The 72,089-nt window shown below is 30.0% G+C and overlaps 1 protein-coding gene across 1 annotated transcript; it reads right to left on the reverse strand.

Moving 5' to 3' along the window:
• Window positions 1–5,047: 5,047 nt before the first annotated feature.
• On the reverse strand, window positions 5,048–5,572 carry LOC129987447 (alpha-crystallin A chain-like). The gene has a single exon (XM_056095430.1). It carries the CDS (start codon window positions 5,570–5,572, stop codon window positions 5,048–5,050), a length of 525 nt encoding a protein of 174 aa, XP_055951405.1.
• Between the last annotated feature and the right edge of the window lie 66,517 nt (window positions 5,573–72,089).

Genomic DNA, 72,089 nt, shown 5'->3' on the forward strand with positions numbered 1-72,089 from the left:
TGCCAAAAAATATTATCTAAATTTCATTTTCCTTACGGAATTATAACGCGAAATTTATTTGGTTATTTCTTGCCTGCATCTTGCGCTCAATCAGGGAATTTTCTTTACCGTATTAGCATCTAAGACAATCCTTAAGACATGCATATTTTCTGTAATATTCACGAAATTTCAATTCTGAATAATTCGCTATATTTTCTTGTGCTCTTCCATTTAGCAAATATTATTTGAAATTTCATTATTCCATTTTAGAAACTGAAAATTTCAAGTTTTAGGTGAAATGTCAGTGAATTGGTTCTAGATACAGTGCGACAAAACGGTATGTCGCACTGTAAACGGTGCGACAAACGGATTTATGTGTGCGGTTGCGTACATAAATCTATACAAAATGGGGTTTCTAGAGCATCAAGTTGTGCATGGAAACTGATAAATTCTGCCTTTATAAAACTGAAACAGTTTCAATTTAATCAAACGCATGTAAAACAGCCCTTCTCCGGAAATCGGTACAATACATAACCATATTTAATGAACTCAAATTTGCATAAAAACATCGAATTTACTGTTATTTTCGTGAAATTTCCGTTTGTAAAACAGCAACAAACATGAATATACTTTGATCAGTAGATGAATAAAAATAAAATTGTTTTTTTATAAGACATCATGATCCTCTTCTTCATGAATAATTTTTAAGAATCAAATTATCAATAATAATTTTAAATCAGAAGTAAGTATTTCTATTTAAAAGATATGCTAACAAGGAAGTATCAATTTTTTGATATCAAACAACTTCTGTGTTAAATGTGAACACGAATCATCAGTTATTTTATCAAAACTTTAATATTTAGTAGATTTTCTTATCCTGTTTGCAAACATAAAAAACAAATGAAATCATGAATTTGAAATATTTACGAATGTTTGTGGCCGATGATAAAGGGAAGATATTGTCTAGAAAAAAATATCATTGATCAGTCAAGCGTATTATCAAGAATATGAAACGGTTGTCCTATCGAAAATGCATTTTGTTGCAAAAGTTAAAATTGAGGAGTCAACAAAACCATAAGGAGGGGGACAGTAGCAGCTTACTACAACATATTAATGGCTGGCAATCTGCAAAAGGTGAAACCAGCTTATCTATTTTTCTGAAACTGGGGAAGATCTCTCAAAACCAGGGCGTATACCTCCAATGGATGTCGTCACACGTATACATTAGTGGTAATGAGGTCTTTGATAGATTGGCCAAAAAGGGTTGTGAGAATGAAACGGCGGCCTAAGTGAAGATTAGTGTGCACCAGCCGATTGTCGCCAATATTGCAACCCATCGGATCCCTCTTATAGCAACCGTACTGCTGTTTTGTTTACTACTTTTTGCAATGGTTGAGTTGTACTTAAACTACAATTAAATTATGAAAAATGTTAAATTAAAAATATTAAAAAAATATCGATTAAAGATTTTACTTTTGTTCTTTATTATAAAGAAATTTAAGCTTATAATTAAAAGTTATTTTCTTCTTTCTTTTTTTAATGTGAATACGAACAGAAAATATTTATTCTTTTGCAATTTTTAACTGTCAGTATTCGCTTTAAAAAAATCGTCTGCATTCTCCCTTTCAAAGACAGCTGCAAATGGAATTCTTCGCAGTTCTCGTAATTCTTTTGGTGTTATAACGGTTGGTTCCCTTCATAATTTGTTATGTCGGGATTATTTCGAACCTGTAGAATGGATGAAGAGCGAGTTAAATATGCATACATATATATTTTACGAGTTAATGAAATTAGGAAAGGATGCTTGTTTGAAATTTTGTATTGAGAATGGTTTGATATCGAACCGGCAGAATGGATGGAAGGTGAGTGGAATATATTCTTTTACAAGTTGATGAAGGTGGGGAAAGTATGTTTGTTTGAAATTTTGTATGGAGAATGTTCCGATTGCTTATTTCTCTGTTTTTTCTTTTCTCTTGGTTATGTACTGTTTCTGTTTTCCACACAGTCTTTATGTTCAATGTGCTAGCGAAGCTACTAGGTTCCCGCTCTCGCTGCTAGCGACGCCGTAGGATGTTTTTTTAAGTTAAAAAATCCTGCCCGGTGCCTTCTACAGATGCCTTCGGCATCTGTAGAAGGCACCGGGCAGGATTCCCTCTGAAATCCGTTCGTACAACATCCTTCATTCTTTCTTTTCAATTGATTATGTACAGTTCATGTTATCCACACAGTCCTTATGTTCAATGTGCTAGCGAAGCTACTAGGTTCCCGCTCCCGCTGCTAGCGAAGCCGTAGGATGTTTTTTTTAAGTTAAAAAATTCTGCCCGGTGCTTTCTACAGATGCCGAAGGCATCTGTATAAGGCACCGGGCAGTATGAAAAAAAAAAAAAAACTTATCAGTAAAAAGTTCTAATTAGATGGCGGGAAATAGTAACCGTAACTGTTCCACGGAAGTATTTGTTTATTTTGTCCGCCATCTTTATTGGCGACTTGGCATTGTTGGCGCAGCTGGGTGCACACTAAAATTCACTTTTACCGAAACGGCCACTGGCTCATCGCGTACTTATCTAGAACTATATTCAAATCAAAGATCTAACCTCAATTTAATATTGCGTATTCCACCTGCGCACCAATGGTACACGGTAAAATCACTTGGCACTCTACTGGAAACCAAATGTGACCGTGGTTCCCGGTATTCTCTGGCTAGACTAAAAAGTGTCCACCTTAAGTGTCTTTCTTTTGAAAGTGGTAAAAAAATCCATCCCACTTGTAATAAATGCTGTTACCATCCAGCTTCACTGGATCACATTCTGGGTTGCATCGGACTTTCTAAGGAGGCTTAACATCTCATCCCTTTATTATTATAGATTTATTGGCGGTCAAAAACCTGCTGGAGCTGATCTGACATATGTCAGATCTTTTGAGGATAAGCAACAACAATAACAAATTGAGAAATTATTTGCTCCAAAAATTAACATCCTTGAAACGAAAGTAATATTTTTGAAGAGGACAATTATATCTTCGTTTATGGATGGAAATTCGGTATATCCAACAAATGACAATATTAATTGTGTAGTAAAAATTGATACGTATTTCCTTAAATAATAAAGCGGCCGATTTCTTTATTCGTTTTATATCTGTTTTCTGATGCTGAAAACACCTATTTGATATTTGATCTTTTTTTATTATTATTGATGATACAAATAAATGAATGACTGATTTCTTGGTAAACTTACTTTTCTTATTACATCATTTGTGTTATATTGATCATTTTTCGTAATATATAATATTTTTTCCTTTCTTATAATATTATTTGATGTACATTTTGGTTTTAACTGCGGCCAAAAAGGGCAAAGAAAAAATGTCACCAAATTATAAAAATTTTAATTATTAATTTTATTTTAATTATTAATAAACTTAAATGCATTATTATTTATTATGAAACATTTTGAAAGCGCGAATTTTATATAGTTTGATGATTAAAATCGCCAAACTGGCGAAATTTTTTCTTTGCGGTTTTTGGTCTATATTAAAACCGACAAAAACTTTTCTAAACTTTTATTTGCAAATATTTTTTGAGAGATCTGCAAACATCTCTAAAATTTCACCAATGCAGATGTTTTTTGCAAACATCTGTAAAATGTACTTTACAGATGCTTAATTATTTTTAGCATTTTTTTACAAAAATTGGCTCAGTTATTCATGATTGATAGCTTTCGCCATCATTCTTTCGTTTGTATAAAAAATTACTTTTCTAGTTTAAATTAATCTCAATGTGTGTTTATGCTTTATTCATGTTTTCCAAAATGTATTAATTCGGTTTTTTTTTTATAAAATTAATAATGTTGCTCAATTTTTACTAAAATCTGGGCTTTCATTTGTTTACTCTTGTGATTCGATTTAATAGTATTTAAAATAAAGAAAAATAGTCATTTCCAAAATTTTTTGTAAATGTCATCCATATGAGTATTAAATATTAAAGTGGGAATTTTAATTATTTCGTTCAAATTTAGTTTCAAATTATGCCATTAATATGCTTTTCTTTTCTATACCAGTATTTTAAAAAAAAATACTTGTCGGTTGTAACGGCGACCAAAAAGCACCAAGAAAAAATTTCGCCAAATTAGCGATTTCAATCTTCAAACAATATAGCATAAGATTCGTACGTTCAAAATTTTTCATAATAAATCATAATGGACTTAAATATATTTTTATAATTTGGCGAAATTTTCTCTTGGCTCTTTTTGGCCACAGTCAAAACTGAATCGCACCCTTTAAATCTTAAATTAAATTTCTGAAAATCCTAATTAATTTATAATGTTTCTGGTTCAGATGAAATATATTTCCTCCATCTCCTTGCCATCTTTATAAATATATTTTGGACTGAAATTTACTTTAATGCGTCTCTTGAGTTTGCCTCCAATATGGAACGGTTGTAGTGTAGATTTGTGTGCCCCTTCGATTGGCGACAAATTTCATTGATGAAGCACTACTTCTGGTTTCCATAATGTTTTGTTTTCATTGTTATTACTGTAGGGTTTCTGACCCAAAATCCCCTTGACGCTGATCTTGGCGTCAAAAAAAATCACCAAAAAAATCAAGGTGCACGCAACTGTAAATATTTACCAAGGAAGCAAGCAAAATTGTCAGCCTTTTAGCGATTCTGCAGCTGATTTGTTAACTACTGTGTTTCGCTTTGCATACCAACTACTTCGACGATTTTGCAATACCGGTATTTCGGTGAAGTGGCATATAAAAATTGATTTCAACCCTAGTCTGTATGTTTTTATTTCGCCATTCTTTTAGCATTTTTTCGATATGATTTTTCAATTATTTTCTTTTATCGTCAAACAAGAAAAAAAAAAGTCCAACAGTCTTGTACTGAATCTGATTCCAATTACTCAATGAAATATATGCAACAAAACTAATATTTCTATAATATTTCAAATAATTAATTTAATTAATTTATTTCAATACATGACATAGTTTTAAAGCTTTATAAAATGCACAAAAACTTCATATATCATTTTTAGTATCCCAAACATTCACTTTTACTTTCAAAATTTAAAGATTACTTCGCATCTCCCATCGCTTTCTTTTCTTTAATACTGAGAGGAATCTTGCGTTCCCTTAATGGCGGTTTGTTCGCTTTCTTTGGTGCTAATATTGTGAGCATTCCATTTGTACTGAGCGAACAATTGACAGTCTCATCATCGCAAGTGTCTGGCAACATATACCGACGGGTGAACTCTCTGGCCACAAATCCATGTTCATCGCTTTTTTCTTCATGCTTGCCGTGGATCACAACATATTTATCAGCAATCTTCACCTCTAACTCTTCTGGTTTGAACTGGCTGACATTCAAATCTATTTGAAACTTGTCTTTATCGTTTTTAACTTCAGATTTTCCTGAATCAGCAATATTGATTTGCCTTCGGCATCTTCCGTTTTGACCCCCTATTGGGAGCAGGTCATCTTCGAATAAGTTAACGCCGAATAATGGGTCCATGATACGTTCAGGATAGTCAAATATATCCCACCAGTTGCCTTCCAAAATTCGTGGCACAATTTCCCGAGCAAGATCTTTTCTCGACATCTTTGATTTTCCGCCAAAAGACTTCTTATAAAAACGTGGCAATATAATGAACGGTTTTAAAATCTTTAGTCGATATTTGTTAGCAGTATTTCAAATAAAACTAGCCAACGCTTCTTGAAATATTTGTTTTTGAATTAGTCTACTTTTTTCCACTACAAATTTTTTAAATTTTATTCTCAATTCAATTTTTTTTCAAAATACTGAAATCGCACAAAATTCTGTTGTGATTTCTGCTGCCAGATTACTCAATTCTGCTATCATCACTTGCAGCTGATTTCATCTGCTTATAAATGTCTGATTTTTAAAAAAAATGTCTGATTTTTTCTATCTATTATCAATGATCAAGCAATAGATGACAAAAATTTTGAAACACCAACGTTTACTTATTTCAACAGCATACTACAGGCGATATAAGCTGTTAAAGTTATTCCTTTTTAAGATGAGAAGGTTTGCAAAAAGAATATTGATATTCAAAACCATTATTAAAATAAAAAATGATATCTGCTATTGCAAATTTCAAGTTATGTGAAAACACAGCATGAGAGAGAATTTTCGTAGCTTCACTCTACTGTCTCTCCAAATGGCTGTAATTCTCCGCTGTCTCCTCGCTTTAGCTGTATCCAGCTGCCGATACGCTACTATACGAATGGTTACTCCTCACATGAATCGATACTGCTCTCACAATAAACACCTGGACTCTGTGCACAGCTCAGTTTATCAATAGTTTGGGCTTCACACAACGCTTGCACTTCGCTGGACTAATCCAACTTTTCTGCCGTTACTTCGCTATCCTCTCGATGACTCGATACAAGATCCCGACTTCGTTGATCCCCGACTACGATTCACATCACGATTGATTACGGCCTGAGACTAAAGGCTTTTTATAGTTCGCGGAGGCGGGTCAGAAGGTCTTGAACCAATCAGGCTTATCTCGATTACCAATGGCTCAAATGCTAAAATTCTCAATGTTTCCAGAAATATGTATTTTGTCATCAAATCGCGAAATGGTCGCCAAGTTTGTAGCAAAGCTTTAAGATCACTGACGCAGTCAGCACCCACAAGGCTGATCGTAAAACGGTCTTTCCAGTGATTCAACTAAATGTGCTGGGAAACAACTTTATATGTTTGTAACAATATGTATAATATCAGACGTGAACATCTTTTTATCAGGGTCTCTTTTATTTATTTTATAAATTGTGTAAATTATTAGAAATTAGAAAGTTGATGAATATTTACAAAAAAAAGTTCAGAATAAATACATTTTTGACAATTAGATATCAATTAACATGTATTATATAGTTTGCAAATAATTCAATGGGAATAGACAAAAGCATAATTTCTTAAAATAAAAAAAATGAATACTAAAATATTAATAATAATTATTTCTGTTCACATGACCTGTTTTTTTTCTAATTATTAGATAACTAATTATATTTTACAATAAATTTTAAAACTTTAGTTCTCTCCTAATATTGCTCGCCTACCAGTAATTAAATAATGATACCAAATTATAAATACAGTTCACATTTGCAAATGCATTAAAAATTATGCATCGAAAGAAAAATACAAACAAAATGTTACTTGAAAATTAGTTTATAAACTCATTCTCTCATAAATGCTTTCAGAAAAGAAATCTAGTGTAAGGGTGCCAAAGATGCCAAGTAGCCAAAGTAAAAACTCAAAATGATTGACAATATAAGCAATACTGTAAATCAGTTGCAGTTGGCAATAACTGCTTTTTAAAATTAGAGTTATGAATTCATGGATCCGAATTGTTTAAGATTGTCTTTTGAGTATTTATTTTCCGCTATTGCTCGTTTCCTCTGAAATAAAGAATTTTTGCAAACCGTCTGCGTGATCTGCTCTTCGAAAAAATAAAATTGGTAATATTTCTAAAATTGATGATATTTCTGACAGTCCCATTCAACTATTGTTCCTTAAACAACGATAGACAATCGACAGTATCGAATTTCTGAAATATGGACTTCTTCAAAACTATCGATATTTTTCTCTCGGAAAGTATTAGACGCATTTTCAATCGATAATTTTTAAATTTTCTATACAGCAATACTATGAACTGTTCGCAGCATTGTAGCTATCTAACAGAGATCATGTATTCTGATTATGGAATGCTGTAGCTTATTGATTATTGAAACAGTTTTCTATAATTTTATTTTTTTCTTAATTCCTGATGCAATTTTAGTCAATAATTTTCAAATTATCGACAGTAGGCCCAAAACAATGCAACATACAATAGGTCGTGCTATAGGTCAAAGCTGAATTCATTGAAATAATACTGTAGTAAATCGCATATGTATATTTGTGTTTATAAATAGCATATGCATAGATGGAATAAATTCAATGTACTAAATAGGTATTTGAGAACATATTCGTGTGTGTGTGTGTGTTCGTGCTTGTTCGTCCATTGATATATATGAAATATTCGTCCATATGTTTGAAACATACTTGTATTTATATGTTCTATTTAGATAAAGTACTAAATACTTATACATATAAACTTACAATAGAATGAAGTATATTCTCTCTTCGAACGAACGCCTGTAATATTCACTTCACGTGCGTGTAAAACAACGTAGTACTTATATACGCAACAAATATATATGTAAGAATGTGTATAACGTATTAAATACTTTACACTTATTTACACCGAAATATGTAACTATTTGCAAATCGATGTTTGTACAACAGACGAATTCATAAATGTAAATTTCAATAATTATATGCATTAAATATTTCACGTAGAAAAGTATATACGTACATATGTATGTAGCTTACTGTATACGGGCATACGTTGTATAAGTATTCATAATATCACATTTTATGTATATTTTTATTTAATTTTACTTTTGTTGTACATGCATTTGTACTTCTACATGCGTGTGAAACATACTAAATATATGTATATATGTGGATCAGTACATACATATTTATGCGTCTGCAGCACTAGTTAAGTGTGTTTGTAATTTATTAGGTATAGCTCTGTGCACGTATGTTCAATCGCACGTACATATTTATGTAGCACATTGCTGACAAGCTTGTCGCCGCTAAAAAGCTCTTACCGCCATGTCAAAATTGTAAGTTAAACTGCAAGGAGAAAATTGACGAGAGCCAAAGACAAGAAATGTTTACAACCTTTTGGGCCCTTGGAGACTTGCAGCGTCAACGTCAATACGTCAAAGATTGTATGCAAATAGTAGCGCCAAAAGTAGAATGGGTCACTTTGAATGCGACACGTATTAGAGGTAAAAACCAAGGATATTATGTGATCCATAAAGGTGAAAGATTCAGAGTCTGTAAGTATTTCTTCAAAAACACATTCAACATAACAGACAGGTTCATCAGAACAGTCATTGAAAAAATAGACAACGAAACAAATATTCTAAAAACAGATCAAAGGGGAAAACACCAGAAGCATAACAAAATAGAAGTTACTTTGGTGGAAAGTGTTCATAAACATATCAATTCTATCCCAAAAATCCCTAGCCACCACTGAAGACAAGACACTTTACAAGTTTACATCGAAGGGGGAAAGTCTATCGCAGTTTTGCATAGAGACTACAAGAAGGAACGAGAAATAGAAGGAAAAAAATGTGCTACTTACGACCAATATTTCCAAATATTTAAGACGTATAATATTAGCTTTTTTCAACCAAAAAAAGACCAATGTTCACTTTGCCGACAATACGAAAACTCTCCAAAATCGGATGCATTAACTGAGAAGTATGAGCAGCATATCATAGAGAAAGATCTTTCTCGAATGGAGAAGCAGGCAGACAAAGAAAACTCGGACGCTGAAACTGCTGTTGCTGTGTATGATTTACAAGTGGTTCTTTCGGTTCCGAACTGTTTGGTGTCAGACTTTTATTACCTGTCTAAGGTGGCTTCATACAACTTTACTATATTTAACATTAAAAAAGATGAAGTGTTCTGTTACTTCTGGAACGAAACACAGGGACACCGTGGCCCAGTAGAAATCGGAACGTCCGTTTGGAAGTATCTCTCTTACCTTGATGCACAGGGGTCAGTGAAAAATGTCATCTTTTTCAGCGACAACTGTTCTGGACAACAAAAAAACCAATACTTAATGTCTATGTATCTCCAAGCAATTAATAAAATGAACTTCGATTCAATCACACACAAATATCTTGTCACAGGGCATACTCAAAATGAAGGTGATAACGTACATAGCCAAATTGAAAAATCGGTCAATCACTTTTTGCGTGGACAACCCGGCATATTTTCACCAGTTTAATACTCAACAATAATCAGTATGACAAAAAAAAAAAAAAAAAGGAAAGCCATACAAACTTGTTGAGATGATGTACTCCGATTTCCTAAATATTAGGGATACGGGCATCCCTATCCCAGCAATTTCAGAAATGAGCGTCATTATGTTTAAAAAGAGTGAGCCCTTGAAGATTTATGGAAAAAGGTCTTACGGGGATGCGCAGTTCCAAATCGTAGTAGATTTAGAAATGAAGAAAACTCGAAAGTCTGGGAGTCCAACATTTCCTGATTATGAGCAGGCATACCCAACTCCATTCAAGGTGGCAAAAAAAACAACAAAGGAGAAGCTACTGGGTGTGTTAAAAAATGGCCTTATTCCTCGACAGTTTTCCGATTTTTATAACAGTTTGTAACTAGTTTGTACCTACTTTATTTCCATATTAAAACGTTTCAAATGAATTATTTTTATTTTATTTCCAATTAATTAAATAATAACTTACCTTATTGTTGCCTAGAATTATCTTCAGTATTTAATAATAATACTTACGTAACAACGGCATATCTTCATTTCTTTCTTAAATAGTAATATTTAAGGCATTTTTTCTTTGCCTGTATAAGTAGTTCAGTAAAAAACAATTATTTTACCACCAAAATATTTCGCTGTGGCTAATAATATATTCGGGAATAATTTATTCGATTGTGCAAAAACTTTGAAACGCTCTCCTGAAAAGTAGTGTTTTGCAAATATGCCACTGTTCATTTCAAGCAGCGATTTCTCGGCTGACTCATGCATTCACGTGCTTAAAGAAAATACTGTGCTTCTGCAAATTGAGGTTTAATACAGGATCAACAACATTAAATTAAAAGTTTTATGACGAATTTGAAACCATGATTAAACAATTTTTTTATGTACCGAAAATTATTTTTCTTATTTTCATTAATTTTTGCAGTAACTCGAATAAAATATTTAAAACAGTTTATTTTATTAAAAATTAAATGTTATCGAAGCGACCATTAAAAGCTACATTGTTTAATAAAGGCAATATTTGCATCTAAAATACCAGTGCTTGGAGTAGCTTTATTAACAGTTAAAAATAAAATTTAAAAAAAATTCAATCAGACAATTAGAAAGGGGGGGACCTATCATGAACTGTTGCCATCATATCATAGCATTACTATGTGTCTCCAGGATAAGATATAGATACATAAACTAGTATCAATTATATATTAATTAACAATGAAACTCTAAAGGGAATCTTCAAAAATATTTAAAAATTTGAATAAATAGTTTTCGTAGTTTTAGATTAGTAGATATCATTTGAAGATTTACAGCGCAGGTAAGCAATATCTTTCAAAGACATGTTTTAGCACTTTTTTTTTCTATTAAGAGCGATAGTAATATCTGAATTTTCCGATTATGCAACTTCGAATGAAAGTGGCAGGGCTGGTCCACTCCTATTCACCAGCGGCCGAGCGCCGAAGCTCTTTGAACTGAAAGATGGAGTTCTCTGCTGTGGAAAGCAGTTCTCCGCTGTGTGGGGTTTGCCTGGTTTCTCCCATGCTTTATACGAATGTGGGTCAGTTTCCTTTCAAAGTCCTTCCAGGGAGGCACTTAGCACATTCCAAAACTCTCTATTCGGCATCACTCCTTTCCAAATTGATTGTTGAAGATACCAGTTAGTTAAGTATCATTCACACAACAACAATTCCTACGTTTCGGCTAATTAAAAGATTTAGAGATATAATTACATATTTAAGTCTGCAGGAGTGCGCTAAGTTGTCGTGGACGCGTTGATCCACTGCCCCTACCGTCAACGCACGACACTTTAATTTACTCACACCCCGAATTCGTGACCAGCAAATGGAATCCATTTCTTAGGCGTGTGCGAGAGTGGGCGAGGTTCGTTCGATCTCCCGGGGCTGTCCTGGAATGTAGTCATCGTAATGTATGAGGACAGCCCTCGAGGAACTCTGATAGCCGACCTGCACGTGGTGTTCCTCGGGCAACGCTGTTAACTAAAATCCAACAGCGGCTGATGGGCTACTGACATTTTAGAAAAATAATAAAAACTGAAACCAAATGAAGTTGCGAAAAAGCATGCATTTACTAGTCCAATTTAAAATTCAAAAAGTGGAAATTCTTCTTACTAGACATGAATTTTTTTCCATACTCATATTATTCTTTTTTTTTCTAATGAATATTTCAATATTTTCTGTATATTTTATTTCCTTAATATATTGTTTACAGTGTGTCTCGATTTAAGCAATTTCGATTTGAACTCTGGATTTTTAAAAAAAAGATTATTTGGTTCATTTTAGTGTATTTAAAAAAGCGCGCTTTAAAATTTTGTTTTCATTATTATTTTCTAAATTTAATATTTAATAATTCATCAATGGAATTAATATTGAATCTTATAATAAACTTTAAATTTTATTACCAGATGTCTCTTATCCTCTGGATTTAGAAACAGATTAAATAAAGAGAGTGAATGAAACTTCAATTCTAGCAATTTTATAATGTTATATTCTGATGAGATACACATAATCGTGGAGAACTTCAGAATTCTCTCATATAAAGATGGGGATGAGAATTCGATAGCAGAATTTCATCATCGTCTGCATAAAACTTGTAATTATAAACCGTATTTAATGCAACTAAATTCCTTTTTAAAAAATTACTTAACGAATGAAGAAATAAAGCTTGACATAGCTTACTCACCGAAAGATTTTATCATTAATGAGAAATTAAATGCGACACAGGTTGGTTAATTGAACCATTTAAAACCGCCAAAAGGATCGCCATCAACTTTATTTATAAAATTTCTTTAAATAAATGAAAAAATGGTATTTTTAGATAAGCTTAAACCGGGACTCATGGCTAACTTTTCCCGAATTCGTCATTTTCTCACGGCATTCGCAACAATGCTAAGTGGAAGAATGCGTTGATAATAAAGAGAGAAAAAAAATGAAAAGTAATAACTTTATTTTAAATTATTTATCACATTAATGGGATATTATTTGGTATTGTTACTGAATTTTATTTTTACTTTCTTAATAAAACGACGGAAATTTAGCGTGATAACTAATGCTGAGTTTACACTCGGCCAGTTATAAGACGGCCAGTAAGCAACGCACCTCGAGTACGTTTCAGTAGACGGTCAAACGCATTTCTTTTAGTCTGGAGTGGAAATTTGGAAAATGATTGTCAAGGTTATCTGATCACGACTAAACATATCGTTCTTCATCTTAAAATAACTCTCATGCAGCATCAAAATGGATGTTAATATCAATGAACTGTGCAATTTTTTTTTATCAAATATTAAATAATAAAAATAAATCCTTCTGTAAGATAAAGCTGCAGTTTTCATAGAAAAAAAAACTCTTTCAAGTCCAAAGAATTTATTAAAAATCTGTATATGAAAAAAGAAACATTTTGTACTGCAACACTTTTATGGTTTGCAGTAATTATTATTTTCATGTATTCATTTTAATGTGATTTTTGAAGTATTTTTCTTTAAATAAGGTACCGCATTCTTTAAACAATCCGTTCTAATACTAAAATATGAGAATTTTTAAACTTAGGAAGAGAGTGATACTGAGGAAAAGATAAAACTAGAGGATCAATGAGAAAATCAATGTTCTTCAGACTAAGCCATTTGAAACAATGATAGCATGATAAAAGAATATGGATTTAGATTATAAGAAATTAAAATTATTCAGTAAATAATTCTATTCTGTGCATAATAAAAATTGAGAAAGGAAACTTATCCAAATTAATGTTTCTAATTATTTTCATAATTAACTATTTAAAAATAAACTGGAGCCAGTCGGAAGATTTCTTTCAAAATCGGAACAAATATTCAGAAAAAAAAAAAAAAAAGGTAGAAAGGGAAAGAAAATTAAAGGAAAAAAGACAAGAGAATGTCTGTCCAATGTATAGAGCTAAATAATATTCATGGCTTCGTTCATAAATGTTTTCGTTTTCATTTTAAGATATAAAGGGTGTCCCAAAATGAACGCAAGATTTGAATTTGTCACCATTCGTACAGTAAAATGTTGACAACCCTATTAAAAAAACCATTTGATAACTGATAGTTTAGGGTTCCTAAAATTACACGACAGAACAACGTGTTTTCATTGTTGAACAATATTTCAAAAATGATGAAAGTCTGTGCGGCCATAGTTCGAAAATTTGAGAATTGGCCCCCTAGATCGTGTGATTTAACACCTTTGGATTTCTTTTTTGTGGGGTTATTTAAAGTCAAAGACCTATGCCAACAAGTTCAAAAGAAAGCGTGCATTGAAAGAGGAAATTCAACGCTGCATCAACGAAATTCAGCCATATATATACAAAATGGTCATGGAAAATTTCGATAAAAGAGCACTACGTATGTGCGAGTAAAGCCGTGGAGGACATTTACCCTATGTGTTATTCCATAATCCTATCCTGTGTACTTGACGATTCAATAAAAGTATACCTGTTTAAATTTTTAAAAAAAATCTGTTGTTTTTTTTAAAATTTAATTTATATTTTGCGTTAACACGTTGCTCTATAGTGTAAAGTTCCGTTTTTATTAATCCTAAACTATCAGTTACTAAATGTTTTTTTTAAAAAAATGGGGTTGTCACCACTTTACTGCATAAATGCTGGCAAATTCAGATCTTGCGTTAATTTTGGGACACCCTATAAATGACAGAGCCTATATTACAGGAAAACTCAACTTTCTGATAACAAATATATCACAAACAACACTCGCTTAAAATCTTACCAATATATATATTTTTTTGCTTAAAACAAATACTTACAGTTTAATATTTAGGAATAGAAAAATACACGAAAAAAATGTGAGCTTTCATTGTCTACAAATCATTAAATACACTTTTTTGTCTCATTCGATGAAGAAGTAAATAAAAAAAAATGAATGAAATAAAATAAATTCATATTGTTTAGACATCTGCTAGGAAAGATTACAGAAAGGTTTGGGTGACTCATGTGTTCAGAGATCTCTTTTGTGTATTCAACCATTGCTTTGATTTCTGCATTTTGCTATGATGAGCAGATGTAAAATTCGAACTTTAAGCTGTTGAACGAATCGCGTCAGTCAAAAAAAGATTATACAAGTTAGAGTGTATTATTGCATCGATAGAAATGGTTACAAAATGCTTATGGAAATGTGGAAAGTGTGTATATTTTCCCTAACATTTATGACCAATTGAAAAATAGCAGATTTGCATTTGTTGACTACTAGTCTCTTTGATTTCCATCACACGAATTGGCTGACCTTCAGCTTTTAGACAAAACGACCAAGAAATGGATAACATAGAAATATTCACTGATGGATCCAAACATGATAAGAGGACAGGCGCCTTTAGTATACTTCCACGGTAGGGAAATAGATAAAAAACAGGTTGCGTTTTCGTACAGGTTAGACAAAATCTCAAGTTAGAATCTTTTAAAAACTACTACTATTTTTTTTCTTGGTACGTCTCATATAAGAAAAACTAAAAAAATAATCTTTTATTTTTTTGTAAATAAAATAAAGCTAAAAACTTGTAAGTACAGAATTCTAATTTTTATTAAGTCTCATTGTAAGATTATTTATTGCAAGTAAAAATTGTTCAAAAGCCTTTTCGATTTCTGTCTTCTTTTCACAATTTTGAAGGTTAACTGCGATCATCCGATTTTGAAAAGTGTAAATTTCCAACAGAAATGTATTTGTAAAAAAAAAAAAAAAAAAAAAAGTCAGCAGAATAACAGTACCAACTATGTTTCCAAAGAAATCTGCATTTTCTAAAAATATCCTGTTATTATTTTAGTTGAAAATCTTGTTAAATTAATTAAAATAATTTTCTTTCGTTCAAAAATGTTAAATATTTTTTTTAATATTTGAAATTAGTTTTTTTTAAAGTCATTGATTAAAATATAAAAATAAGTTTTCTTGTAAATTTTTACTGATACTTAGTTTCTCCTAGAAAAACTCATTAAAGTTTAATATTTACTGAAATAACAAAATGCTCATTAAAAATGTCTTAAGATAGAAAAAAATGTGAGAAATCAGTCATATTTTAGTTCCAGTAATTTTCTCGTCCATTTTGGAATCCCCTTGTCAGAATTAAGTTTACATCATCTAAAAAAAGAATTCTTGTATTGATTTATCTAACTATTTTTCTTCTAGCTATTTACATGTTTAGATATAAAATAATTGTTCCCTCAGGATGCTAATCGTCTAATTTTAACTGAAAACAAAATCATTGGCCATCAAAGAAAGTTCTAGAATCGAGGCAAGTACGAATATTCGAATATTAATTCGTTGAAACCTACGACTTCCCATTTTTTTCTTTTTCAGAGTATGTAATATTAAGAAAGTATTGAAATTGTCAAAAAGTTCGAACTCGAGATTTTGACGAATCTTCACATTTTGTTCGAAAAACAAATTTTTAGAAAATGTCTGTCTGTGACAAAGATAATAGAAAACGCTTTGAGCTAAATGGGTAAAATTTGGTACACCAAATTTGTAAATTTCTATCAAATTTTGAGTAATTCTATTAAGTGGAAGTCTGTCGGTCAGGATGTATGAATGTACACGATAACTATTAAACCAACAGAGCTAGATGTTTAAAGTTCGGAGCACAAATTTAACATCTATAGTGTAGACATCTATCAAATTTTGAGCCAAATCCAACAAGTGGTTGACCGTATGTCAGTCTGCACCTTCAGAATGTTTAATTAAAAAAAAGCAATATATCAAATTTGATATTGGATTTTGCTACTGCAATTATAGTTCTGTGACAAATTTGGATTTCAGTCGGTTGGGAAAAAAGGGTCTAAAACACAAATTCACCTTTATTTGAGAGTGTGCAAGAAAGTTTCGGGGGGACATTCTCGTTGATTTCAAATGGCGGATTACAAGTTGTCAAGGAAGATGAATGCTATTAAAAACATCAGAATATCAACAGTCATAGTTCAAGATTAATTTCTTGAAGGGTAATTCAAATCTCAGTTTCTACTGAAAACAGTTTCGAACCACTTGTAAATGTGGATCGTGATTGCACTATCTCCAGTTTTATTTTTCGATTACAAATTTCAGTTTTTCAGATGGAATAGCCTTCTCAATAGCTGAGCCATCAATAATGGGTATCTAAGAGATTCTTGCTTCTTCCTATATAAAGTACACGAGAAAACATTGAGATCGTCAGAAAATTCAAGCTCCAGATCTTAACGAATCTCCACATTCCAGATCTCCTTGAGACCGAAAAAAGAATTTTTGGAATTATGTCTATCTGATCGTGAACACAATAGCTTAAAAATGCTTTGAGCTAGATGATTGAAATTTGGTATTTGGGCTTAGCACAAAAATTGTAGATTTCTGTCAATTTTAGAAAAAAATTCCGAAGACGAAATCTTCAGTTCGGCTGTCCTCAAATACTATGCAAATGAACACGGGTATCGAAACGAGCTAATTAAATAAAGTTAATACGCTAGTCATGTATATGAAATGCAAATCTATTTCAAATTTGGAACCGTCAAAGGTAACCGTCTGACGGTTTTTACTTTTGTATGCGCATGCAAACAGAATAACTCAAAAGCGCAATGGTTTAAATAAATTGAAGTTGATATATCATCTTGCGACTATAGTTGTAGATCTATGTCAAATTTTGGTTTTAAAAAGAAACATATGACGAAAAAAAAAAGATATCCAAAAAATTCTACTTTCTGGTATTTGCATATTATTTTTATGTTTATATATTAATCAATTAATCCTCAAAGATTACGGGCTAGATTGAAATGAAATATCGATATTTCGTATCTATCGTTCGACAGTGCCACTCAATTAATACGCAAGTATCAAGAAATAAGTAACTAAATACAGTTACTTGTTTCTGAAAGTATAGAACGACAGACGGTCAACCCTTAATTGGATTTGGTCCAAAATTTGTTGTTTACACTATAGATGTTAAATCTATATACCAAATATTATCTACCTCTCTTCATTTCGTCGTTATAGTGTTAACTTATATTCAAATAGCCGGACAGACTGACTTCATCTGAACAGATTTTACTCAAAATTTGATAGAAATATGCAAATTTGATGCAAAGACCGTATACTAAATTTCAACTGTCTAGCTCAAATCATTTTTGTCTCAGATAGACGGAAATTTTCAAAAAATATGTTTTTCGAACTCGGAGGGGGGGGGGGGTCTAAAGCGTGGAAATTCGTCGAAATCTCGAGTTTTGAATCGAGAATTTTTTTGATGACTACTATAGTTTCTCGATACTACGTATACGAGAAAGTAAAAATGTTAGTGCGTACTTAGATATTAGTGCATACAAATGTGGAAGACATGCAGTTATTAAGCTATCATATACAAAAAAAAAAAAAAATGTGTGCGTTTTCACAGAATTACTTAAATAAAGTTTAACTAAAATAAATCATTAAAATATTAAGTTAAAAACTTAAACTAAATTGATCCATTTATTAAAATTGGGATTTGACAGTGCGTACTGCATAGGCCCACAAAATATCTAAACCAGGTACAGAACATTGCCTTGTTTAATCTAAATAAATGATAATTCAAAGGAATTGCAATATGAAAGTGAGATTATGATATTTATTTAGTTATTCTTAAAAGAGACGTGATATTCTATGTACACTAAAGTTAGAAAGGTCTATTCAAAGTTTAGGTTTTTAACAATTAATTAAAATTAATTATCTAAAATATTATTTTTTGAAATGGATAATTGAATAATGAATAATAAAAGGACCTAATTCGGTTCATTTCATGAAAATTCAAGACAAATTTGGGAGGCATTTTCTGTCTGAAACAGTTTCGAAATCTGAATTGTCAAATTCAGATTTTCAAATGAAGTTTGCGGATCTAATTAAATAATTAAATCCACACATTTAGAAGGAGTGATTATTTCAATTTTAATTTATATTAAAATGTTTGATATTCTGCGTAACGTAAATTCTTCAATACAATCATAGTTAAATACGGAATTGTTTCTTAAGCACTGCTTGTTAAATTACAAATAAAACAAAAAATCCCTCCATTATGTTATCTTTAATAGAAAAACCTGCACCGTGGATGAAAAAAAGAAAGAAAAGCAGATAGAAATATCGAGATTTTCACCATATTCAAATCCATTTATGAATAACAACTTCACGAACTAAACAATAAATCAGAAAAAGCAATCCTGATTGGACATTCAAAATTTGTTTTGCATTTTTCTATCCATCTTTTTTCTCTTGGAAAGTTTCGGAATTGGCGGAATTAATTATCATAATTCGTATTGCGCGCGCATCAACGCGTGCGGTTGAATCTTAACTTTTCTTTCAGTTCACTGTTGGCTGAGAAATTAATCGGTAGAAATTCATTTCAATTGAATAATGCGATTAATTTTCCGCGCTGTTATTTCTAACGAGAACCATTTGGTAAGTTTATTTATTTATTGAATGCTGTATTCATTTTAAAAAAATACTTTCATCGCTATAAGCTTAATATCTCGCTTTCCGTGAATATCTGTCTTACGCTAGAATTTAAATTGCATATACAGTGCACTCTCGAGTATCCTGTTTGCGACTTTCCGCCTTTCTTACTATCCGGCCTAGTTTTCTTTTATCATAATTAAATGAGGAAGGTAAGGCATCTATTAAATCGCCTTAGCAGGCGTTTATTAAGGACTTTTTCAAAACCTAAAACTGTAAGTTTTGACTCTTATCTTAGGGTTACGTTTTCATATCTGTGTAATGATATATCAGTGAAAAATAAAATTAGTTTGAACCAATTTTCTTAAGAATAAGGCCTATGATTTATGTTAATGCTTTGTTTATGTTTCCTGCATTTCAGTTGGGCATTACAGAATTGTTAAAATGTGAAGTTTATATTCTTTAACTTATTTTTTCCCTAATAAATTCTTGAAACGTGTGCAGTGCAGTATATAACTACCAGTACAGAACCTTCTATTTTAACTGGACACGTTATCGCCAATTGATTCTATGTTTCACTGGGCCGCGGCTGCGTTCACATTGAGATAAATGGAAAGCTTAGTACTCAATAATAGTAATACAACAGTGCTTTTTGGTATGGAAAGTTTGTCTTCTAGTATTGGTAGGCAAAGAAATGAATTCATAGAAATCTGGACTATCCGGCTTTTTTTTAATCCAATCCTTCCGCCATATTAGGCCGGATACTTGAGAGTGTACTGTAGTTTCCATAAGTCTGACACATTAATATACGTATGTTTGTAGAATATAAGCTTACTTAATATATGTTAAATACATTAATACATACACATTAATATATGTTTTCTTACATCTTTTGTTTGTATATAAATTGTTTAGAGCGATCTTGGTTGTTATGTTTTTCTGTAAATCGTATGCTTGTTTTCTTTGCATGTAAATCGTACGTCAAATGTTTGAATAGTTAAGAAAATTTAGTTGTTGATAATGCTTGAAAGAAAATGTCTTTTTATCAGGTAATCTGTCCAAAAAATGTGAACTAAAATTTAAGTATGTGTTCTTTCTGTTACTTTGTACTTTTCAGACGTTTTTAAAAAACGTTAGAAGTTTCAATTTCGAATTTTGATGCGACACTTCTACATCCCATTTAGACATTTCACGTTATTACTTCTGATTTAATACGGATTGTTTCATGTTCTTATAAATGGAATTTTCACTATGAATTCCGATTTTAATCTGGCCGGTCAGAACTTTCGAACCCACATCTATAATGATGAATCTCACTGCTTCAAATCAGTAAGCGCAGAATTGAATGAACCCTTTCCACTCGGAAAAGTAATTCGATGCAAAAGTATTCAGCTGTTATTAGGACTTGCTTATTGCTATGAAAAAAAAATACTATAAAGTTCAATTTTACTGAAAAACTAATATGCATCTTCTTCCTACTCTTTAGGTATATTTTAAAAATTAAAATTAAAAAATAAATAAAACGTCAAAATGATGCATCGTCTTGAATGATGAGCGAGAGGCACCATCTTAGTACAAAGGGTTAAACTTATGCTATAAATTGGTATTAAAGTTCATAAGATCATGTTTATTTTTGATTTCATTTTTTGCGACACTAGGAAGAGATCGATAATCTATGGCTGTGAAGCCATATTGAGTTCCTTCAATGTGTAATCATAATGCAAGTTGCTTCATAACTTTTGTTTAACAAAATCGTTTTGCATTTGAACTTTTGGCGATTTTCAATATAACTTGGCGAATAGATATTTTAAACATTTATTTAAAATCAAAGAAATCAGCTAATCAAAGTAAACCTGCCGTCATGTTGAAAAATAAAAATAACATATTTGCCGGACTGAGATCAATTTTGTCGAAAATTTTGGCAAATAAAATTTAGTTGAAAAATTAAGTACTCATTTTATGTGATGTATGCAAATGCAGTACAGTTTTATAAAATAATCGAAATGTCAGTCTATTATTTGAAGAAAAGATATTTTCAGAATTATTGCCCCCGAGTTTGTCGCTAATATGACAACCCATCAGAACGCTCTTCTAGCAACCCTAATGCTGTTTTGTTTACTACTTTTTGCGATGGTTGAGTTGTACATGAACTACAACTATGTGATGAAAAATGTTAAATTAAAAATATTAAAAAATATCGATTAAAGAATTTAATTTTATCCTTTATTATAATTAAAGTTTATTAAATAAAAAAGTTAAGCTTAGAATTAAAAGTTTTCTTTTTTTTTAAATGTGAATACGAACAGAAAATATTTATTCTTTTGCAATTTTTAACTCTCGGTATGCGCTTTAAAAAATCGTCTGAATTCTTAATTTAAGAAATCGTCTGCATTTTCACTGTAAAAGACGGCTGCAATGGAATTTTTCGCAGTTCTCGTAATTCTTTTGGTGTTCTAACGGTTGGTACCCTTCATAATTTATGTCGGCAATTGTGTAAGAATGGATGTCGGGTAAATGGGATGGAATGCAGTGTTTCGAACCTCAGAATGGGTGAAGGATGAGTGAAATATATTCTTTTTACGAGTTGAAGTTAGGAAAGGATGCTTGTTTCAAATTTTGTATGGAGAATGGTTAGATATCGAACCGGCAGAATGGATGACGGGTGAGTGGAATATATTTTTTTATGAGTTGATGAAGTTGGGAAAAGGATGTTTGTTTGAAATTTTGTATGGAGAATGTTCCGATTGCTTCTTTCTGCGTTCTTTTATTTTGGTTATGTACTGTTCCTGTTATCCACACAGTCCATATGTTCAATGTGCTAGCGAATCTACTAGGTTCCCGTTCCCGCTGCTAGCGAAGCCATAGGTTGTTTTTTTAAGTTAAATTCTGCCCGGTACCTTCTACAGATGACTTCGGCATTTGTAGAAGGCACCGGGCAGTCTGGGAAAAAAAAAAATACTTATCAGTAAAAAGTCCTAATGATATGGCGGGAAATGGTAACCGTAACTGTTCCGCGGAAGTATTTGTTTATTTTGTCCGCCGACTTGGAATTGTTGGCGCAGCAAGAGACGCACTAAAATTCACTTTTACCCAGATTTTTCTAACTTTAATAATTATATTTTATTATTACTAACGTTGTTGCACTGATAATGAATAATTGAATTACTGTATGTTTTATAATAAACTTTTTAATTAAAGCAATCATATAGTCATTTTATCAATCAAATATATCTAGATACAATATTTGAAAGTATGCATTTCATGAATCATATTACTGAAATATTTCGTCAAATTTTTACTGTTTGAGTTAAATTTATAGTAAGTAATCAGTTTAACCAAAAATTAATTGAATTAAAATGAATTAAATTTATAACTAAATTTAATTTTTAGAATGGTTGTTCACGAAAAATTTTTTTTCCCACCCCTGTACTATCCAGAAAATTGCTAATCATGTGTTATTTTATATATTTTTTAAATCTAATTTCTATTTTTTAGACTCGCAAGAGGCTGTTTTAGTCCTTATAGTGAATATATTGTTAATTTTTATTAAATATTCATTTTCAATTTAATTTCAGTTTAATCCTAGTTTAGTATGCTCCCGAGTTAGTCACCAATGTGTTAACCCAAAAAAGCAAGCATAGTAACCCTAATATTGATTACAATTTCTCCGCTAATTGGGTTGTACATCTATTACAGCAAATTTGCAAGAAATGAAAATTAAAAATAATTGACAAATAAGAAACCATTAAATAATTAAATTACGTTATATAATCGAAAGTATTATTACTGTTAATAAAATATTCAATCCTATTTTTAAAGCGAACTAGGAACAGATAATATTTAACCTTTTGCCATTCTTACTAGATTATTTTATTATAATTAAAATCGTCTGTTTACGAATTTTGTCAGAACAGGAACTATAAGCATCTGCTAAAGCTTTTTTAATCGTTTGTCTTAATTTCAGTTTTTCATCTTAACATTCTAATAGAATTATTTACGATCTTGTTCTTTTCGTGGATTTCCCATGATTATTTGATAAGTTAAGTGTGTTCAATAATCCGATGTCTGATGATTAGGATAATAAGAAATATTATGTTCATAAATAGTATGAGGAAGATTTGTATTTGTGAATTCGATGCCAACATTTTAAAATATATATGGGGCTGATAGAACAAAGTTTGAATCGCTGAAATATTCTGTTTATGGAAATCGCTCCTTGCTCAAATGAAGTTGAACCGTGTAAGAGTATTTATTCCTTCTAATTCCTTCTTAAGAAAACCACCAATCTCTAGTATCGAAGTTATTAGAATGCTTTCAGTTTTTCTTGTGCTGTTCGTTATTCTCAGAATCCTTAATTTTAATGACCTAGTGAAGCTACTAGATTCCTATTTCCGCAGCTAGCGAAGCCGTAGGATTGTGTGTGTGTTTTAATAAATTCTGCCTGATGTCTTCTTCAGATGCCGAAGGCATCGCATGTTCGAATTTTATTGTCTAAAATACGAACCGGCGCAGCCTGTTTGCAAAAGTTCGTTTTTTCAGAATTCAAAGAAGATGCAGCAATCTTGATTCATTAAGGTTCAAAACGAAGCGTTCTCCGATCAAATAATCGAGATCATATGATCTGTTATCTTGATTGGCGACTTTTTAATGCTGGCTTCCTTGAGGAAACAAGGGGCACACTAAACTAGGATTTTATCTTAATTTTAACTGCCTTTTTAACCTTAAAAATTAATCAGTTTTATAATCATTCCTCTATCCTTGGAGAATATAATTTCACAAAACCATTTTAAAGTTTAAAAATCAGATTTTTTTTTTGTGATATCAGTTTAATTTGTGGATTGTTTTTTAATTTTAATAAATTTAGAAAATCTTTTTTAAAATTTCTTTTACGTAACATCGAAAAATAAAATAACGGTAGTTTTCATGCTATGTAATAGTTAAAGCTATTCAGTCCGAACAGCACAGAAAGCAAATGGCAGGCTCTAGCCCGGTAAAGGTGAAAGTGAACTGAATCAAGAGTTAAAAAAAATCAGAAGTTATTTTAAAAAATGCTCGTTTTAAAAAGAATAGATTTATTTAATAAATCCCTTCTTCAATCGGTATTTTATGTTTGAATATCGTCATTTTAATATGACTAGTGAAAATAAAGGAGAGATTAGAATCTGACTATTATTCAGATGCCAATTATTTTAAAACTTAACAATGTTCTTTTTAATATGAGTTATTTTTTATAAGTAAACAATCAAACTTCTTCATGGTGAATTTGTGCATTTCGAACTAGAAATCTTTGTCTTTATACTTAGCATATTTAAGAATTTCAGTACTCGGATAGGCATATTGCAAAATTATCTTCTTTTTCCTTCTAAAAACATTTATGTATATTTAATTTTCTTAGAGGTGAACGAGACATAAATTTAATATTATATATTTTAATTCTTTATTTTTAAAAGTGCGAATGTTTTTTTGAAATTGTTGATCTGCACTTTTTTTATTTCAGATCTACATATTTCATCCGTCTTTGTATGTTTAATTATTTTTTATTTTGCTATACTTTTCTTTCGCATATTGAAGTTTTCGATTTTTTTTGAGGTTAGGGGAAATGCTTATTATTAAAAATGTAAACTTATTAGAGTAAAATTTTTCCTCTAACAATGCAACTGGCGTATTTTGTGAAGAAAGCGAGATTATACAATTTGAATTTATTCCGTTTAAGTCAAAATGTGAAAGAAGACCAAATGCTGTAATTCATTTAGCTTGCTTTTTGCATTTGTGAGCTATCCTGTTCACATATAAGCCATCAAACTCCATGATGTATTTAGCTCGAAATACGATATTCAGTTACAGTTCTAGTAATGAGTTTATATGCCGAATTTCATGTATCTGTCTTCTTAAAGTTTCAAATTACCGTGTTCGCAATCAGTCTTCAAGATTTCTTTCAGATTGAAAGCTTTCTGTACATCTGCCTGAAAAGAAATATATTCAATAATAATTAAAATGGCTAGATAATCCTTTTACTCCCTCTCCCCCCCCCAGGTTTAGAGGAAATGCCAAGAATAGTGGTAACTAAGTTGACTAAGCTTTGTGTCAAAGAGTGCTGGGTTGAGCGGGGGAGGGGGGGGGCTCACGGAAATCGATCAGAAATTTCACAAGTTGTGAAATAGATTTGTTAAAAATGGTGATTCTGTGAATTATAAAATATTAGGGCAAAATTGCGAGTTAATAATTTGTAAAATTAATTTTAATACTTGGTATATTTATCGATTTAATTGTTATTTTTCACTTTAAAGGTTCTGTAAAATTTTTAATGCTATATTTTCTTCTGATATCTCATTATAAATATACTTCTATTTGTAAATAATGAAATCATTAACTGATATCTAGTTGATGATTTATAATATACGAATATTTGCGATAATTCTGCTTAATTTTCAAAAAATGAAACTGAAATTATTAGTAAAGTAAGTTAAAAAAATTTTTCATACAATTTGACCAAAGGAATCTGATGAATTGAACTATCTAAGGCCACAAAATGCTTAAATGAGCCACGGTTTGGGATTAATATGATTTGCTTGATTGTCCTCAAAAACATATTGTATAATAACTAGAATTTTTTAAAATTTGGTTACTGAAGAAATCGCTTCCACAACTTCTACTACGCTTACTATGGAATATAAGCTGTACTTTAAAGTGAGTTTATGTCCAGTGTTTAAGTGACTAGATTGTCTGAAATTCAAAACAAGCCTTTTTCTAGGTATTCAGGGTGTCGGATGTCGGATGTCGAACAGGGACAGATTGTTTGAAACGCAATTATGGCGGATAGAAGTGATTTAATAAGTAGTAGTGATAATTATAGGAGCATACATAAAAGGAATTTATTCTAGAAATGAATTGCTACTGCACAGTTATATGGTAAATTCTCATAAAACGAAACTATCTAACCTATTAAATGTAAATTATTTACATGTAAGTAAAATGCCCAAATAGATTTGAAAATTTACATTTTAATTTGAAACACTTTTTAATTTTTTTTTGTGACAATATATTAAAAACTGATATTGTCTCGGAAAGTGTTATTAACTATTCACGATTCATTCTTGAAAAATATCTTTACGAATAAGATGTTTCAAAAACCATGGGCTGAATAGCTTAATTATTACCCATTATTCATTTCTTATTAATGCTTCTCGAGTGTAACGATATGCATTTTTATCTGATTTGTACGAAGAAGGAAATAAAATGAGGATAAATTTCTTCAAGAAAATTTGAACTCATTTTTTTTTTATTAAGATTCAAAGAGTTCTGCCAAGTGTTCAAAGTTGATTTTTAAAAATATTTCATTGTTTTAAAGTTTCAAACCGAGTTCAAATGTCAAATATCGTTTGTCTCGATTAAACAGAAACGCCAGGTGACCTCTTGCTGAAATAATCCAATGACATATTTTTGTAAGTACGATTCACATAACGAACTTGTTTCATTTCTAGTGATAAATTTCACACTAAAATCTTTTTATTACTGCGAAATATTAATTATCTGTGAATTGTCCCACCCATCTATTCCATTTTACTGCTTCATGTGATTAATTCCAAATAAAAAAATTTCGCGAACCACTCAGTCGTCACATCTGAAAAAGCAAGGCTAAAAATTTTATTTTCAGCTGCAATACTTTTGCTAAATCAAAACATCCTTGCCATCTGTTTCTGAAAATTATAAACATGCTAGATGGCGCCATTTTTTGTGTGTATATTATATTATATTTTATGTGTAGTAGAGATATATTGCATCATTCTAAAAGGCTGCAGCTGCGAATGTTATTCGAAAAAATGTTAATACAAAAGATTCTAAATAAAATGACGAATTCAGCAATTATATCTGTTTCAGCAATTCATCAATTTTATTTGCGCCTTATTACTTGACCAAGAATTTCCATAATACATATTCTTGGTCTCCAACGAAACAGAATGAAGAAAAGTTTATTAATAAATGTTAAAGGCGTAGATTAGCTTCGAATCAAAGTACTGAGATTAACATAAAATGTATTCTATTTATTTCATTCCTTTTTTTATACTTATAGTTTCACGGCCTAAGAAATGAAAAGCCGTTTGAAATATTTTCGAGGTAACTAGTGATGGAAACCAAAAATTGCTCTTCATAAAACACAACTGTTTATGTGAAAGATAAATTTTAATAAATACTTGAAGTTAATTTACGGAAATAAATTTTATATAATTTGTTTCAGAGAGATTCGATCTCATGTCAGTAGTTACCCTAATCCTTTTAGTGCCAACCGAAAGTAGCATATCTGTGAGAAGAATGCCAATCCAGTTTAACGAATTTGCTAAGGTTTTGGAAAACACTCATGAATAAGCATAGTATTTACAAAGTTCTAAAGGGAGCAAATTACGAAATATAAAGATAATAAATTAATGCCACTTGCATTTGAATATTTGTTCAAAAATAAGGTGTCATTACATATACATTGTTTTATCGCACTTTACACAAGTTATCGTGTATCGTTTTATCGTATTTGGCATTAAAAAGTTTGTTAATATGGTATTTGTAATTAATATACGCATTAAATTGAGTGTGTACTTTTCTCCATGTATTCATGAAAGGCATGAAATATATTGTTCTGAAAATGAGTTTTTGGAACTCTTTCATTCCTACCTTGACTTTCGAATTTCCGATTTTCAAATAAACTTGTGTAGCATTTCCTTTCCTTTTATTTATTCCTTTATCATTTGTTACGATGAATAATTGCTTCCTACCATTACCAGCATTAATTTTATTAATCTTGTACATGTCTGTTAGTTATACCCGACTTCACTCCAGAACAACATTTGCACAGATAACTTATAATCTTGCTTGTTATACACAGTATAAAATAAAAGAATGTTTCCAATTTTGAACAATTCATCAAAATAAGAAAGGAATGCAGAATAAAATTTGATTTTCCGAAAGGCCAATTTTTTAATTTTAATTTCCAGTCATATGTACAATTATATACTCAGAAAAACATTAATATTCAGATTTGTTTTGATTAAGAATGCAATAAAAATTTAAAAATAACCTTTTTTTAATAAGAAACATAGCACATTTCCCTCGGAAACGATAATATCAGTGTCTTCAGGATAGAATTTTATCATTCTTGAAATTGATTAGTTTTATATAATGATTTTTATAGCATTTATCTCATCACTAGCACTTTTTGTATAAATTTATTCGTTTAATTATTTGTCATTTTTACTTCTTGGCGTTCAAATTCGGTACATTTCTTTATGAAATTCAGTGTTTTTTACTTTCTCGTATACGTAGTATAGATAAAGTATTGTAATCGTCCAAAAATTCGAGCTCGAGAGTTATGATGGGTCTTTATGGTTTAGACCTCTGTAAGTTCAAAAAATATATATTTGGGAAATATCTTTCTGTCTGTGACAAAGATAACTCAGAAACGCTTTGTTCATAACGGTTGAAATATTTTATATGGTCTTTACACCAAATGTGCAGATTTTTATCGACTTTTGAGTGAAATCTGTTCAGAGGAAGTCCGTCTGTCCGAATATAAGTTAATACTATAACTACAAAACGTCGAGAGCTGAATAGATAAACTTATATAGTGCAGACAACATATATACATATATATTGTCGTCATAAAAGCCTTCAACATATATAGTACAAAAGCCTGTCAAATTTTGCGCCCAATTCAATGAAGGAATAACCATCTGCATGTCTGTACTATCAGAAATATGCAAATGCAATAATTAAACGCAATGACAAATATATCAAATTTGGTACGGCATTTTCTAACTACGTTCAATTTTGTGTTAAATTTTTGTTTCAGTCGGTTGAGAGAAACGTATTTAAAACACAAATTCGATTTATTGATACTATTAACACATACCTGAGATTGATCGCTAAGGATGACATGATAAATTCAGGAGAAATGCTAAATTCATGCCTAAAGTTAATATTTTCTATTGCACGCCGATACCATGTAGGGCGTTCTCTAGCATTACAATCTTATTAAAGTACGCTAAAAAGTTTTAAGAAGAATGTTTTAAGTTATTTTTACTCTGGTTGTTTCAAGCGTATATAGTAATCAACTATATCTTAGATTTGTCTATTCTACACATATAGACTTACATTGTAGAGCGTTTAGAAAATTTTTGGAGTCATGCAATTAGTAGAAAGTATACCAGCCTATAGAAACATCATAAAAATAGCTTTCAATTTTTTTTAGAAAAAATATTTGGTATGAAATGTAAAAGTTGTAGATGTTCTTATTTTAAATTAAGAAAATGTTTCTTTTTTTAAAAAAAGAAAATATGTTTATGTACTTAAATACTGTAAATATAATGTTCGTTTTTAGCAAGTTGAAAAGTTTTGAGTGGAACAAATTTTTTCCCTTGAGAGACAATGAGTGAAGAATTGAAGGATTAAAATATTGAATAAATAATACCGTGGAAAACATCCGCTCTGACCCTGAAATGGAATTAAGCTGAATCAGCTAAACGCAACTGCTTCTTATTCATAAACCAAGCTTTCCTCTCTAGTTTCGCTTCGTAAAAATCTATGCTATGCCCACTTAAGCAAATCCTGCTGACTCAAGTACTTTTCTCATACTAAATACTATGTGAACGTTCTGACTCTTAAACGTATAAAATCGTGTAAACTCGCATAAGGTACACAATTTCAGATTAATCGTATAAAAGAATGCCCGTAATAATTTTCTCGGACTAAATATAAATTCTTATAACACGCTTCTACTTTAACTTTTTAGGAATGAATTTCATAACTAAATTTCCTCTTCTTTAACGTCGTTAGAATTGTGAAGTAAATTCTGTAATTCTGGATGTCATTTTAAGAAGAATGGAACTTTCTTATCAGTTAATTAAGTTGAAATAAATTTTGTATAAATTAGTGACATTTTATAATTATCCTAATAATATTCATAATTATACTAATGTGGGAAAAGGCAACGACCAGCATTAATATTTGAAATATATTTATTAAGATTAAAGTACAAAGGACAAAACATTACTACATAGAACATAAAAGATACATGAGCGTGAGCTGCACGTCCTGCAGTCTCACTGCCCAACTCTCGTCTGCCAATAATGGCGGGAAAGCATCACGTGATTAATGACGTGACGCAACATGGCCAACATGGCGCCATACAGGATACGAGATCTGTCAGCGCTTCCCACACTAATATACTCTACTTTTTAGTACAAAAACTTACATGTCCAAATAAAATAGAAAAAATTGATTATCTGTAGAAATACTATAAGGAAATTAAAATTTAATGACATTTAATAAAATATTTTCATCAATATTTAAGAATTAGGATATTCATTATGAGCTAATTTATTAATATTTATTTTGTGTTTCAATCATTTACGATTTTATTTTTATGTCCACATTTGTGATTAAAAATTTTCCTGCTGTTCAGAATATTAATAAATGTTTTTTTTGCTAAAGATAGATTGACTCTTCATTTCATATCGATTTTATTTAAAACTACAATGGAATCATTTTATTTTCCAGATTAGACAGAGCAACTTGAGAGAAAGAATTTCATCGAAGCTGATTTTGCACTTACGTAAGTGGACCGCACGTGAGTGTTACTCCACTTTTTTTAATTGAAAGGGCTTCATTAGCGTTTTTATATATTTACTAGAATTATTTTGGATTCATCAAATGTTTGCGAGGTATGCTTTAAAAATTGCAAATGATATTTTCCCCTCCAAAATCAGTCGATTATTATTTGTCTCTGACCGTGGTTTAAAGTTTTGATTTCTTTGAATATTCATCATTGCAGCTAGGCGACCAGGTTCGAAATCCAATACCACCCGCCGAACAATTCCTGTAAATGAGTCTAGTCCACATTAGATCCATTAGGATTAAATGTCATTGTTAGTGTGGCGCCGAAATTGAAAGAGAAACTGTATGCCGAGCTGCCATTTTAGTCATTTGATCGGGGCCCGAAATTCAAGTCCGTCCTAAAATACGTGTTGTTGCTTTAAAAAGGAGCATGAATTTAAACAAAATAGCTAATTTGGATTATTTATTGCACATATATCTACCAGATGTAAAAACGGGCACACACCCAATATACTGACACTTGTAGAATGTAGAAAGTGTTGGTGTAGGATCATCTGCCCACAGTTCATTTTCTCCAACACCGTTCCGATTAAATATATTTGGTATTTATTAAGTTAAAACAGCTAATATCTAAAATTTGTGAATGTACCAAACCAAAATTCAGGATCTGGATTATAATTGTATACCTAAACGATAACTTATCATTAATAGAATTTTGAAGGTATAACGTTTTTAGATTCCCCAACCACACAGACATCGTAGTTGGTCGATAAACAAATAGCCGAGATAGAAAAAATAAAATACAAGATGAAAAAATGCATTACTCTCTGGACTGTTTTTTTTTTTTGTGTGTATGGCTTCTCTACAAAATGTTTAAATTATATTCGCTACATGTGATAATTCTGCAGATTCTTCATCAATGCATAATTACTTACAATTGGTCTACATTTGATTTTAAAAGCATAGTGGGAATTTTCAAATTTTCATATAAGTAATTAACATTATACAATTTATATAATTAAATGCATTTATGAATTAAACAATTATTTAAAAAATATTGTTTTTCTTTTCTTGAATCGTGATATTAAAAAAAAGTTAAGTGAGCGCGGATTCTTAATAAACAGAGTAATATTTACCATTAATTTATTACGCATGTTTGATGAATTTTTATTTGAATGGTTCATTTTAAAAACTAATTAATAAATACTTTAACATATTTTAACAGATACTTAGCCGAGAAAAATAGACTTTTGTATTTTAACTTCCATTTATTGCAGAACGGGAATCATTTGTACAAAGTAAAAAACGACGTGTCAGTCTACATCGCGACACAGGAGTAAAAGCGGCAGCAATTTTCCCCCTTCGGTGATTTTAATGAGACTTTGATAGGGATTTCTTAGCCATGAGGCAGTTAAGGAAAGGGAATTTTAGGTATCTTTTAAAGAATGTTGTAAGCATTAGGAATTTTTATCCCTTTGTTCAGAGCACGAGAAAATGCTGAAATCGGCTGTTTTATTGAGCTTGTGTAAAATTAAGAAAGTGGGAATTGGATCAGGAAATAAAAGAATATTTTAGAATGAAGTTAATATGGGTTACTTTAAGATAAAAATTTGGAAATAAGATTTAAATTGAATTTTAAAATATCATTATTACATATATAAATATAGAAACAAAATAATCAAATATAATAAGATAATCAAATAGACCAAATTTTTTTACTTTATCGTCATGACTTAAAATTTCATTGCAATTTAAAAATAAATATTTTTTATTAGCATATAAGATTTCGAATGAACGTTTTCGAAGCAATTATGGCACATATTAGATGACTGGAATCCATTTGAAGTAAAATTCTTAGTTACAAATGTTAGTGGAAAAAGCAGTTGCCTTTGTCTTTCCTGTTTTCATGAAGTTTCTTGAGAACACTTATAAATTTTTTATGCTATTTTATTTCTAGTGTTCCTGCATTGTAATATAATTGAATAATAATGCATATATATAAAGGCATTTTTAGAAATAAGTTGTCAGAAAATATTTCCTATCTTAAAAATAAATTAACTGCTTATAAAGCTGAAACATTTTGTTTCATAATTGTTTAAAACTAGATGTATTAAAGGTAAGTTGGATTTTTATAGTTAATGTTTGATTTTGATCTTATAGTAAGTATCTTGATTTTTTTTTGTTAATTTTATAATTTATTTTCTAAAAATACCTATGCATTCTGAAGGTACATTTCATAATGGCTCGTTGTCAGTACTAAGCGAATATTATTACATTTCAACTTGTAAATCGTAAGTGACAGAATGGACATCGATACACTGATATGTCTGAAGCATCATTTAATGTATGGCATGGATCCAAATTAATATATCAAACAGCATTATACATTATTTAAAAGAATTCAGCAGTGAGGAGGTAAACTCTATCAATACGAAATTATTTGATAGTTAATGAAAATTGTATACTTGAAATAATTATTTATACAAGTTTGGAAATTGTTAATTTTAAATAAAAATTTAATCTTTTATTTATGAAATTAAAAATGTTAATTTGTCATAACTCTTTAGGGTTTAAAATGCCCCAATGCTTAGCTTTTTATGCTTGTTAAGGTATATTTTAATCCACCTCGAAAATTTTAAGTACTGTGCAACAACAGTAAATGTGTCAGCAATTGGGAAAAAAATTAGAAAATAAAATGTATTGGCAAGTTGTGTACTGTGCATTGTGTGATGCAGTAAATTTTTGTCGTTCTTCACGGTATGATTGTCGAAGGTTCTTTTATTATGAATGAATACATTGTCCCACTCTGCAAAAATAGGACTTATTGAAATGTTCTCTTTTCCTTATTTTGAGTTATGTTTTAAGTTGAATAATCGAGGGGATTTTTTTTCATTCTTCTAATATAAAAATACTGTGCGAATAGGGTTTTTATTTTCTTGCATGCATCTCAAAGAGTTGAAGACCATCATTTACATTTGTTCCACAAATCGTAAAGAAAAAGAAAGAATAAATCTATTTCAGCTGCTCTTGTAAAACACCAGGAAGGTTTAGCCAGCTTTCTCGTCTGGCTTTCGTATGAGGGTGTCGCTGAAAAGCATGTTGACAAAATGGATGTATCTTCGCGTTGTGCAACTCCGTGTTTTCGAATGGCGTCCATAGTTTCTTTTCAGTGTTTAAAGGAACTGTGGACTTTGAAATGATCAAAAATGGACGGAAACATAAGAATTTATTTTTACTGTTTCATCACCAAAATATATGTTTACGTGCAACTAAAATAGCGTTATAAAATGTTTTGTTCAATAAAATAAATATTTGAAGGGCCCAGAGAAAAAAAAGTTTGACTTTTTTCAAATTCATACTGTAATTATATTTAAATTTATTCATACTGTAATTATGTTCCAGGTGTCTTAATTTTTGAGGAAATATAAATAGAATTAATAATAAAGATTCCTGTTAAACATTAAAAGAAAATTAGGTATGCATTTTATATTTCGAGTTTTTTAAGACAGTTGAAAGTTGATTTTAGTTCAAAAAAACATAAAATTTCTATGAAAATTCAATACTTGTACATGAAAATATTTCTAAAAAATTAGCATTTATTAGGAATTACAAAATTATACGCAGTTTTGTAAACAAATTTTTATTTGGTAACAATGAAAAGGTAGTAGAAAAAATGAAGTCGTCTGAAATATTTTAAAATTTTAAAAAATTATATAGCCTTTAAAATTTTAAAAAATTATATAGCCTTTAATTTTTTAAAAATATACTTCGTTTTAAAAAGTTTTTAAAGAAATTTTTAAAATGATATTTCGTTTTAAAAAGTTTTTAAAGAAATTTGACGTATTTATATTTTAATACGATTGCATCAAAAATTTCATAACCCTAAATGAATAATTTGCAAAAGTACCTAATAGAGTCCACCGTCCCCTTAAAGTTACTTTTCCTATTGACTTATCGGTACTTTTATTTAAAATGTCAATTTCAATATTTTTTGGCGGTAACTTATCAAAGTTAGTAAAAAAAAAAATATTTTTATTTTATATTCAAAATGTTGCATAATAAGTTATGACAATTTCAGATTCTTATATATCGTTCTAACGGTGACTTTAAATGATTTAGAATTACTTCCTAAGCAGTTCTTTAGTTTCGGTTCCAACCTTTATCCTGAAAATGAAAAATTCCCTTTTTCGAATCGTTAAAATATCGCGGATTTACTTTTTATACTGTATTTCCTTTATTTTCGTGCGGAGAAGCTTTGAATTATTTTTCAGAGATTATTATGGCTCGGTCTCGCTATAAGTAATATCCAAAATAATATTTGGATTTCCTCCTGAATCTCTCGATTTAAAAATAAATGAAATGAGTTTTTTTATCAACTGCAACTTCTAACAAAATTTTACAGTGCAGTACCTATTTATGGCAACATTATATATATTTTCAGGAGTATTGGCTACTGTTGTTAAATTAGATCAAATAATTGTGATTAAGATGTGAAACCATTTGTAAATTTTAAAATCTAATAAAAAATAAAAAAACAGAAAATTAAATAAAAAAACAGAATTTAAAATCTTTCCCATTTAAAAGAAATTGAACGAACAATAATTTCCGTTATTTACTGTGAATCAATGTATTTAATAATAGTCGCTTCTGGCGATCAACTGGTTCCCCAGGAATATTGTTTATATTTGTTTTCAGATAATTCGTTTAGATAATAAACGATTAATATAATTAGAAATAAATTGTTAGACTACATGCTCATGATTCCGCCAAATCGTTTGATATTAAAGTCGTATCATTTTAATCGTCTTATTTTAATTCTATTTCTTGTATACATGAACCTTTCTACTGGAGACAGTCCCAGTAGATGAACTAGTAGTAGCTAACGAACTATTAAAAACACAAATATCTTCATCTTCCTTTTTAAATTTCTCAATATTGTAACTTCTCGTTTTCCATATCTCTTGTAAATAATACACGGGTATAAAGATGAAACTTTCTTCCTTGCCTTTTAACAATTTAGGAAAATCACGTGATTAAATATTTGACGGAAAAATGAAAACGGTTTTCAATTCAGGGCAATGATTTTATATGTTAGAAATTAGGCAAAAATATATTTTTAAAAAATTACCAAAATTCAGCAAAAATTCCCACGGTTATGAAATTGGCATTATTAAAAAGACAATTTTTTGGGCTTATGAACGGTATAAAATTCATTTTCATGGAATTACATTTATTGAAGTTACCGCGGGGGGACGTCAGCAGTGAGATTAATTTTTGATCAATTAAAATTCTAATTAAAACTTTGTAAATTCAAAAGGTGTATCCTGGAGACTGTCCACACACACACACACACACACACACACACACACACACACACACACACACACACACACACACACACACACACACACACACACACACACACACACACACACACACACACACACACACACACACACACACACACACACACACACACACACACACACACACACACACACACACACACACACACACACACACACACACACACTATTAGTACAAATGGAACTCACTCGGTACTAACAAGCTATTTAAAATTTAAATTAAATGTGATAGTCACTTTATCTCTAAAAATTTGGGCCAAATGAAATCGCCTTCTGAATGCAAAGGTTCAGTTTTTAAATGAATTTCAGTTTATAAATATGTATTGTTTTATAATGAAATTGTATTTATAAATATACATCTATGAACTGGTGAATGTTTTAATGCAGTTACTTAACTGTGCATGTTTAATGTTGAGGGAGTTCCACCCTTCTGATCCACATCTCGGTTGGCCTTCTGATTCCGCCCCATCACTATCGTTCTTCGCGCGTTTCAAAAGATTCACTCTTCGCGACATTCTTCGTGACAGGGAACGACTCCCACAGTGTTTGGCAGGCCATGGTTTCAGTTCTCGCTTCTCCGCTGGCAAATGGAGTGCGATGAATATTTATTGAGTACATTTGCAGGGAATTGAGCGATATATTCCCCCCTCCACCCCTACAGTCTTGGCCAGGAATGGTGAAATATATAATGTTGGGAGGGGTCTTGACTTAAACTACAGTTTAATCGTTAGATAGGACGGCTTCCTTCACGGATCACTCGAAATATTCTATAAGTGACGGATTCGGACGTTTTTGCGGCTGCAGGCGATTCACATTATGAAACTGGTAAATTTAGTTCAACATTTTAACAAATTTTTGCTTACTCGTCATTGCATTAATTTTTTAAAAATTTTAATATTTTTGCAGTAATGTGTATATGTTATTTTTTTTTTTTTACCGCCTGAAAAGTTGGAAGTGGCTTTCACCGTTTCTTGTATTCAGTACAAAAGCAAATACAGTACACTGCCATGTATCCGGTTTTTTCTTTTATTGTAATTAAATGAGGATTACTGAATTTATGTTAAAATGTGAACAGTTAATATCTTTTAACTTACATTTTTTATAAATTCATGAAAAATGCAGGGCAATATATAAACATATATGAACTACTAGTACAGAGTGCTCTATTTTAACTCAACACGTTACCGCAATTGCTTCTATAATTCACCGGGCGCGGCTGCATTCACATTAAGAAAAAAGGAGGGCTAAGTACTCAATAAGAAGTGAGAAAATGGTATTACAACAATGAGTTTTAGTATAAAACTTGTATTGGTGGGCACAGTACTTACTGGATTCGTAAATTGTTCTTGGGATATGCTTAACGTTTAAGTATATCACGGTGAAGTATAGAGAATTCACGTTGAAATGTGAAGAGTGTATATCCTTTAACTTACTTTTTCTCTAATAAATTCTTGTACTGCAGTATATAAACTGCCAGTACGGAATCTTAATCTTCTATTTTCAATCAACACGTTACTGGCAACTGCTTCTATGGTTTACTGGGCCGCGTTCACATTCTACGTAGCTTGAGATGAATGGAGGGCTTAGTACTTAATAAGAAGGAGAAAATACGTATTATCAAAGAGATTAGTTCATAGAACTCCATCCTATCCGGCTTTTTTATTATCCACCCAGCTCTTCTGCCACATTAGACCGGATACTTGGGAGTGTACTGTAGTTAATTGCTATATAGATAGTTTCTTTGTTTCGAAAGTGAAATAGTTTAATTATTTTACCGAATTTTTTTCTTATTTTCTAAACTGAATTACTTTCCGTTTGTTTATACTTTACAATTTTCAAAAGCTACAAATCTGTATATACTCTACTGCGTCCCGCGATTTTTGCGAGCTGATAATGTGTTTATAATTATTTCATAATAAAGAAGTAATGAATTAAAAAAAATTAATTTACCAGACCCGCTATGTGGAATACACCCCAGACGGCTGAAAAATTTGTATTCTAATATGTTATTAATTATTCTTAATTTTATTTTATAATGGTTTTAATCATACTGTATTAATACACATTATAACCATAATATTTTATAGTTCATAGAACTCTTACCTTTTACATATTTATTCATCCAGACAAATATTTTTAAATCGGTTTGCCTAGCTGGAAATCCCTTTCAAGCCTAGTAGCCGTATATAGTTGCCTAATCGGAAATTTACCACTGCGTCAAAACATAAAACTAAACCAGAGCTCTATAGAACTTGCGTAGCTTCTGAGAAGGAAGTTAAATTGTGAATATTAAACTGTACACTGTTGAGATATAGTTCACAAAGTAATCAAAACTGTGACGAGTTTCAAATTAGTATTTTGAAAAACAGATTTTTTTTCAGTATTAAAGCGACAGTTATCAATATCAATGATGTCGTGTGGTGTATTGTATCTTTAAAGGCACTTATCTTATTAATGAATAAATCTGAAGCATTCAAATGGGCCTTTATCTTTGACATGCATATTTAGTACTTAAAAAACTTGGTAAACAATAAGCTGTCGCATCATATTTACATTTAACGATCAGAAAGTACTGTTCGTTTTAGTATCCTCAGTAGACCCCTTTTCGACGATTCTATTTCATTAAGGGGTGAGACGCCAAAGAATGAGCGCATTTCCGGAATTTACTTAATGGTTAAATGTAAACATCCCTTCCGTCATTTTCCTCCCACTCCTGTTTTGTTGAATTTAAAGCCATCCTAACGCATGCGCAAACGCGTGGAGGGTTTTAGAATCCGTTGGAAAACAATGTGTATTTCATATATAGTTTTCGAGGATCTGGAAATGCTGTACAAGTAGCATATTTTTAAGAAAGGGGGGGGGCATTAAAATTCCCCAAGGCCAAGACTGTAGTTTCTGTACATAGTTCAGTGCTTGAATAAAATTGCGTATGAAGTTTCTAATTAAAGTCCTTTAGAATATTCCACTGTATAATAATGTTACAAAGCTAAGTGGAATTTTAAAAACACACACCTTGGGTTTTATTTTATTATATTTTGAGTTTAAACCTTTTTTAATAATGAGAGAAATATTTCAAACAAATTAGGAGATTGAAAGAGAGATAGTGCTACGATTTTTGGATCTATATGAGAATTGCATTAATTTTAGCAAAATTTTGAATCATTGCATTTATAACATCTTTCTCAATAAAGTTATTGGATAACGATGACTGCTACTTATCGCTCTCGACTGAAACAGGTGGCCGTTAAAGTTGTGCGGATCAGGTTGTCCAGTACAGGGAATTTCATTAAGAGAGAATCGCTGGACACTGTTGCAGCTAAATATGGTAAACATTAAGTCAAGATAGTTTGAAATATTTTATAATAAATATTTAAGAAACTCGCTTGAATTATTTTGAAATAGGAATAGAATCTGATAGAATCATTCGGGTTGGAGATAAATTATTGGAAACTTTCGCCAATTCATTAAATTCATATGTAAGTATTCGATATAACATTCACAAATTATATCCTTAAAGTTAAAATGATGTTGCATGTGATTTTTAAAATATCGTAATTTTGCCAAATTATGGTTTTGAAAATAATCGATATTATAACAAAAAAAGGGATGCCAGCTATTTGACAAACTTTAACTTTCTCAAATTAATTTTGAATAAAAACATAAATTATTAAAGTATAAAGCGGAAACTATTAAATATAGAAAAGCCTCATTTATACATTTCATCACAGTTCCAATTCATTTTTAACCTAAGTGAGGATAATGTGATTCGCATTTGTAATGCAAAACTTTGTACGCCCTTTTCACTTTTTAAAATTTTTAGCTTCAATTCGTATTTCTCCAAGCTTATTAAAATAGAAATCTTTTGTAATAGAGCTAATGTAAACGATGATGAAGAATATGAAATATTTCCTTTAAAGACATGCAAGTATCCATTGAAAAACGTTGCACTCCTTTTGTTAATCAGAAGCAGTAGCATCAAAACATTCAATAAATTTCTACGATTTAGAATGATAGCTTTTAAATAGGATGTTAATATAAACCAAACATCATAATAATACTCATGCAATCAGAATGGCAGACTATTATTAAAATTTTTATATCAAACGGTAACTTTTTATGCATTTACTTATTGAATTCGAAAGCATTTCACTGTTTCCAGCTTTCTATTTGACCATGAAGTTGAAATTTAACTGTTCTATAACAACAACAACAACGTAATTAATATTATGATCCTTCTGTAACGTAATGAAGTTGTATTAAATGTGACTTCTTTTAGGATAAATTATATCTAAATTTGACTCTTCAGCTAATTTTTACCTTCAAACCTCGTGTCATATTTTGGTTCGTATCATTAAATTGATTACATTAATATTTAAAAAATGGAATTAAAATCTAGAATGAAAATACGAATGGAGTCTTAAAATACTATAACCATTTATTTATCTTTTTTCTACATAGAAATTGTTTATTCGAAGTTATAGCATAGCATATAAAATTAAATCCCAGATATCGGGGCGAATCGGTAATGTTTTTAATTCTTTGTGCGAGGTAAAGTTTTTCCTCTACTTCGATCTGAAATTTGATATTAAAATAAAATCTCATCTTGTTATGAAAGCTTATCTGCACTGCACTATTGAATTAGCATTGTTGTAGGCTGAGTCACTGTCCTTTTTTTGTGTGTGTGCTATTTCCTTCGAGTGTTGTAATTTTAGACATATTCTTAGAAGATTTAAGTGAATTCGATATGTAATGTCAATCTTTTCCTTATTTGCTTTATATTTTTGAAAACTATTTTGGTTTTGTATTCATCTATTGATATTTTAATGTTTTAATTTTTTCCAAGAACATTGTCATGTTGTGTTCTTTAAGTTATTTTTTAGTTTTATTCGTTAAAATAAAGCTACTTTAGATTAAAATGAAAATCCTTTGAATAAGAACCTATAAAAATAAATGTCCGTTCACTAAAGCGCAGAACAAGTTTTTCGTCTCATTGAATTGTTCGAACATAAAAACAATATAATAAAATATTCGTATTTAAAGTTCAGTATTTAAATATATTTATATTCGTAAAAAAGCTTCGTATTAAAAAAAAAATTCGTTTTTGAAGTGGTTAGTCTAAGGGATCTTCTCTTTTTGCAAACGCTTTAATTTAAAGTTTGAATTATGAATTGTTTAGGATGCATAAATTTTATTGCCTGAAAAATGTTTTTGGTGGGTGGTGTCAGAGATGATGATTTAAGAGACACTATGACAGTGTTTCATTTCTATGAAAATCTATCTGGTTTGGCGTGAATTTAGCAGACTTTGTTTTTTGAGATTACGACATCAAGAGGTTACACATTCATCATCCAATTATTTCTATTGTTTAGAATTTTCTTTTGGATTAAACCCATTTTTTTGCGTTTACTATTGGCTCTTTTTTTCTTAATAAACAACATGAACTCGGAAGTAGGGTTTTGTTCATTTACAGTTTGATTTGCTGTTCAACGAAAATATTTGTGCAGTGACTTAGAATCCTTTTTCATTTCGGAATATATATTGAAATGAATAGATGTTTCTTATTCCTACTTTCCAAAATTATCGTTCTGAAAATTCAAGCGCTTTAATTTGGAGGCATGTAAGTTATAATCATCGATTGGAAAAATTTATACTATCATGAGATAAAAGCCCAAGCTCAATATGATTGTGAAAAAGAATAAGGCTTTCATAAGAATTATAAAGTAATCTTGTTGCAGATGTTAATATATTTTTGTAGTTCAAAAGCTCTAATCGTTCCTTTAATTCTAAACTGGCTCTTCTAAAATTGTTTTAATTAGTATGATACAACGACGTTTAGTTTGCAGAATACTTTATTATATAGGGTTCATTTCTTATCGAACCAATATTTTTATGGTTTTATAAAAGAGGATTTCTGAAGTTCTAAGGAATAATATGTGATTTTTCTGGCAGCAGATTAACTGCATGTTGCCAACTTAGATGTTGTACCATCCTTCCAGATTTTATCAAACTGTACAAAATAGATAACACAAATATTTTGAGAGTGCATGCTACTTTCAATTAAAAAAAAAATCGCTACTATTTTTCTTTGTGACCACAACTTTATAAATTTGACATTATAGCTTTCAAAATAAAAATATATAAGAGTTAAAGTATTATATGAGCGATGTCTTTTAATATGACAAGGGCGGAAAGGTCCAGGTACTACACAATAATTCAAAAAAACTTATAGAGGTCGCGACGATATTCTCTGAAGACTAAACGGAATAATGGTGATAATGGAACTGCTAAGCTCGAATTAAATCTAATGTATCCTTTCAGGAACTAACAGACGTTTCACGATGAGGATTAGTTAAAACAGTAAACAATGAAAGTATCTAGATATGAGCATGAACGGACTTTTACGATTTCCTAACTTTTACGCTTCTGGCATTTTCTACGTTTACCGTCTTCTTCCTAATGAAATAGAAAAAAGCCACAAATATTTAATTTTTATTTAAAATATTTCCATATAAGCGCAAAAAGTTAATTCCGTGTATATCCAAACCCCTAATTGTCCTGGATGAGCTGAGATGCGTTTGTTATTAAATAATAATAATAAAACCACAATGTGTTGTAAGGGTTTAAATCCAGCAAAGTGTCGATAAATAATGTATTGGGAAATTGAAATAGGCCACTAAATTTTTTTTAAGTTTAAATTTTTTAAATTCTTCTGTATTTCTTATTTTATTTTAAGCATATGAATTAATCTAATGTTTGCTATTAAGTAAAAAAAAAAAACATGTTTAATGGAGGATGTTTAAATCCAATAAAATGCCCGTGACCATTGGAATTCTCAATGTTGTTGGCTGAAATGCCGTCCTTTTCATCTGGCCATAGTTCAAATTTACAAAATAGCCCTTCTTTTGGGAATGTTAATATGATAAACTAACTCAAGAAAAGCAGCAGTTTCTCACTCTATATAGACAATTGTTTAAAAATGTAAATAATTCATCGAAGAACCGTTGCATTTTTTTCCAATAGCTTAAGCTATTTTAATGGCTGATATTCATATGATTAATTATAATGCATTTCCTCAAAGAGACTTGAACCGAACCTTTTTTTATTATTTATTTGCGTTAACTAAAAATGAGCTGTATAGCTGAAAGTAAGAGCGCCGTCAATTAATTGAAAGTCATGAACACAGCATAAAATATATTTCATACCTACTTTGAACTTTTTGAAAGTTATTTTAGAGCTATAAAATATGTTTTAATGAAATTGAAGGAAAGTAATTGCCTGCCTGTCTGCCTATCGACCGAACGAACCTACTGACTTTACCGACTCATGCTTACCTTCAAACAGAAACGTGTATTTCATATATTTGCAACTAATATTCATAAATTTAGTTCCCTGATCATTTATTACAGTCAAGGGCTGGAAAAAGAAAATATTACACACCAGCCAATTTATCTAAATATTGAAATATTAATTTCCCTGCTTTTAATTTAATACATAAAGCATTTATTTTCATATTTAAAATATAAGACATTCTTGCTTTTCATTTTCATTAAAAACTCCATGAAAAATTTAAATATGTAATTGAAAAAATTCTTTTTTTTTGTTTCAAAATGAGTGATTTTCAATCTACCTTACTTTCAAATAGATTTAAAACACCAACGAAAAATTCAAAATTACTGGGTTACTCATGGGAAAAATGCTGTAATTGTAGAATGAATTAATAAATTTTTTTAAGCTGAAAGAAACAGTTTTATGATAATTTTCATTTATATATTTTTTCAGTAAAATAATGATTCTGCTGCATGCCGATTTGTAAAATTTCTGCAGATGCAACTTGGCATTCTTCTCGTAATATATTTTAAAAAAAGAAACCGATAATAGGAATTATACAACTAGCAGAGTTGTTTGTATCGTAGTCTTAACGATTTTTATGCATTTAAATTCATTTTCTTGTTTACTCGAGCAATAGCAAGCAATTCTTTCTTAAAAATTTTAATGTGCAAATTTGTAATTTCGTTATCTGAGATGTTTTCTCATTGCTTTTTTTAATCATAAAATTTAAAAATTCCAAAACGCTAGATGGGACTCAATGATTTTATTGATATTTAATTTTTGGCAGTGACTCATATTTATGATACGTGATATACTATATAAAATAATATTGCTAAAGTAAATATACATAATATGGATAATATATCCATTAGTAATATATAATATATCCATTTCACAGATGGTAGTTATGAGCTGATGTGCATTATAAGAATGATTTACATTTTATTCCTAAAAATTAATCTCGCTATGTATTCGTTTATCTAAATTAAAAAAAGGAAATTCGAATTACACTGAAATTGATCTATTATGCCAACAAGTAATTAAGAATCAGAAGTAATAATTAATATTTTTTAATTATATATGTGTTAAATATTTGATCATTATATTTTTTAAAATTTTTCTATCACTGTTGCAGTGAACTTGATGGCTTTTTTGATATATTGGAAGTGCATATAATGGTTTTTTAATATGTTGGAAGTGCATAATGAGTTTTTTTATAGTGGAGTGACTTTAGAATCATGTAATACACATGAGATACTCTACGCTTACATCATTTTTGGCTGACTTTTATTAAATATGGTTCCAATAAAAGTCAAGACGAATATAACGAAATGTGTAAAGCATTAAATTTGATAAGCTTAATAATACCCAGAAGTCTTCTAATAGTACAAGTAAATGTGAATGCAAAATTTGTAATCTCTAGACTTTTTTTTGGAAAGTAATATAAATTGTTGAAATTCGCAGTTCTACCAAAATAAATTTGATTAAGCTTTGAGATTAGATTTAAATTTAATTGTTTGTTGAAAACAAGTATTGTTATCAGGAATTTTTTTTTCTCTACAGTCTGAGTTTCGACTTGTACAGACGAGAGAGAATAAAAATAGGTTCAAATATAAAATGTGAATTGCGAAAAAAAAAAGTGTTTATTTATTTGAAGTCTTGCTTCATTAAAAAAAATACAAGCAAGCATATCGCATGATTTCATGAAATTTATTAAAATCCAGCACATTAAACTAATTGATGGTTTCTAGTTATAAATTTAAAAAGCAGTATTATTTATAACTCACTTTACGATGATTACAAATAATACTGCAGATTTTTAAAACTAATAATTACAGTTAGGAAGATATTTGTCTAACGAAATGTACACCAGTTTGCTCATCAATTTATAAGATTTCATTTAAAATTTTTATAAAATTAAAAAATGATTAATATTAAATATTAATTGGAAATCTTAAAGAAATTTTGAATCTAAAAACCAAAATATACGACTTAAAATGTTTTAAAATTTTTTCCTGTAACATTAAATATTTTTCATTTAAAATTATTTAACTCTTAAGTGTATATTGCATCATCCAGCAAATATTTATTTTCTTAATTATAGAAGTGCACACGTATGGTTCGCAAAGATGGAAAAAAAAAGATTTTTTTTCCACTAAATGATGTAAAATATATTTGTATGCTATTTGTGTAGTTTTGTTTATGTAATTTTTCAATATTTTTATATTCTTTATGTTTACAGACTGTTATTTATATTAATTTTAAAAATGATTATATAATTTGATGTTTTATGATTTTTTTCTAAAGACTGAAACTCCAAAAAATATAGTTTAGGAAGAAAATTAAATTTACATTTTAGTTCTTTTGCACCAATGTATTAAGCATTTTTGTGAAGTATGCGTAACATCATATCTAGTTTTGTCTTGTGGTATATTGATTATTTGTATCATATGCAAATACGTTGCAGAAAAACTTTGTTTGTTAATATAAAATTTTCTTCTATTCAAATTTTCTATAAAAGCTGTTATAATTGTAAAAGTTAAACGCTGAAATCTTTTAACTAGAATTTTTATTCAAAAATGTGTTTAATTATTAAATTGAATTTAAATTTCATGTTCTCTTAAATTTATTTCCATTCATTTGTATGGATGGATTTAAAATGCTCAAACTTTTTCTTTTAATGTATTTAACAACCCATTCGAAAATAGTTTTGTTAATAAGATGTAAATGCTGTTCTTTACGAATAACTTTAGAAAAGAAAAGAATGTTTCGAAGATTTTATTTACTTTAGAAAAAGTGTTTAGGATAAATAATTTAAAAAAAAAATAGAAACTGTATTTATAATAATGCAGTTATCCAAATTTTAAAGTTTCCTACAATTGAATTAAAGATGGTACTTTTTGCTCTCTGAAAATTGCAACATCAAAATTGTGTCAAATGTTTCTATGAAATGCAAATATCAATTTCTTTTCTGTGATTGTGTATATAAACTTTATAAACCTGTGACTTTTTGAAAGTAGATACAGCCGTCATTCAGGTAGTATCAGCCATAGAAGTCGCAACACTGCAAAGCCCTGCTTTGACTGCATTTGTGTGCCTTCCTAAAATTTGCATTCGATTTGACTGTATTAGTGTGCCTTTCAAAGAATTTACATTCCATTTGACTGACTATATCTGTGTGCCTTTCAAAGAATTTACATTCCATTTGACTGACTATATCTGTGTGCCTCTCAAAGAATTTACATTCGATTTGACTGACTATATCTGTGTGCCTTTCAAAGAATTTACATTCCATTTGACTGACTATATCTGTGTGCCTTTCAAAGAATTTACATTCCATTTGACTGACTATATCTGTGTGCCTTTCAAAGAATTTACATTCCATTTGACTGACTATATCTGTGTGCCTTTCAAAGAATTTACATTCCATTTGACTGACTATATCTGTGTGCCTCTCAAAGAATTTACATTCGACTTGACTGACCATATCTGTGTGCCTCTCAAAGAATTTACATTCGATTTGACTGACTATATCTGTGTGCCTTTCAAAGAATTTACATTCCATTTGACTGACTATATCTGTGTGCCTCTCAAAGAATTTACATTCGATTTGACTGACTATATCTGTGTGCCTTTCAAAGAATTTACATTCGATTTGAATGACTATATCTGTGTGCCTTTCAAAGAATTTACATTCCATTTGACTGACTATATCTGTGTGCCTTTCAAAGAATTTACATTCGATTTGACTGACTATATCTGTGTGCCTTTCAAAGAATTTATATTCGATTTGACTGACTATATCTGTGTGCCTTTCAAACTGTTTACATTCAATAAAGGAAGCCAGTTTGTTGTGGTCACTGCTGTATTCTAAACTAACGAACTGAATTTATACCACTGGCACTGTGTGTCGATATAAACATGAAAATGAGTGATTTGCCATGAACATGAAGCTTCTAAATTCGTAGTTCATTGATGATTGAACTCGAAAGAATATGCAATGACTAGAAGAAAGAGTCTATAAAAAAACATTTACGATGCCGAATGTTATTTCAGTTCCACAAATTGTACTTCCTACACTACCTTAAGCCACTTCGACTTCGGCTGCTCCTCAACTGCAAAACTGAACTATGTGGGGCGGCCAGTGATTTCCAGGACTTGCGTTCTTACAACAGCGGATACAGACTTATGAATGATGAATGACTTATGGCCTACTGGAGGAATTGTTATAAAACTGTATATCGAATATGCTGTGATGAAGTGAAAAACACAGCCCTTTTCGATTGATTTACAGTTATTCCATAAATAATATCGAGAATCATCACCAGGGAATGAAGGAAAACGAAACTTTCTGCGACTTTAAAAACTTTTGATAAACTCGTGACAAACTATTGCATGGTAATTAGAAACCCTTGCCAGAAGAGGAAAGAGAACTCTTTTAGGATTCTTCAACAACAACAACAAAAAAAAAAAAACTGTAGCGAGATGAATATAGAAAAAAAAACAACAAAAAAACTCTTTTCAAGATGATTCTGAAAGATAGAAAACCTCTTGCAAGATGAACTTGAAAGAAAAAAAAAACCCCTCTTGCAAGATTAACTTGAAAGAAAAAAAAACCCTCTTGCAAGATGAACTTGAAAGAAAAAAAAACCCTCTTGCAAGATGAACTTGAAAGAAAAAAAAACCCTCTTGCAAGATGAACTTGAAAGAAAAAAAAACCCTCTTGCAAGATGAACTTGAAAGAAAAAAAAACCCTCTTGCAAGATGAACTTGAAAGAAAAAAAAACCCTCTTGCAAGATGAACTTGAAAGAAAAAAAAAAAAAAACCTCTTGCAAGATGAACTTGAAAGAAAAAAAAAAAACCGTCTTGCAAGATGAACTTGAAAGAAAAAAAAAAACCCTCTTGCAAGATGAACTTGAAAGAAAAAAAAAAAAACCCTCTTGCAAGATGAACTTGAAAGAAAAAAAAAAAACCGTCTTGCAAGATGAACTTGAAAGAAAAAAAAAACCCTCTTGCAAGATGAACTTGAAAGAAAAAAAAAAAACCCCTTTTGCAAGATGAACTTGAAAGAAAAAAAAAACCCTCTTGCAAGATGAACTTGAAAGAAAAAAAAAAACCCCTCTTGCAAGATGAACTTGAAAGAAAAAAAAAAACCCCTCTTGCAAGATGAACTTGAAAGAAAAAAAAAACCCCTCTTGCAAGATGAACTTGAAAGAAAAAAAAAACCCCTCTTGCAAGATGAACTTGAAAGAAAAAAAAACCCCTCTTGCAAGATGAACTTGAAAGAAAAAAAAAAAAAATAAACCCTCTTGCAAGATGAACTTGAAAGAAAAAAAAAAACCCTCTTGCAAGATGAACTTGAAAGAAAAAAAAAAACCCTCTTGCAAGATGAACTTGAAAGAAAAAAAAAAACCCTCTTGCAAGATGAACTTGAAAGAAAAAAAAAACCCTCTTGCAAGATGAACTTGAAAGAAAAAAAAAAAACCCTCTTGCAAGATGAACTTGAAAGAAAAAAAAAACCCTCTTGCAAGATGAACTTGAAAGAAAAAAAAAAAAAAAAACCCTCTTGCAAGATGAACTTGAAAGAAAAAAAAAAAAAAAACCCTCTTGCAAGATGAACTTGAAAGAAAAAAAAAAAAAACCCTCTTGCAAGATGAACTTGAAAGAAAAAAAAAAAAAACCCTCTTGCAAGATGAACTTGAAAGAAAAAAAAACCCTCTTGCAACATAAATTTGAAAGAAAAAAAAAACCCTCTTGCAACATAAACTTGAAAGAAAAAAAAACCGTCTTACAAGTTGAACCGAAAAGAAAAGCTTCTTGCAAGATGAACCTGGAAAAAAAAAAAAAAACCTGACGATAAGTTAAAAAATGAAATTAGCGTAAAAAAAATAGCGCTCACGAGAAAAAAACTTCTCTAGAAAAAAATTAAAAGAAACTCTCACTAAAAATGATTTTAAAAAAAAAAGAAAAACAACTCACGGATAATTGAAAAAACCTTGCAAAGAAGGAAAAAAAAAAAAAACCCTGTGGCTACTGTACCGATTCTTCATAGCTAAGTTTTCTACTCCTGACAACTTCGTCCGGTGAAAAAATGCTTAAAGCCAATAAATATTCATATCTCTTGAAAGAAGTGGGTTGAGATATGATGATCCATCCTTAAAGTACAAATGCGAGTTTCCGAATTCTTGTTGATAAAGTTGTGCATTAGAATTACAAGAAAACGAGAACAAAATACTATTCTTGAACATGAGGGGACAATGAGCAATTATAATGATAATCAACTATGTTACAGTTATAACCTTTTCCTTTCATTCCTTCACCACAAAAGACTTGCGAAGACTCTGGACATTATCAAAATGAAATCCTTTCATCGAAAATTTCTTATATGCTGTATGAAAGTGTCACTGTTCAGTCAATTCGCAAACTTCCTCATGAAAGGCAATCGAAATGCTAAACTCACTTTCCGACGCTTATGGACTTCGTTCACTAGCAGTCTCGTGAAGCAGATATTCCTTTTCAGTTGGGCACAGCGATGATCAGCCAGTGATATCACAGTTTTCAAAAGATGTTTCATGAGAACTGGTGAATACAAATCGTTGCCTCTTCCAAAATCTAGGTATTTTTTATGTTAATATAGTTGATTTATGTGTGATATGAATTTCACGTTTTCCATGTATTCACGATGTTGCAATTTTGAAACAAAAAAGTACTATATTTTCATAAATTTATTGCAAATTATTGAATATATATTCTTAGAATGAAATTGAACATTAATTGAAATTCAATTAATGTTCATTTGAAAATTTTTTCTGAATTTAAGAGGTAAAACCTGTTATTGACAAACAGTTCTAATGCATTGGTGCAAGAAATAACTTCCGCGCATATGTTTGATCAAAAAAATATTCAGAAATTTTAAACAGCAAAATTTCTGTGAATATTTTCCTGAAGGTGAAAAAAATTTTTCTTTTGATAGAAAGTTTTTGAGATCTTGTTATTAACCATTTTAAAAAAATTCAGCACGAAATATGGAAGTATTCATTATTGAATATTGGTTAAAATTATTATTTTGACGTTTCACAGAAAGATAACCAGTGAATTTTTTAAAAGGATTTACGAGTTCGATTCATAGATTTTGAATGGATTTTTTAAATTTAATTCTTTTATAAAATTATCTGGCGCACGTTAAATCCGGCGGTGCCAAACATCCTCCCGCTGGCGTGGCGTAGTGTGGAAGTTTGGAGAGGGGATGCCAGCTCAAGTATCGTCCTCGTCATTTGATTGCGGTTCTAAATTACCAGATCCGTCCCAAAACAGCTCTGGTGTTGCTTTATAATGGGACGTTAATACAACTAAATTAAACTTTATAAAATTAAATATTAAAAAATTAAATAAGAAGAAAAAAATATTTTTTGGCGTTTCAGTCGAAAAGGAAACTTTTTGATTTCAAATATGTGAACGTGTCTTGAATATTTTTAAAGTTCTTAATTTAAATGGGCTGCATGAGACAAGCCTGTTAGTAAAAATTTTTTTTCTTGCATCGATTTAATAGAAACAGAAAATATTTTAAATTCGAAAGTGTTGGAGACTTATTCCATTCGAGTTGTATTGAAGTTTATTTTATTCTATTAATTTAATAGGATTTTTCTTCTAAAAAATTAAGTTACTGTATTTACCTAAAATTCATTTTTTTTCTTTTGTATTTTGTAAATCGAGATGTATTAGAATATCTATGAAAAAAAAAGAAAGAATTTGTGCAGTGTATAGTTAGTACTTCCTTAAGGAAGAATCTGCTGACGTTGAGATATTTCCTTGCTGTTATTGTACATTTCTCACCTGCATTTATATTGTTAAAGGGGGAAATAAAAATAAAATACACAATTTTTAAAAAAAAAAGTTTGCAGAAAAAAAAAGAGAAGAAATGAAAAAAAAAATAATAGAGATGAAAAAAAAAAAAAAAAAAGAAAAGAAAAAAGAAAAAAAAATCACAAAATAATAATAAATAAAAAAAAGAAAGCAGTTAAACAATAATAATAAAAAAAATTTGCTAAAAAAAAAATTGTAAAAATATGAAATTAAAAAAAAATTGCAAGTAAAACTGTACAAAAAAAAAAAAAGAAAGAAACCTACGAATTTTCCCCCTTCTTTTAAAATGCTTATATATGTAACCAATGCATATTTTGATATTTTCATTTTATCACTTTCTATTGCACAGATTTTGTCTATGGTGTATATTGATATTGTACGGTTTAAAATTTTATGTTCATTGACTTGAACGAAAATTTTGAGTAAATGCATGTAATGATATTTGAACAAATATTTTATTTGCATCTATTATGTCTTAGAATCAAAACACTACAGATCTTAATATTGCCAAGTGATCTGATGTATGTAAATCAAGATTATTTGTTTCATATTAATGCTAGTACTGTTGACATATTTTATTAGTTGATGCATGCTGGTATTGCATTTTCTTAGCGTCTATTTAAATGCAATTATTTCTTATACGTTGTACTGTGTGTGCACTTTCTTTAAATAAATAAAATTTAATGTAAATAGATCTTTTGCAAAAAAATTTAAAATTGGAATTATATTGATATACTAAATTCTATTAAATGAAATAATATAACTTTTATATGTATTGATATTGCAGAAATATCAAGTTAATAATGCTAGGAAATTTTAATTACTAAGTTTCATTTTTTCTTCTATAATTTTCTGTTAAATATTAATTAATTTTCAGGACTTTTTGAGCAAACTGGGCTTATTGTAAATCACCAGAATTTATCAAATAATTATATATTTATTTATTTAATATTAATTAAATAATTATTCTTGTTCGAAAGTGTGCTGTAATGAAGGAACCATCCGCTTCACTTTTACCTGTCGATGGAAGATAAGGGCTGAAATTCATTTTAGTTTTAGAATGAATTTGAACGGCTAATTTAAACCAACTAGATAGGAGTATGATAATGTATTGCGGATTTTTCTATCGTAATTGTGAGAATTTTTTTTTCAAAAATGTAATAATATTCAACGTTGTTATATTTGAGTAAGTAAAGTTTGAATAAATATACTTTGTAATAAATTTTTTTTCAATACCTGAGAGTGTCATATACTTTCTAATATAATAATTTCAGTGTCTTTTGAAATTCACTTGATGCACTTCATTCATTAGATATTTGGTTTACTGCAAAAGTGTGATCTGTGTGGCAGATACAAGAAACTACCAACAATCGTCAACGAAACGTTTCTTTCTCTTAAGTTCAAAAAATTCTTCAAAAATTTTTAATAACAATTTTAGGAAAATTTTATATCGAAATATTATTTTGGTGTGTTCGATAAATTGGAGTGACACAGCAGCATGTAAATTGAGTCCCATCTTAGTATTTGGAATTACTTTATGCTTTTATTAAAATTATGTTCTTTTACGGTGTATATTGATGAGTAAAATTTATTAGAAAATCTTTCACTCATTCATTGATTTTGATATAATGAATCATTTGCGGTTAAATGTGAATTCGATCAACTGTTACTGTTCGTTTTAGCGTCCTGAGACGACCACATTTCGAAGTTTCCATCTCACAGACGGGTGAGACGAGAAAGGATATGCGCCTTTCCGGATTTAACTTTATTTCTAAATGTAAACTTCTCTTACTTTCATCGTACCTCTCACCCCTATTTTATCGAATTAAACGCATCCTTAATGCATGCGCGAAAACGCGGAATGTTTTAGAATTAGTTGGCAAACAATATCTTAAACTTCTTAATAATCTTCAGAATTAAAAAACGTGCGAGAAGTTTGCCTGAAATCTTATTATCATTATGAAAAAAATAATTTTATAATTTAATTATGTATGGTTACACCTACAAACTGATAATGATGCGAATTTTGAATAATTGAGTGACCGAAAAATGATTTTTATCGCTTTTGAATAATTAAAAGTTTAAATTACCAGCACAATACTATTTATATTATTTTTTTGTCATTACGATTTCTTATGTTGCCGCGGTCTACTGAAAAATTTTATGTTGGGATTTTCCTGAGTAACCCAGAGAATAATTTTAAAATTGTATATTCATTCGATTTTTTAATATGGTAATTATTGTACATCATATTTGTTATGTAACTATGATTATTTTAACATATAAAACGTGAAGCTATTTAAATCGATTTCCAACTTGTATTATTGCTTACAAATCTTTTGTAATGTAATAGTCATGTCCAAATTTAAGAGAAGTTTTTTTGTTCTGGTTTAAATAATTTTGTTGAATGTTCGCAACAAAATTTTTTATCATAAATCTTCACCGTCCGAAATTTAGTCAAATTAAAAATAAAAGACAAACAACTGAATTGCAGTTAACGATTTTCTATTGGCAGACGATTTTGTTTTGATTGAATTTCCTTGTTTGAACTGAATGACAGATTAGCATTCAACCAAAATTTGTAAACTTTGTAATTTTACATAAATAGTATTTTTCACTAATAGAAACTGCTGCTCTTGAAACCTGTTGCTTAAAACATTTGAGATTTCATTTATAAAATGAATTACTTCAGTCGTGACAGAAAAATAACATAAAATAGAAAATTGCGATAAACTTGTTGAAAGCTCTGTTGAAGTATTTAAAAGTAAATGCAATAATTGAGTATTTTGGGTTAATATTTCAGGGAATTGATAATTATTGGTATTTAAATGTTTCTGTTCTTTGAATATCAATGTATATGATTTTGCTGAAAATATTGAAGAAAATGACTGATTTTAGAGTGGGACTGCATTTATTATTCTCCTGTATTCTCAAAATTTCTTGATTATTCTAAATTATTTCGTATTGTCCTTCAGGCAGATATAAATGTTTAACATTCAGAATTCACAGTAGGTTAAATTAGTACAGTAATCCTTATAAATTTTCAAAGAAATGTTTTCTGTCGTTGACTTAATATAACTTCAATCAAATAATTAACTTTTCCTATTTTCAATGCATTTGAAACTACTTTAATCTTGGAATTTTAATTCATTTTATTAGTAAGATCTTAAATGAAAAAAATTTCCCTTATATTTAAATAAAATTTAAATCTATTGGAGAATCGTATATTTCAATAACATTTGTATTATGACAATTTATATTCCATTCATTCTCTATAAAATAATTTTATAGCTAATCTTTGTTGACTCAAACATGAAATTTGAATCTAGCAAAATCAAGAAGTATGAACAAAAATTGACCCTGCCCGGAAACTTCAGATTGTTGTAATCCCGCAATGTCTGTACTGAATTGTTTTACGATATAAATGTAATAGTAAATTCATTTTTATGCATAATATTTAAATCGATCGCTTATGGAAAAAGCAATAACAAAATAGCTGGCCCCCTTTTTAATACAGAAACTATTTCGATGGACCTGTATTTTGAAATAATCTTAGTTTTTATCTACTTTTCAGTATCCAGATTTGTTCCCTATCATACAGTTCAAAATAATTTTGAATAGCGTGTTAAAATCAAAGTTTCTAACCCTTTTTACGCTGCACACATTTTATTTTTTTTTATCAAAAATTTGAACAGCGTGAAAACGGTAATAAGATGATTAGTGTCAAATATTTTTAAAACATCTTTTGCTATATGGGTGCATAATAAATATTTAATATATACAAATATTTAATAAAAATATTTTTTCTCTAACTTCACTCTTCGAATTTTTTTATTGTTCTTTCCCACTTCTGTAGGTAAAAAAGTAAGAAATGCAGGAGAAATTCAAAAATTTTATTTAAAGTTTAAAAATTGAATACTTAATTAAAATATTCCATTCTAGTCAAGACTCTTCATTTAAAATTCTGCGTACATCATTTTCAAATCCGACTTCGAATTTTACTAACTTTGTTAAATTTTTAATTAATTAAAGAGGAAAGTTAATGTTAGGTAGAAATATGTTATAAGTTTAAAAAAAATGAAAATTTCCGTCATTGAAAAATATTTCATTATTCGGTATTTTTTTAAAAATTACAATAAGTTTTTAATTTCTTTTATATTTCTTTCAAAAAAATTTAATCAAAGTATGAGCATATGAAACGCGTAAAGAAGTTATGAATGTATCCAAAAGCAATAAATCAAGTATTTACCGAAAATTTTCAAAAATAAATCTTTTTATGCCTTGTTTCACTTCACCTCCATTAATTCCGAAGAAATTTTTCTGCAAAGAACTCATTACCCTCTCTCCTTTATACGAAATTAGTAGTTGCTGATTTTTGGAAAAAAAAATGTATTTAAAAAAGATTTATTATTTTTGATTTCCAGAAATTTTAAATGATCTTCAAAATAAATTTTGTCGAATTTGATGGAACTTCTTAAATGAATGCTTAAAATAAAATTCTAAAAATATGGAAATCGAAAACGTTCCACTGCTTCATAAGAACTCTAAAAAAAAGTATTTAATTTTCTAAATTATTTAGAATCGCTTTTTAAATGTGTTAAATGAGGGGGGAAAAGTCATTTTTCTCACTTTGAATTTTCTATAAAATCTGTAGATCTAAGTGGAAGCTTTTGGACTTCTTTACTTAACTTAGTATAGCAAATGCAAGGGTTTATTATTTCATTTAGGAAGCTAAAACAAAAGTAATTTGGTTGTTTGGATGGATTGTTCAGCTTGAAAGAGAGGATAACCGAAAAATTATTAGTCAGAATTATTTACTTCTAAGTATTTGATAAAGTATTATGTTTCACTGAACTTCGAAAGCATCGATTCAGTAGTTTCAGCTTGGGCTTTTTTTGTAATAGTTTTATAATTTGCGAAAAAAAATATTAAATAAAAACATGGAATAGATGTAACAGAAAAATTTGAAAATTCGAAATATACTCTCCATTTTTTTGGCATTAACGAGGAGGATATTAGAAATTTTATAATTTAAATTTTTTTAAGTTAATGTATTGAGGTAATTGAAGCTCTTTATTTATTTATATTGTCGTATCAAATTCAAAAAAAAAAAATGCCACCCTTTTTTTTACTTAATTAAATGTCATCCAAATAAATGTCACTTCACAAAATATATAAAAAGACTTTTAAAAAGCCTTTAAGCCGAACAGAAGAAATTTTTGAAGCTTGAAAATTGCCATCTTATGCTCAAAATTAAAATATTCTTTTTAAAAATGATACGTAAAATATTTCAATAAACGTTTCTGATATTCTTAATATAGCATTTGAATTTAAAAAAAAAACTGGCCATCTCTTGATGTGTAGATTTAAACATTACTTAATATTGATTGCATCATAAACTGCTTTTTCAGACAACGAACGAATCAGTCTTACGCATATTTATCATTTCTAGAAATTAAAAAAAATATTTCTATATGAAAAAGTATTTCGTTTTTCACAATACTTTTAAAAAATATATATGTCATCAATTATGTCTGCTTCCGAGCTCACGTTTGCATCATTTGATTATTTTTGCCTTGTTTTCCTTTTTAGTTTAGATCTTTCCACTATTTTTTCTACCTTGTTAGAGATAAAAATAATTCTTGTTTAGAAAAATTTTGTGCTGACTTTTTATGTTCGTTGTAGGGATCGAATGTCATGTTTCGAATACTTAATTCATTTACTTGGCTATCGCATGTGTTTCATATTGTCGAATTCCAAAAGGAATATTTACTTTGCAGTGCAGTGCTTATGGGTAACTACATCTTTTTGAACTCTAAAATTTTTCATGATTTGGAAACTTCTGCTCCATTGTGGATATTTACGAGTGTCTATTGCTGTTCCGTCACATTTTTGCATTAAAATTAAAAAGAATTCCTCTGTTTTCAGGTAATGTATAATCTCCCCGTAAAATGTGTTACTTAATTAGAACCATCTTAAACGGATAATTGCTTTAATTTTGAGATAAAAATGAACATAATATTTCATCTCGAACAGATAATACTGTAAATTAAATAGTATTTCATTTCCTATAAGGTTACGAAAACTAAGTGTCAATTTCACAGAAATATTTTTTTCGTCTCTGTCAACATTTCGGTACGATGGAAGATTTATGGGGTTGCAATCTCATTTTACCCAGGATCTAACATGTATGTTGACAAAGGTAGGTTTATGAAATATTTTCGAAGAGCCAAATGTGTTTTTCAAATATTGAAAATTATTGGGGCCTTCCTATTGATATGTTTATCTTTTTAATTGTTTCTGAACATTTGGACAACTCGTATTATTAATTATATTGCTTGAGTGCAAGATCGTCTATTATGAATTTTACTGACAGTTTGCAACTGTGTTGACCGTCATCAACTATGTCCCATTAAACAACGTAAAGTACATTTTATTGTGAATTTGACTTCTCATAAATAACTCGTTTTGAAGTTTGAAAACCTTAACATTTATTTTTGAAAAAAGAGTTTTGGAGTATGAGGAATAAATTGAAGAAAAAGAACTACTATAATATTGCGCCATATATTTAATTTTATACAACTGGCTTCGAGGGAAAAATAACTAGCTGCAGGTGCATTTCATTTGTTTCCAATTGCAATCTATTAAGAAAACTTCCATGCTTAATTTTTTGAGCACATTTGGCATAACAGAAAGTCATGCATTTGTTTCATTCTTTTGTAGTGCTAATTGCCTTAAATTATTTCTGTATTACATACAAATTTATATTAGGAATAATATGAAATAAATGAATTCTTGGATAAAATCTAATACTTTTACCTGTCCCAAAATTTAAATGTATTCCAATTGAAAAACATTTTCAAAAATTATTGTTGACAAATTATTGAATTATTGAACAAAATTTATTAAAATTATTGTTTTAATTCAAAATGGGGAGAATAAAATGTAATGAATAATAAAAAAAAAATCAGCTGGCTTCTCTTTGGTATCGACAGTGGAATGTCTTCTGATATTTTAAAACAATTTCTGTGGAAACTTAACTAAAGAATAATTGCCCTATTTAAGGACACGCTTTTATTCCCTATTATTATAGTATGTATATTTTAATATATGCATGATATTTACTTATGTAATCTTGGCAATATATCTCGTTTGTAAAGTAGGGAACGATTTAGTCATTTGTTGTAAAAACCAGTATACTTAAGTACCAATATACCAAGTAAAATCGGAATTTTTTTTGTATGAATCAAAATGTTTGCATTATTTTTTAAAGTAAATGAGATTGAAAAAATTGGTAGAATGATTCACCCTCAATAATGTTTTTAAAATTTTTTGTAGTCGAGATTTTGAAGTCCCATATGTATCTATTTTAAAACCATTTTATCTTATTCTTTTGATGTTATAAATAATTAGGAAATAAAAATTTCAAAATTTTTTTAACGCTTTAAACGAGAATCTTCTCCCCTTTTTATATCCTTGAACATAAGGGCAGTGCTGAGGTGTCTTGCTGGTTGGCTTCGGAGCTGGAGGTTTTGAAGTTCTGGACCCGTTTCTACCAAAGAACCGTGTAAGTGGGTCTGGTGCACGGTAAATACGTCGGCTCCAAACTTCCTCCTAATGGTGTGGTGTGGAAGTTTGGAGAAGAGGGGGATGCTAGATGAGGTGTCGTCCTCGTCATCTGGCCACGGTTTCAAATTACGAGGTCATTCCCAAAATAGTCCTTATTGTTTTAAAACGGGATGTTAATATAACTAAGCTAAACTTAACTTGAAGATAAGGGTGGACTAGAAACGGCAGATATTTCATCTTCCTTCGTCTCACTTGAGAAGCACAATAGGAAAGCATTAATAAGACGTTCTAATAACTTATTCATTTACAGACTTTATTTCTGAATGAAATGGAAATGTGTGTGGGAAAGAGCTCCTTACCATTTAGTGATACAGGATCTGTGCCATTCCATACATTGTACGATATTGATACTGTCTGTAAGGAAAAAATTATTTTTTCTGCCATCAATTTAGAAATGCTACTTCACAATTTCTGAGGGATATCAGTCTAATATATTAGTACAAGAAACTGATGCTTAGTTTTGTAACAGTAGCTCAATTTTCGCTTGTTGAATATCTGACTTTCAAATGTCTAATTACACCAAACAGCTCATTGAATCGTTACTAGTATACATGCGATGACAATAAAATAATGTCTCTTGTTCTTTTTTTATTACTCTAGTTAAAGATTTATAAATGAAAGGAATATTCCTAACTTTGTTTACATTAAAAGAAGACGCCTGCTTTTAAAAATATGTACATTCCAACATCACTTTTAAGCAGAAGTTATATTTTATTTATACAGGAACGTCGCACGTCAGATAGACTTGCAAGAAACAGGACTTGTTACAATCCAATTGAATGTTCATAAATAAAAGGATCGTCTCATCCAAAGTGCATAATGGCTTTGTTTCATATGAGTTGGAATGCTTAAAACGAAACTAAATTCGGAAGACATGGGAAATTCTTAAGCATAATTTCGATTCTCAATTCCTATTTATATAACGCGTAGTAAATATCTTCGTTATATTCTGTGCGCCAAAGTTTTGCATTACTATCACAATAGTAGCAGAAACGTTATGTGCAGTAACTTCAAATGGAGGGAAATGGTTCAGTATTCGATCAAAAATCACCTCTGTTGGAGCTGCATTCTGAACGTCGCTACATCGAGGAATAGCAATCACTATCTTTACTGTTTATTCAGTATATGGAACTTTATCAAGCACTAAACTGAGCCACATTATCAAACAATTCTAAGGTAAGCATGCGCATTGGTCAGTGGCGTAGAGAGGGTAATGAGTACCCCGAAAATGATCTTATCATTACGACCCTTCCCCTCCCCCCTCGTCTGATTTGCCCTAACCGATTTATCTGCAAAATGCATAATCTGCACATTCCATCAGGAATATTAACTGTCGTTGGACGTAGAAAAATGTCAACAGCGATAAAACATTCCTCGTGTATATTACAAAAAAAAAATACTGTAGGTCTCGAAGATGATTACTGAAATAGATAGAAATATTTTTTTATTTATTATTTGTATGTTTAATCTCCTCTTTCTGCCCAATCTTTATACAAAATTTATAAAATTATTAACCAAAGGTATAAAAAGGGCCGTCGTGCAGCAATGCCAGCTAGATGTATCTTCGAATAAGGTTCGAAACATATTCAAGTTTGTGGTGAAAATGGCTTGAGAAAAATAAACATACAATTATATAGTAGGTGGCAATTCCAAGTCCGCTATGTGATGAAAAACTGCATAGTGTTTCATTTACACTCTGGTAAAGGGTTCTGCATATGATCTTCTCATTTGGGGTCAGAAGTTCAGAAAAAAAATCTTCGTTTGTTTCTCTTGGGTGGCAGGATTTTGAGAAGTTAAATATTCGCACAGGAATGACTGAAAACATAGGTAATGCTCAAAAACAGTAAAAGGTCTCTGCACCGCATGCATCCTATTATTAACGATGGTAAAATTGCTTATATCCCTACTTATTTTGTCCCCACCATTCGAATGAGGGTCGCAATGGCCTGGTAATAAAATAGGTTTCGCACCCAATTTTGTTCCCTCGATTTAAACAGTTTTGTAATAGCCCGTTAAATTTATCACATCAATAAATTTCAGTGTGGGCACCTTTTGATAGATCAAAGAATATCCAGAATGATATTCCAATCATTATCAAATAATGCGCAGTCTTTCGAATGTAACATAGGTACAACATCTGTGATCCCTACTTTGAGAGTATCCGTATCTACATTTCGAGTTACAAACATTTCGTTCTTTATGTAACCCCAAAATTTAGATTAAACAGTCATTGCCGATTTAAATTCATAAAAACAGAGAACACACATTGAACTATTTTCTTTAATGACGCCATTTTGTAAACAATCGAATATAAAATCACTACATCTGCATTGGTTCCCTCTCTATTTGAAATTAGTACAAAGTCGATTGTAATTTCAATCATTTGAAGAAGCAGGAAATAATTAAAATATTATTTTAAGTCCATTTTTTTAAAATGGACTAAAGGTAAAAAATATTAAAATTTGCTGTTGTGATTTTTTGAGACTCAGTCACAAATTTTCAGAACAATCTCTATAGGAAAAATATATTTTAATCCGTTTTAAAAATGTGATAATTAAAAAAATATTTAATTATATAGTCTTTAGTTCTTGCCATTGACACTATTTTGTCTTCACGATGCTTTTCAAAACTAACACCAGAGGAAGATACAGCGGTCAACCCTTCCCCTCTCTATGCCACTGACCTTAGAGCATATCGTTCGAATATAAATCCATTTGTACCCAATAAACATTCATCGCATTCCATTTGTCGAGTGGAGAAGCGAGAACTGACACCATGGCCTGCCGAACACTGTGGGGGTCATTCCCTGTCACGAAGAATGTCGTGTAGAGTGAATCCTTCGGAACGCGCGAAGAACGACAGTGATGGGGCGGTGCCAGAAGTCGAATCGGGATGTTGATCAGAAGGGTGGACTTTTTCAGCATTGTACATGTACAGTTCGGTAACTGCGTTAAAAATTCACCGTTGCATATGTATATTTCGAATACAATTTCATTATAAGTATACTAATTACAATGCTACGTTTTTCTAGAGTAGGTAGATATAGCATTATATTTTGGTCAATGATTTGTGAAAAGAGCTTTAAAACTGCATTTTGTAATTAGTTCCTTATTGCATAATTGTTGTAGATAAATTTAGTATTGCAGTGGGGAAAATATTCGAAAATTTACCGAGGTAAGTGAAATAAAGACTTTTTTAACTTCATCTTATTCTCTTTGCACTTAAACTTCTCATAGCCTCTAATTTTCGATTTCCTTTTTCAATTCCGAAGAAAAAATCAGGTACTAAAATTGTTTAATTTTAAAAAAATTATTACATTTAACTGATAAACTTTATTTAAATTGGAATAATTTTATAAATAGCTAATTGGTGCCTTTTTATTTGTAATATTTATTGCGATGAAAGCTACTGCAAGAAATTCAGAAACGACGTGATGTTCATTATTAATTATTACTTACTCTATTTAACGAATAATGACAATGGAGAATAACTGAATGGGTGAGTACGAGTGTGATCAATTGGTATTCTTCAATGACTTTTGATTAAAAGGCATTTGATTAAGCTAAAATATATAAGCTTGTAAGTGTGGTATTCTTAAAGAATATGCGACTCCCGTAACATAGAATGGAAGTTCAAGAAGTTTCCATAATTATTTCGAATATTTAATTTTAATTTCTAATTCTGTGTAATTATGACTCAATTAACCATATATTCTCACATCAATCATCGTATCGGATGCAAGCTCTAGGAAAGAGAAAGAATGCCGACAACAGATTGGATTATTAAATGGCAAAATAAACTATTACTTGGGGCCGAAAATTTCAGAATTTTTCGTTGGGTTTTCAAGTGAATTTAATTTTGTATTCATTGAGCTTGCGAGAATGATGCGTTGCAATGGTTTAAAATTCATAAAAGCATTCTTAGATTCCCCAAGTTCCAAATTCACTTGCAGTCTGTGTGATAAGTCTCTTCCTCAGTTTGATATTTTAAGCCATTCAGTTTTTGATTTATCACGTTTATATGTTGCTGAAAGTACGGACCTACAGACATTCTACCCTTTATCTGTTTTGGATCGAACTTTGACAGGTGTCTACACTATAAATGTTAAATCTGTGTACCGAATCTTATCCATCTAGTTCTCATCGTTTTGTAATTATCGTGTCAACTTATATTCAGACAGACGAACAAACTGACTTCAGAATGGACTTAGCTCAAAATATTGAAACTCTGCGAATTGGTTGTAAAGACCGTATACAAATTGTCATCAATCAAGGTCAAAGCGTTTTTGAGTTCTTTGTAACACGCAGACAGACTGACATTTTCCAAAAAAATGTGTTTTTGGAATTCGGGGAGGTCTAAAATGATTAGATTTGTCAAAATCTCTCGAGTTCAAAATTTTTCACGATTACAGTAAGTATACGAAAGAGTAAACGGGTTGCAACTTCTGTGCCGCATTATTGGCGCACCATAACGATATTTGGCTCTTGTGCCGTTAACCACGATACCTGTCTTCAATGATCACATAATTTTTTTAATGCTTCATGTAATGTTTAATGTAAGATTAAACAAAAATATGTATTAAATAGCATATCAAGATATTTTTATTCAAGATTAGTAACCAAAAATATAAGCATGATGAAATTAAAATCTATTTCTGAAACAATCTAAAATTAAAAATTTTTTTCGGAAATGAAACAAATTATTTCGGAATGAAACTAATAAAAGTGAAAAACAGATAAGCACTATTGTATTTAGAGAGCGCAAATGCAGCTACTATTAAAACACTGATGAATCTAGACTAATTAGTAATAAATACTAAGTTAAAAGGAAAAATAGAATCAAAATTAAACCAAATAAAATAAGAATCCGGCCTGGAGAATTTTTCAAGGGTCACCCTCAGGCAGGAATTCAAAAATTTTAAAATATTTTGGGATTATTCTGCTGGATTTATTTTTTCTAGAATTCCATGTTTTTGGGGTTAGGGAGATATATCTTCATTATCTATATCTATACTTATATATAAAGCTCAATGTGTGTGTGTGTGTGTGTGTGTTGGCGCTCTACAGAAAAGACCATTTGACCTACAGCTACAAAATTTGGTACGTGTATACCTTGGAGGTCGGGAATGTGCACTTGAGGTTCCTTTTTTTGAATTTTTAATTAAAATTTTAATTATTGATTAAAAACTATTTTTCCCTCCAAAAAATCTTTTAATTTTCCCCACCACCAAATGTGTAAGGCTTCAGTTTTTTTCCAATACTAATGAGGCTAGGGTTAACATTTTTCGGCCGATTATTTCAAACAATTCTGTTTATTTTCTTAATGTTTGATGCATTTAAAATTAAACATTATTAATGAATCGAACCTTCAGATTCATTATGAAGTACTTTTGAATTAAAATAAAACAGAATAAAGGAAATTAAAAATGTATAATCTGCATAGCGTTACCCCAACTGGTGTAGAAAAATTCACGCATGCGCATTGAGTTCTGATTGTTCATAAATATTATGAAAGCATGCGGACTTGATTTAAATTATTTTTAGGCGTATGGTTTTGTAATTAAATTGTATTTATGTTAGTTACATATTTTTTGTATATGCATATAGTTTTAAGTACATCGCTTTTTAAGTAGTTTTTTTAAAACCTGTTTTCAACCGATTATATTAAACGATTCGTTTTACTTTCTTAGTGTTTGATGCATTTAAAATTAAACATTTTTAATAAATCGATCTGCTCATGATGAATCTGTCAAATGGTTTAAACGCTCAGTGACTCTGTTATCAGTAATCATATTATAAAAAAGTGCTTTGTTTCAGTAAAAAATATTATTATGTTAATTGCAGATTAATCCTTCTAAAGCATAAATTCTACGGGAGCTAACAGAAAATTAGAGACACATATAAAGTTATGGCGGAAGGCCTTTATAATATTATGAGTGAATTATATGACTATCAAAATTTGAAGTTTTAAAATATTTTAATGAAGAAGCTATTAAAGTAGGAATTGCATAAAATATTTAATTATTAAAATTTTAACGAACATTAAGATTGGTGAACCGGCTGGTCGCCAAAGGCTGCTAGTATTAAATCAATAAAATTATGCAAGAAACTTATAAGGAATTTATCATAGCGTATGGCCCGTCGCGCGCTCTACTAAGGGGCACTGTGAATAGCTTTGTGTCACGAGCATTCACGAACAAAAAGTTACTGGCACAATTGTTATGTTATAAAAATCTTTAAAATATAAAAAAAATATCGAATATGTGGAAATAAAAGGTGTAAGACCTGACCATTGATAGGTAAAGAACAAATCAGTAATGAAATTTCAAGTTTGCAAGTATTCTGTAAAAGCAAAAACCTGATTTATCTTATAAATTGTTTAGAAGGTAATTTAAATTATATAGGCCAAACTAACACCGAACTCAATTTAAGAATAATAGCCATAGATCCGATATTAAAATCTTTATAAAAATAAGACTTCTGACTTTGAACTAGAACTCTTTCAAAGCCATAACTTTAATAATATTAATATTTACATTCTTAAAGATAATGTTAATGACTTAAACAAAAGATTTAACCTAGAAAATGTTTATATTTGTAATTTAAAAACTTTATTTCCCTATGAATTTAATAGTAAATTAAATGGTTAAGGTTACGGAGATTTAAACAATAACTGCATTTATTACAAATTTAATATTTTTAAAGATTTTCTAAATAAAGAAAACTATAGTTAAAGATTTAAGAGAGGTAAAGGAAAAGGTAGCAATTTCCAAAGGATATTTGAGGAATTTCAGAAAGAATTATTATAATCTGGAACACAATAGTGAAAACATTCGCGAAATTAGGAAGTATATTTTTGGACTTGGGAATAATAAAATTAAATGGTTAATAAATAATAAATTTGGACATTTAAAGTTTAAAAATTCGTACATTAAATGTATAATTCTTGATCTAATTAATTGTAAGCTTAATATTGGGAAAGACGACTTATTATTTAATAATAAAAATAATATAAACAAAGAACTGTGTGATAAAATTTTTGAATATTAACTTCGAAAAACTAAAATTATCTAAAATTGTACATAACAATAATATATTTTTCCTTTAACGGATAAAGCAACTGTTTCAATAGCGTTTAGTTAAACATCAACTTTAAGGAAACAAATTTGTAATTAAAATTACTATAGCAAAAATTTAGATAAAATAAATAAAACAGCTTATAATTGTAACAAAGAAAGCTATAAATATTTTATAGATGTGGATAAAGGTCATATTATTACTGGGAATTTAAAAATTATTGAATTCAGCTCTTTAAGAGAGTTAATGAAAAGAGGAACTAAATTTAGATTAAGAGAAAAAATAAACCATAATAAAATATTAATTTCTATTGGGAAAGATTTTGATATTTTTATTGCTAAATTATCTAGAAAATACCTTTGGCCTGCGGGAGGTTTCGGAGAATGGAAAGTGAGAATTGGAGAGGAAATTAAAACAAAAATGAATACAGATATTGACAGATCTAAAGAACGCGGGATATATTTCAGCAAAACATTTAAAAAAATTTTAAAGAAAGATTTGTTATTACAGTTATAGATAAATCAACAAATAATTTCTGTTTGATTTTTAACTATTATTACAAAGAACTATTAATTAATGAATATAACTGTAATGCAACTGATATTTTAAAGAACACGGGGGAAAAGGAATTAGATAAAAGAATGCTAGCTTTCGCGAAAAAAACCAAAACTAAGACTTGCTCTCTTTAAACTATCCTTATTTATTTAAAACAATTAAATTTCATAAAGAAAACCCATTAAAATTCAGATTCGTGACTTGTAGCACTGGCAGTTTTAATTACTGTAGGGGAAAACATTTCTTTAAATACTTAGAAATTATCCTGGGCAAAATCAAAGATGAAGGAATTAATAGTAACAAAGAAGTTTTGGATTTTCTTAAAGATAACAACATTAATAAACTTAATACTTATGATTTCGAAAATTTATACACCAGTATACCTCATGAAAAATTAATAAATGTCTGTACGAATATTTAAATGAAGGTTTTATTACTAAAAATAACTGGCTAGAATTATGTAATTTTAATATTACCGAAAATGACGTTTTTAATGAAATTTTTATAAAAGGGCATTCCAATGGGAAAAGCTTTCTCAAGTGCTTTAGCCAATATTTTCCTACATTACTATGAGAAAAAAAATAATTGTCTGTAATCTAATAAACGGTTGGAGGTATATTGATGACTTTTGATAAACTTAGTTAATATCAATATTGTGACTAGGGATTGCAATACCAGACCAAAATTTCAATACCGGTATTCGGTATTTTTTAAATCTTAATACCGGGATACCGGTTTTAATACCGGTATTAGAAATTTTAGAAAAAGAAAGAAAACACAGGTGTTTCTTTGTTTTATTTGCCAGAGAGTGTAAATATCACAAAAAATAATTTGTAACTTATAAATTATAACAGTATATAATCACAAAAAAGTAAAGGAACATCTTATTTATTTAAATCACAAAAAAGTGTAAATATCACTATTCAGTCTGTGGTACTATTACAAATTTTTGAAATGTCATCTTAAAAAAACATAATGCATCAATTGTACTGTCATTAAGCTTGAAAAGTGATTTTGTGTAAAAATTACCAGCTGTTGAAAACGTTCTTTCGGCATCTACGCTAGCTGGTGGTACTGTTAGCAATGTGCGATATATTTTTTTCTAGTATTTACCTCTAAATCCCTCATCTTCAAATATATCGATTTATCGTCGGATGGTTTTGGATATAGCTGATTTCTGTATTATATTTTGGTTCGTTGAATTTTTTTTTTTATTTATCGCTAATTCTAATTTTTGTTCAAGAGACAATTCCTTTTCACTATCGACAGTAGTGACATCATAATCTTCGATTATTGAACCGAATTCTTCTGTATGTGGATAGGTTTGTGGGTAAAAAATTTTAAGAAAATTTACTCTAAACTTAATCAGATTTGAATTGGTTATTTTCTTTTCTTCTTTTTCATTTTCATTTTTAAAATCATTATAATTATGTAAATAACATAAGACATTTACTATTTCGGTATGCCTTTCTTCTGTGCGATTTTTCAATGCAATATATAATTATTCAGATAGTGATGTGTGCTGTTCTTTCAGTGACTGCAACATGAAATTTATTGTCGCATTAGCTGTTAATAAATTAGAATCTCTCAGACATAATGCCTCAATAGTCAGTTTTATTGGAAGTAGAGCTGATATAGTTCTGGATATTAAGTCGGATTCACTATCTGAAAAAATAGTTTACAAGTTTAAGTCGATTATTGCTTTTGGGATTGGATTTCTCAGTTTCAAAAATCGTTCCATCATTAGGAGTAAACTGTTCCAACGTGTTTTAGAATCTAATATTAACATATATTCTGTTTTATTTTCAGTTAGTATATATTTTACTAATATATCCTTTTTTATAGGGGAACGTTTAAATATCTTAACAATTTTTCGAACTTTATAAATTATAGGAAGCAATTCTTGATAGGTTAATATTTCATCCTCATGAGCAATATCTTCTTCAATAATTACATTGTCATTATCTTCATTGTCAATATCACTCTCACACTTACTATCTTCTAAGTTGGAATCCGAAGTTTCTATATCCAAAGTATTTGGATTCTTCTGTTCTTTATTTTTTTGGTATAATACATCTATTACTCCTAATTGAATTCCATGTGCATAGTACAACTGCTGATTTGCACCAATCAACTTATTAAGTTTTTTCATAATTGTTGCTCCATCAGTCGTTTAGGATACAATATCTTCTTTCGGGGATAATCCATGTTTCGCTAATTTAGATTTAAGCAATTAATTAAGCCATTAATTAGCTAATTAATTTCGCCCGTTAGGGAGACATAAAAACAAAAACGTATACTATTTTGCTATGTTCGCGATCCCTGGGCATATAGTGGAGACAATTTAAAAAAATTTCTAGTAAATACCGAAAAACCGGTATTTAAACTTGTGAATACCGGTATTACAAAATTGTAAAATGGCTCAAAATACCGGTATTCGGTATCCCGGTATTGCAATCCCTAATTGTGACTAATGGCTATCCAAAAGATTTAATTCTAACAGAAACAAATAACAATCAACTTGAAGCTACCTTTCTGGATTTAAAAATCGAAATTGTTAATGATAAAACAATAGTTGGTATCTGCGTTAAAAGGGATGAATTCAACTTTAAAATAACGAAACTTTGTAATTATCATTCTAATCTAAACTCTAAAATTTTCAAAAATTTAATTTTCTCACAATTCAACAGGATTAAAAGAGTTTGTAGTAACAAAATTTCCTATATTGAAGCAACAAATAATCTAATTAAAAATTTGACTAATAATGAATTTCCCAGTAACTACTGAAATATTGATATTTTAATAAAAAAGGAATAATTAAGAGATTAAATGATTCGGGATTAATCCTTTGGCTAAAATAAAAATAGACTTTTCGTTGCGTATTAACTAGCTCAATAGATGGCGCTGAGATCTTCCAGTTATTTTTACCTTGAGTGGCGTTAGCAGAAACAGTGTAAGCCGCGGGGATTAGAAATGAACAAGATGGGACACTTTTTGTAAAAAACATTTTTTACCTACTGCTGGTATGATTTTTTTTTAATAATAATTGGTTATGAGAGTTCTTATGTAGTTTATTTTATGTTATTGTATTTTTGCTTAATCGGTGGTCGTATTCTTTTAATTTATTGTTTTGTTTCTTTTCTGTAAAAAATGGTGTATCTTTTGGGCCTCATTTTCAGGGGATTTTCGGGTCACGAGGGGTCAATACTGTTGGATTAAAGTCAGATTCCTCACAGAAAAAAAATCCTATTTTTTGAGTCCCTGCCTGAAGGTGACCCCTGAGAAAGTCTTCAGGCTGGATTCTTATTTTATTTGGTTTAATTTTGATTCTGTTTTTCCTTTTATCTTAGTATTTATTACTAATTAGTTTATTGAAGATATATATTATATATAGCACATAACAAACATTGTTATATCTATGTAACTTTTCGAATTTGTATAGCAAATACTTGTGCAGATATGCAATGTTAATAAAGTAATTTTTTTTTTCACATTCCCGAATGTGAAACTTTGGAGGTCCATGGAGGAAGTTGGAGGTTGTGTCATCGACCGAGAATAGCCAATTTAACCATCATTTGCCCACGAAAGATGATTCCATTCCTCAAGCGTTTCATCAAAATGGAAGTTGTCCGGCAGTATTAATTTCCTTACGGTAATTATATTTCAAAATACTTGTTGATGTTGCCTTTATCCTCAACTTTCGTTTTACTTGTTTAGTGGACAAAATTTCTTCATCTGCGAATGAAGTGAGAGTAGATGTAAGGTAGAGAAATTTCGTATGCTTTCTAAATTTTTTTCTTTTGTTTTAGATTGTAGCTATTTAATAAAGGGCTCTCGTAAAGCGTAAATTATTTTAAAATACGAAAAAATTGAGGCTATTAACCATACAGCATAATAAATAATCCCGTATTATCCCCTTGAAACGAATTTAAATTTTTCATAGTTTTGCTTAGTAAAACGAGTACATTAGGTTATCAAAATAATGGAAATTCCTGTGAATAAAAGTGACATTTAAGAAAGCGCTTCTTAAGCATTCAAGTGTAATCCTAGCAATTAATTATTTTAAATATGAAAAGTATATGACATAGTAGTATATGATAACTTTAGTAAAGTTGTAAATGTCATGTATTTTTGTTAAAAGCGTAAAATCTCAGACCTTTGGCTTTCAAAGAGGCCAAACTGTAGAACCCGACTGTTTGGAACAACTCTGACCGAAACGTCCCAGCTTTTAAGTGTTTCTGTCGAATACGATGTCTGAAATCACGATAACATACACATAGTACAGCAAGACAAGCTGGGTAAAGCAAAATAGTGAACAGAAGAAGTTGAATGAAAGAGACCGACGAGTATTGAAGCGGATTGTAGGGTCTGAAAAGAAAACAACGGCAACCAAAGTGACCGCAGAGCTCAATCAGCATCTGGATTCTCTAGTGTCAATAATTACATTTAAAGTACACCTTCATAAGTAAAACGTTTCCCCACGATTAGAACGAGTACACGTTTGACGGATACCTGTACAAGCGTATGATCATGATTGTATCATTTCAACAGTCAGAATTCATGGATTTTATGGGCAGACGTATCTTGGTTTTCTGCTAACCCAAGACTGATTTCCTAAAGGAATGATATCTGGGGAGAAGTATAGAGAAGTTTTAGTTGCCCAGGTTCATTCTATGCTGCAAACTTTGCGTCCTCCAGGAGATGGAATTCTCCAGGATGATGTTCTTTTTCATGCAGCGAGACTTGTCCAATATAGTGGAACGAAAAAAATCAGCTTCTGCCATTTTAATTTGTAAGAGCATGGAAAAACTGTCTTTTGGTATAGATGAGATAAATAAAAAATTTTTTAAAATATTAGAGTATATCTTGAGGTGCCGCAAGGACGTGAAAGTTATAGAAAAACACACTTTTTGCAACTTTTTGAGGATTATTATGTGCTTCGATTAAATAAAAAGCTTTAAATTAGCGTTGCCATAAGAATAGTAATATAAAAACATTTTTACTGGTGCACTGGAATGGCACTGAGTCGTCGCCGGAGTGGTTGTTATTGAGGTAGGCGGAGATTTCTCTATGTCCGGTGAAAAGGACAGGCCTGATTTCAAATCAATGGCGTTGCCGAGTTCATTTGAGTTGGCGTCTCCTTTCTGTCTATTGTGTAACTGATTTGTTAGTTTGTGCACCTGTGTGCTTTGCTGTGAGTAAAAATGGCTCAGTCTAAATTAACGAAGACAAATTAATGTTGGATCGTTCTATTTTTGAGAAATTTAGTGATTTGCGTGAACACCCCAATTACGAATTTGCTATGAAGTGCTACTGTTATATTAGGTGTAATCTCAAAATTGCTTCAGAGTAGGATTCTCCTGCAAGAGGAATATGTGACACTTTAGTTCCCGTAATAGAACAAATGTGGCCAAGAGCTTC

This window comes from Argiope bruennichi, chromosome 10, assembly GCF_947563725.1.
Source record: "Argiope bruennichi chromosome 10, qqArgBrue1.1, whole genome shotgun sequence".
NCBI lineage: Eukaryota > Metazoa > Arthropoda > Arachnida > Araneae > Araneidae > Argiope > Argiope bruennichi.

Bases quoted from the DNA above. Each gene is read 5' to 3' on its own strand.
- LOC129987447 (XM_056095430.1), bottom strand. From the start codon at position 5,572: ATGTCGAGAAAAGATCTTGCTCGGGAAATTGTGCCACGAATTTTGGAA.